Here is a 72,089-nt window from a genome sequence, read left to right on the forward strand (position 1 = left end):
GAAGGCATCTCCATCTGTGAGGATCCGTGGGGGGTGGGGGGTGGGGGTGGGGAGAAGATCCAAGGATTTGGATAGCCAGTTCCTAGCTCTATAGTGGGCTGAAGTAAAATCCCAGATCCAAATGCCTCAGAATTTTGGGACAGTGAAGATCTAGACTCTGATGCTTGGGCCTATCTGTAGCAATAATGTTTATTTTCCCTGGTTTTACACTGGAGTCCTAGCCTGACAGAAGAGTTGTTGGTCTCCTGGCACAAAATTTTTGCTACCTTACTCCAATTTACTCCCCCCATAGATTTCAGTAGGGCTACTCATGGTTTAAGGTGCTATTCAGCATGAGTAAGGGCATCAGATCTGGCTACCAGTGAACATTTCAGTAGAACATTTATGAAGCACAGAAATTCCTGATTTGCTCAGATATCCGCAGGTGTTGTAAAAATGCTGACTCCAGTGTTCCACTCAGCTCCTATGGGGCATATAAATCTTTAAGAACCACAAAGGGCATTATTCTCACCAGTGTCAGAAAAGCTGAGGTTTTTCCTATTGACTTAACAGCATCTGCATTAAATTGCTGATTCCATATTTCCATAAGTGGCCTTTTAACATTTTTCTTCATCTTCTTTTTTGTTTTAGCCAGGATACTTCTGTTTCTTCACTCTCTCCAAGAGCTGTTATTTTTTACAATTCCATCCTCAATACCAGGTTTTTCTCCTTACATTTTTCACTCACAAAGAGAAAAACATGCAAATTCAGTTTTTATTATGCATTTATTTGTATTCCAGTAGCACCTATCGGTTACAACTGAGATAGAAGCCCCATTGTACTAGGTGGTTACACACAATAGGAGACAGTCTGTGCTCTGCAGAGCTTATAGACAAGACAGACAAAGGGCATAAGAAAAGAAGTATGATTATTCTCCATTTTACAGATGGGGAACTGAGGCACACGGAAATTAAGTGACTTGCCTAAAGTTGCACAGGGAATCTCTGACAAGCCAGCAATTGAATCCCGATCTCTGGAGTCCCAGTCCAGTGACCTCAAACAAAGAGATAACAATCAAATATTAAAATGTGTCATGTTAGAATGCCACAGGGATCTTGCTTTTGGCTTATTATGTAAACTATATATCTATCTAAGGTACTTATATGGCCTCTTATGACAGTCTATCTGAGCATCTCACAATCTTTAATGCATTTACTTTCACAGCACTCCTATAAGGTAGGGTAGGCCTATTATTCCCATTTTACAGAGTGGGAACTGACACACGGAAAGACTGACAGACTTGCTTAAGGATACATACAAAGTCTGAGGCAAATCAGGGAATCGAACCCAGGTTTCCTGCGTCCCCTACACATCTTATCTACCTTACTCTTTATATGCATTGGGCTTGTTCCAAAATCCATTGAAGAGCACCCCCACAGTGCACATTTATTTCCTGCAGTGAATTTCTTTACCTCGGGTGCTCCATAACTTCATGTCACTTTATATTATATTTTCCCAGCTAAGCTTTCAAATTGTTTAACATAAAACATGTAGATATTTGAATACCCAGTACTGATAAATGATAAGTGACATTAATGCTAACCACTAGTCTATTTTTAAAAATTATCATCAGTTCATTGAAAGGCATTTTGTGAGAGTGGCACAAAATCCTTTAAGAACTGGGTGAAAATTTCAATCTTTCTGCTAGAAGACTAGCTCAGTAAATTTGTTTGCAGTGGTAATCTTTTCGGCATTGCCATTAATAAAAACAAAAACAAAAAAATTAAAAATGCCACTTTCATACAACAGCAACGAATGTGGAGTTTTAATCACTTATTACAAGTTGAAGGTGATTTGAAAGTGAGACAGCTCAAAGTGGAGAATTTATCCTGTTTATGAATAGAAGGCAGAGGAAGGGTGAAATGCTACACTTTGCTAACACAGGTATTCCCTTTAGCATTTGCAATCTGTGGAATCCTCAAGACATCTGGAAAGTCAACCAATTCTTGAACTCCTAAATCTAGCAAAAAGAAGAACTGAATGTAACAACAGACTGAATGCAAAGACATTCCAAAAAAAAAAAAAGAAAAAGAAAATAGCCTTCTAGAGCTCCATTTACAAGCATTAGGGGATTTTCCCCCCAACTCCTATTATAACAAAGTGCTTTTTCACAGAACCACAAGCATGTTTCTGGGAAAACATGAAAGACTCATTCCGATTGACAATTATTTGAGATTCATTATCAGAAGTTTTCATAGTACATGGCAGTAGGTTTTTAAATAGCATCATAGACTCATGCTTAGTGACTCCAGGAAATAATCCAATTTGTTTTACCAAATGGCTATAGTAATTGGCCATGGAATATATTTCTTTTGTCAGTGGATGTCACAGTTCATCTCATTTATCCACTGGTTATGTTCCTGAGGTAAAAATATAAATATTGACATGCTGGAGATAGGATAGCTGTAAGTGCCAAATGGACAAAAGCTAATTGACATTAATAAAAACATCTGTGTCATCTTCCGAGTGTTGAGAGCGAGATTATAAAAAGAACAGAAACAAAACCACACACTCTTCTGCATCTACACTCCAGAAGAAAACATGCCCCTTCTAGCAGTGCATGTCCAAGGAGTCTCAGCAGGCAATGGACTCTCCCTGTAACTCTGGGCTAATCATACACACTAACCCTTTTCAGAGTAGCAGCCGCGTTAGTCTGTATCCGCAAAAAGAACAGGAGGACTTGTGTCACCTTAGAGACTAACAAATTTATTTGAGTGAGCTGTAGCTCATGAAAGCTTATGCTCAAATAAATTTGTTAGTCTCTAAGATGCCACAAGTACTCCTGTTCTTTTTACCAACCCTTTTAAAATCCAGTGTAAACCTGGAAACAGTGTGATAAGATTTAAAAAGCATGCTTAAAAGTCTGTGAAGAAGCCCCACAGGTTTTTCACATCTGCCAAGTTTGACTTTTACAGTGAATTAATGTACAAATTGATAAAAAAATATTTCTAGCAACTTCAGGCACGGGATCATGACAATTTCCTGCTACACACACCTGACGATGGTGCTCTTTTCGCCAAACCAAAATTAGCTCTATAAATTCTCTTGACTTGCCTTGTACTGTTATTCTACTAAAAAGAATTGGATGTGTTCATTAGGATCAAAGATAAACTTACCTAAGCTCTGGCAAATTTTGTAAACTAGATACAGCTAGAGACAGACCAAAACCAGAACTATTCATCGGAACCATCCCAACCTATAGATGGTTGTTCCCAATGGAATCAGGATCTGAACCATATTTTGGCTTTGCAAAACGAAACAAAAACAATCAATTTAGGCCAACAAATTTTAAAGACTCCAAACCATCCCCAAGTTACACTCATCTATGGATACAGGTAGATAGAGAGAGACTGCAAATGGAGAAAGGGAGATTTTAAACTTTCTCTTGGCTTTTTAAAAAATAATTTAAAAATTAAGTTCCATGTGAAAAGTGGGTGAAAAACTCTATGATATCAGACTAGTACTGTTTTATATCCACATTGCACAGGTGTAGATGACTACCTAAGGTATAAGGCAGTGGAGAATCGGGTCCTTAAAGTTCGGTACTGTTTCCACACTCCCCACTGTATTTTCCACTGAATGCATCCGATGAAGTGAGCTGTAGCTCACGAAAGCTTATGCTCAAATAAATTTGTTAGTCTCTAAGGTGCCACAAGTCCTCCTTTTCTTTTTCCACGCTATGTATTTCTATATCTCTATTTCAGTCTAATCCTCTCACCTTTGTGTGTGTTGATAATGGTGTACATAGGATTTCAAAGCATTTCAGAGTTCAGACTAGGTCTGGCACAGAGAAATGTTTCATCGTAGAAGCTTTGATCACAAAAACATATGACGCTTCAGATGAAGCACTGCTACCAGATAAATAACTACAGTAATGTGAAAGCTGTATACACTACAGCAGATTTTGTGGTTTCATTACCTTTAATTTTTTCTGACTTCAACTTAGAAATGCAAGTTGGGGCAGTTTTGCCTTTTCAAATGTATGGCCTTAAGTGAAGCTCTGTGGTGGTCCTAAAACTGCAGAACCCAACTCATTATGGTATTTATATGCAACTAGTTGCCTTGAATTGGGAGAACTAGGAGCTAGCTTGTGCCCAGGCAAACTACAATCAAGGGGTCAGGCTGTGTAATTAGTTATATTGAGACAGCGTGAGCAGGGAATGCTGTGAAGCTTTCAGTTCCTCATTCAACCTGGTAGAGTTCAATGATGGAAGTTTTTGGTGCAAGCTTGGAGAGTATGCCATTCCTCAGAGGATGTGTGTCTGTAGCAGCTCCTCCTTTTATCTCTAAATGTCCCTGGTTCAATCCCTGATGTGTCAGCCAAGATAATAGCCATCATGCTTGTAAGTTAAGGGAAAAGCAGTTTTCCTTTTAAGGCGAAATGGGAATCAGAGCAAACACAAATAAGCTAAAACTAGTAGTCAGCAAGGAAACGACTGGCTCCATCTGGTCTGAGGTAGATGATGCAATGGGTACCTTGTCACCACAGGTATGAGAATGGGCTTTGGGAGAATAAAGAGCTGTATTCCATTTAACAGCAGTGCGTATAACATGGAACATACTCCACTCGGTTTTGTTGTTGTTGTTGTTAGGATGTTTCCTATTCAAATGGTATTTACTACAGAATGCCACTCTCCTGGGAGGAGTACATATCAGCTCTGAAGTTGGTCAGAAACTGGGGAAAGTATTTCAAAACAATGAACAGTTTTCCTGTTTGCTTTCCTAGCTTGTAAATGTCATCAACATTTCAAATTTTGAAAAATGTTGAACAGCTCTATCCAAAGGCAATGCATGTAGAAAGCTTAGTTACAAAGAAGCAAAAGACACATGGACATGTTCCTGATCTTATTGCAACCAAGGGTGGAACATCAGTGGATGCAGGGTTGAATCCTGTATGATTAAATCTTAGATCCCCCTCTCTTTGAGAGCTCCTCTAGAGCTCTGAGGTTCAGGAGGTCTTTGTGGGAGGGAGGGCCAGTGTTCTGACCAAAGGCACCTGGCCTCCCTTTGTTTGATATAGAAAGGTACCAACCTAGTCTCCCCCATTTCTCTGAACAACTTTAACAGGGCATATGATGCCTCTGTAGGCATTAGTTAACTCTGATTAATTTAAAATCACCACTCTACTAGTAGCAGAGTGGATTACTCCCCTTGTGGGCTAGACAGGTACCGTACTACAGCAGTTTATACACACACACACGCACACACACAAGTCAAACCCCATATTTATGGATTGCAAACACAGTGTGCCAGCCCTACAATAACTCATGACTCTCCTTACCACCACTTTGCCCCCTTTTCTCAACAATTTTTTTCATTTTTCAGCCAGCACCAGAGAGAAATGAGGTCTGGTGCATCTCCCCTGTGCCTTGCTGGTAATTCAGGCACTGGCAACAGGGTATCAATGCAAGTTCTTGAGTGCCCTAAGATTTCATTAGTCTCGTTCCCATTTTTATTTAATTTTCAACCATTTGCTTAGAGACTAACCAATTTATTTGAGCATAAGCTTTCGTGAGCTACAGCTCACTTCATCGGATGCATACTGTGGAAAGTGTAGAAGATCTTATTATATACACACAAAGCATGAAAAAAAATACCTCCTCCCACCCCACTCTCCTGCTAGTAATAGCTTATCTAAAGTGATCACTCTCCTTACAATGTGTATGATAATCAAGTTGGGCCATTTCCAGCACAAATCCAGGTTTCTCAACCCCCCCCCCCCCACACACACACACACAAACTCACTCTCCTGCTGGTAATAGCTTATCTAAAGTGACCACTCTCCTTACAATGTGTATGATAATCAAGGTGGGCCATTTCCAACACAAATCCAGGTTTTCTCACCCCCCCCCCCCACACAAACTCACTCTCCTGCTGGTAATAGCTTATCCAAAGTGACCACTCTCCTTACATTGTGTATGATAATCAAGGTGGGCCATTTCCAGCACAAATCCAGGTTTTCTCACCCCCCCCCCCCCCGCACACACACACAAACTCACTCTCCTGCTGGTAACAGCTTATCCAAAGTGACCACTCTCCTTACATTGTGTATGATAATCAAGGTGGGCCATTTCCAGCACAAATCCAGGTTTTCTCACCCCCCCCCCCCCCCGCACACACACACAAACTCACTCTCCTGCTGGTAACAGCTTATCCAAAGTGACCACTCTCCTTACATTGTGTATGATAATCAAGGTGGGCCATTTCCAGCACAAATCCAGGGTTTAACAAGAACGTCTGAGGGGGATTGGGGGGTAGGAAAAAACAAGGGGAAATAGGCTACCTTGCATAATGACTAAGCCACTCCCAGTCTCTATTCAAGCCTAAGTTAATTGTATCCAATATGCAAATGAATTCCAATTCAGCAGTTTCTCGCTGGAGTCTGGATTTGAAGTTTCTTTGTTGTAAAATAGCGACTTTCATGTCTGTAATTGCGTGACCAGAGAGATTGAAGTGTTCTCCAACTGGTTTATGAATGTTAGAATTCTTGACATCTGATTTGTGTCCATTTACTCTTTTACGTAGAGACTGTCCAGTTTGACCAATGTACATGGCAGAGGGGCATTGCTGGCACATGATGGCATATATCACATTGGCGGATGTGCAGGTGAACAAGCCTCTGATAGTGTGGCTGATGTTGTTAGGCCCTGTGATGGTGTCCCCTGAATAGATATGTGGGCACAGTTGGCAACGGGCTTTGTTGCAAGGATAGGTTCCTGGGTTAGTGGTTCTGTTGTGTGGTATGTGGTTGCTGGTGAGTATTTGCTTCAGGTTGGGGGTCTGTCTGTAGGCAAGGACTGGCCTGTCTCCCAAGATTTGTGAGAGTGTTGGGTCATCCTTCAGGATAGGTTGTAGATCCTTAATAATGCGTTGGAGGGGTTTTAGTTGGGGGCTGAAGGTGACGGCTAGTGACGTTCTGTTATTTTCTTTGTTACGCCTGTCCTGTAGTAGGTGACTTCTGAGAACTCTTCTGGCTCTATCAATCTGTTTCTTCACTTCCACAGGTGGGTATTGTAGTTGTAAGAATGCTTGATAGAGATCTTGTAGGTGTCTGTCTCTGTCTGAGGGGTTGGAGCAAATGCGGTTGTATCGCAGAGCTTGGCTGTACATGATGGATCCTGTGGTGTGGTCAGGGTGAAAGCTGGAGGCATGTAGGTAGGAATAGCTGTCAGTAGGTTTCTGGTATAGGGTGGTGTTTATGTGACCATCGTTTATTAGCACTGTAGTGTCCAGGAAGTGGATCTCTTGTGTGGACTGGACCAGGCTGAGGTTGATGGTGGGATGGAAATTGTTGAAATCATGGTGGAATTCCTCAAGGGCTTTTTTTCCATGGGTCCAGATGATGAAGATGTCATCAGTATAGCGCAAGTAGAGTAGGGGCGTTAGGGGACGAGAGCTGAGAAGCGTTGTTCTAAATCAGCCATAAAAATGTTGGCATACTGTGGGGCCATGCGGGTACCCATAGCAGTGCCGCTGATCTGAAGGTATACATTGTCCCCAAATGTAAAATAGTTATGGGTAAGGACAAAGTCACAAAGTTCAGCCACCAGGTTAGCCGTGACATTATCGGGGATAGTGTTCTTGACGGCTTGTAGTCCATCTTTGTGTGGAATGTTGGAGTAGAGGGCTTCTGCATCCAGAGTGGCCAGGATGGTGTTATCAGGAAGATCACTGATGGATTGTAGTTCCCTCAGGAAGTCAGTGGTGTCTCAAAGGTAGCTGGGAGTGCTGGTAGCATAGGGCCTGAGGAGGGAGTCTACATAGCCAGACAATCCTGCTGTCAGGGTGCCAATGCCTGAGATGATGGGGCGTCCAGGATTTCCAGGTTTATGGATATTGGGTAGTAGATAGAATATCCCAGGTCGGGGTTCCAGGGCTGTGTCTGTGCGGATTTGATCTTGTGCTTTTTCAGAGAGTTTCTTGAGCAAATGCTGTAGTTGCTTTTGGTAACTCTCAGTGGGATCAGAGGGTAATGGCTTGTAGAAAGTGGTGTTGGAGAGCTGCCGAGCAGCCTCTTGTTCATATTCCGACCTATTCATGATGACAACAGCACCTCCTTTGTCAGCCTTTTTGATTATGATGTCAGAGTTGTTTCTGAGGCTGTGGATGGCATTGTGTTCCACACAGCTGAGGTTATGGGGCAAGTGATGCTGCTTTTCCACAATTTCAGCCCGTGCATGTCGGCCGAAGCACTCTATGTAGAAGTCCAGTCTGCTGTTTCGACCTTCAGGAGGAGTCCACCTAGAATCCTTCTTTTTGTAGTGTTGGTAGGGAGGTCTCTGTGGATTAGTATGTTGTTCAGAGGTATGTTGGAAATATTCCTTGAGTCGGAGACGTCGAAAATAGGATTCCAGGTCACCACAGAACTGTATCATGTTCGTGGGGGTGGAGGGGCAGAAAGAGAGGCCCCGAGATAGGACAGCTGCTTCTGCTGGGCTGAGAGTATAGTTGGATAGGTTAAGAATATTGCTGGGTGGGTTGAGGGAACCATTGCTGTAGCCCCTTGTGGCATGTAGTAGTTTAGAAAGTTTAGTGTCCTTTTTCTTTTGTAGAGAAGCAAAGTGTGTGTTGTAAATGGCTTGTCTAGTTTTAGTAAAGTCCAGCCATGAGGAAGTTTGTGTGGAAGGTTGGTTTTTTATGAGAGTATCCATTTTTGAGAGCTCATTCTTAATCTTTCCCTGTTTGCTGTAGAGGATGTTGATCAGGTGATTCCGCAGTTTCTTTGAGAGCGTGTGGCACAAGCTGTCAGCATAGTCTGTGTGGTATGTAGATTGTAATGGATTTTTTACCTTCAGTCCTTTTGGTACGATGTCCATCTGTTTGCATTTGGAAAGGAAGATGATGTCTGTCTGTATCTGTACAAGTTTTCTTGCAGTTGATAGATTTCCACTCCATACAGCTAAATGCAGTGCCTTGCATAATGACAGGTTTCAGAGTAACAGCCGTGTTAGTCTGTATTCGCAAAAAGAAAAGGAGAACTTGTGGTACCTTAGAGACTAACCAATTTATTTGAGCATAAGCTTTCGTGAGCTACAGCTCACTTCATCAGATGCATACTGTGGAAAGTGTAGAAGATCTTATTATATACACACAAAGCATGAAAAAATACCTCCTCCCACCCCACTCTCCTGCTAGTAATAGCTTATCTAAAGTGATCACTCTCCTTACAATGTGTAGGATAATCAAGTTGGGCCATTTCCAGCACAAATCCAGGTTTTCTCACCCCGCCCCACACACACAAACTCTACGTAAAAGAGTAAATGGACACAAATCAGATGTCAAGAATTCTAACATTCATAAACCAGTTGGAGAACACTTCAATCTCTCTGGTCACGCGATTACAGACATGAAAGTCGCTATTTTACAACAAAAAAACTTCAAATCCAGACTCCAGCGAGAAACTGCTGAATTGGAATTCATTTGCAAATTGGATACAATTAACTTAGGCTTGAATAGAGACTGGGAGTGGCTTAGTCATTATGCAAGGTAGCCTATTTCCCCTTGTTTTTTCCTACCCCCCAATCCCCCTCAGACTTTCTTGTTAAACCCTGGATTTGTGCTGGAAATGGCCCACCTTGATTATCATACACAATGTAAGGAGAGTGGTCACTTTGGATAAGCTATTACCAGCAGGAGAGTGAGTTTGTGGTGGGGGGGGGGGCTGAGAAAACCTGGATTTGTGCTGGAAATGGCCCAACTTGATTATCATACACATTATAAGGAGAGTGATCACTTTAGATAAGCTATTACTAGCAGGAGAGTGGGGTGGGAGGAGGTATTTTTTCATGCTTTGTGTGTATATAATAAGATCTTCTACACTTTCCACAGTATGCATCCGATGAAGTGAGCTGTAGCTCACGAAATCTTATGCTCAAATAAATTGGTTAGTCTCTAAGGTGCCACAAGTTCTCCTTTTCTTTTTGCGAAAACAGACTAACACGGCTGTTACTCTGAAACCAACCATTTGCTTGTTTTTAGCTTCGTATGCCTTAGCCTTAAAATCTAATCCTGGGTGAAAAAGTAAATGAGAAAGCAGTGTCATTTACTTGGTATTAATTGCTTGGAGACTGACCATTTCCCATTATGATTTCTTAGCATGAAATGCACAGTACACCGTGGCTGTATGTGTACATTTTCTCCAGTGTTCATTCAGCATAAATTACTACTTAGCCATGTGGTACTGCTCTAGTAAAAGCCATCATAACTTGTACCCTTCTATTGCCTTGTGAATCTGTTAGGTGAAACAAGCATGTGGACCCAATTAGAGTTTATTACAGTCCTAGTGTTTGGGGGATAATGCTGCCACTTGGCAGCACTTTAAATGATGAGGACAGAGTTGGAGAGTATTATAATTGGTTATAAAAAATTAAGGTGCACCATCTCTTAGGAAAGCATTTGCAACAGATATAGTAATGCAGGATGTAAGGTAGAGACAGCAAACAGAGAGGCAAAATGAATGGATAAGCAGTGTAATTTGTGAATATTTTACCATGTATTGCACAAACAGCTGCACTTATAGTTGAGCAGTGCTGTTAGTATGCATTAAGCTTGCTAGCAAATATATATTACAAATGACTATTTACATAGCTTTTGATGGCTATTCAGATTTAAATATGGTTGTTAACCATACAGTCTGTCCAAGATTAATGTCCAAGGCTGGATTAAATGTAGGTGAAGGCTCATTTGTGTCCCTTAATTCTATTCAGTCTGAGTTTCAACACCATTTCAAAAGAATTTGGTTCCAAATGAGTAAGAAGTCCTATTCTATTAAAAGTTATCATTATTGTTCGGGGAAAACCTCATTTGTACCATTAAAAATGGAAGAATACTTTAAAAATAAATGTCAGCTATCCTATATATTGTCATCATTGCTAAATAATGACTCAAAGAGACTTGCATTCAGTTTCCTAATATTCATGAGGTCTGATTTAATGAGATAATTAATTCAGAGGAGCATGATCCATGAATAGATTCTCATAGCCTGATACTATTTTTTTTCCTTGTTCAAATGACACTGGAAATGAAGTGTTCATCATTTCAGTTTTGTCAATGGAGGAGCTTATATTAGGGCTTGATCCATTAATCCTGACTCAGACAAGTAGTTCCACTGACTTCAGGTAAGATACTGACTTCAATGAGAAAATGGACATTATACATGAACCATTCAGATTCAAGCTTGCCAGCTACAGAGCTGGAATCAGGGGGCATATTCCATTCAACACTTTCTAACACACATAGACTCAGTCACATTAGGTAAGTAGTTGACTTCAGTGCGAATATTCATGTGCTTAAGGGTTGCAGAAACTGTCCTTTAGTTATCAATTTGTGCCCCAGTCCCACATACAGATATCCTAGAGTGGACCCTTAAACACACATGAAGTCTCATTAGTGTATAGAATCATAGAATCATAGAAGATTAGGGTTGGAAGAGACCTCAGGAGGTCATCTAGTCCAACCCCCTGCTCAAAGCAGGACCAACCCCAACTAAATCATCCCAGACAGGGCTTTGTCAAGCCAGGCCTTAAAAATCTCTAAGGATGGAGATTTCACCACCTCCCTAGGTAACGTATTCCAGTGCTTAACCACCCTCCTCGTGAAATAGTGTTTCCTAATATCCAACCTAGACCTCCCCCACTGAAACTTTAGACCATTGCTCCTTGTTCTGTCATCTGCCACCACTGAGAACAGTCAAGCTCCATCCTCTGTTCACAGATCAGATTCTTAAATCTGATAAACTCTTTCAGAATTGTACCCTATAGAAATTAATACCACAACTAACTGACATTCATTCATACTGACTTCATTCAATGAATGAGCTGTAGCTCACGAAACCTTATGCTCAAACAAATTTGTTAGTTTCTAAAACAAGGGGGAGGGCTAGCTCAGTGGTTTGAGTATTGGCCTGCTAAACCCAGGATTGTAAATTCAATCCGTGAGGGGGCCATTTAGGATCTGGGGCAAAAATTGGGGATTGGTCCTTCTTTGAGCAGGGGGTTGGATGAGATGACCTCCTGAGGTCCCTTCCAACCCTGATATTCTAAGTATTCCTTTTCTTTTTGCAAATACAGACTAACACAGCTGCTACTCTGAAACCTGTCATTTATGTTTTAGCCATTTACAAACTTTATATTGGAAATCCTCACAACAACCCTTTGAAATAGTTTAGTGAGTAGGCGTTATAGTTGACATTGCACTCAATTTCTGTGTTTTTGCACTGTGAGAACTGGGCAGTCAGTGAGAGCCATTATGGCTCAGAGAAATGTATATGCTCTTCTGAATTGCTTGCTTGACTGAAAAGTTAGAGAAAAAATGTTTGATAGTCTAAAGACAACAGTGCTCTCTCATGTCTCATAACAAACCTACTTTGGATTGTGAGGTTGTAAACTTTTTTTTTTAAAAAAAAAAACAGAAGTAGTAAAATATGCTTCAGGGATTTTTCAAACAATTTCATGCTTTCTTACTAATTAGAAGCTTGATTTAGTGACATTTAATTTCAGATAATTATTTCCACAATAGCAAAAAGTAGGCACCTGCAGTGTTATATTTAAATAGAAGAATGCTGGTCAACTTAACTTCATGATGTCATGGAATCTAGTTAGCAGAAGTAGTCCTGGCATTTTTGATGTTCTATTCTTTTTCCAAATGTAACTTAGTGACAGATTTGTTTGTTTATTTTTTTAAAATAGCTCTTTGGAAACAAACAGACAACCCCCCACCTCTGTTCTTGGAATTTTTCAGTGGTTCCAAAATTACCACCAGCGCCTCCCCTCCAATTTTTGTTGTAGGGTACTATGTTCTCCTATGTATTTTATTCCACTTATCCAAGTGGAATCTCTGCAAGGTTCTACTCATAAAGTTTCTCTGGTATTCTTCCCTCCTGGATATGGGCAGCATTCCAGTGTTTGTCTCCAATGGAAGAAGCTCCAGGTTCTACCTGATTGGAGTCATTCTGCTAAGGACTTCCTTGTGTTTGGTGAGGAACTGGGGAGGAGTCATTACATGAGATGGAGGAAAAAGCCACACAGATTACTACAGAGTCAATCTGAGCTGGAACCCAGAGTAGAGGGTGGGCCTGGTTCTGCTACCAGCCACTGAGGAAGTGGCACCATAGGGGCAGTGAATGGGAAGCCTGCCTAAGATTGCTAGTAAGGAAGGACTTTGATAATCTGGAAAGGGGAAAAACACATAGTGAGCTGGCTGAAGGGCTAAGTCATGAAGAGAGAACACAGTAAGTCTCAGAGAGAGAGAGAGAGGCTAATCCCCAGAAAGGCCAGGAGGGGGCGCCACCTACCGTAAATGGACCCCATGCCAAGACCCCAACCATGAATGGGGCACCATTTTACTATACAAGACAGACAAAGGGTGGGAGGGATATAGGCAGAGAGAGGGGAAGTGATTCACACAAGACACGCAGCAGGTCACTGGCCAACAGAGGAAGCCCTATTCACTGTAGTATGCTGTCTCTCCATATGTCCATGATGTGATATGTGCTGAAATGTTTAATGGCAAAAATAACAGCCCTACTAATTGCATTTTATTAGCATTCTCTTAGGGCATTGTGGTTCACTACTCTGTCAGCAACTCCTATCAGTCCTGACAAACTCACTGCACCTAACACACTGCTGTCATGGTATTTATCTATAAAGATCACCTTGTAAGACATGAAATGAAAGTTGGTAATACACTCTGGTCATTAATATCATTGTGAATTGTAGGTATTAAGCTCATATAAGAAATTATGGATAGTTACATGTCTTAAAAATCTGCAACCAAAGGGGGAAACAGGTTTTCTTCCAGACAGGAGGAAAGATAGATATCTCCCCAACTCTAATGTAAATTAAACATTGTGAAATCAACACAAAGGAGGTCCCATTTACATGTAAGTCAACAGAAAAAGCCAGGTTGACTTAGGAATGTAAAATTAGCATGAAAGAGCAAGATGATCTGGGGTCAAAACAATGCATTTTGGAGAAATATAAGGTGAAGCAAAAAGACCCTTTGGGGACCCTTTTCACTGAGGAACACTCCTGGCAGAGAAGACTGACTCATGAAAAATCTGGAGGCTGATATAACTGAAAATCAGCAAGCTCTGCAGAAAAGGACTTTGAGGGTGAGAAAACTGTTTTAGCCAAAGGATTGTAGCATGTTATGTTTTAGTCACTAGAAATTGTGTTATACTTTTATTTAACTATTTTCTGTATCTGTTATCTTTGCTTAGTATCTCTTAAATCTCTGGACTTTATTAATAAACCTATTCTTGTTTAATATAACAGCACTGAGATGAATTTATAATAAAAGTAAAGTGTGCTTCCCCTGCTAAGCCAACAGGTTGGTGTGTATCCTGTCTCTGTGGAGACTTGGTCATTTCTGTGAGTGCCCAGTGACAGGGACTGGATAGCACAAGGGAACACTTTTCAAGGGGGTTTGGGAACTGAAGTGCACCAGATGTTACATGCAAGGCAAAGTAAGGGCTGTCAGGGTCATAAGGCATTTGTTGGGCTAGCCAACAGACTGGAGTGTCAGGGAGCTGACACACAGATTAGCAGTATCAAATCTCTTTCTTGCTGAGGCAGAGAGGTAACAAGGTTACTCACAGTTATGGACACCCTGATAAAATGTCACAGGTATGTGGACACTTCAAGCTGGAGTTGTAAACTATAGCTGGAAGAGACATACCCACTCTAGCTCTGATCAAGCTAATGCATATCCTCCTATGGAACTGTGGTACAGTAAAACATGGGCTGTCCTTTTAAATGGAAAAGCTTTCTTAAGAGGTCCATACACAAGAGAAGCACTAAAGAACATAAGTATTTAGAAATTTGCTCACCGTTTGTAGCATATTCAGAGGAGGATGGCTCCCCAGCCAGCAAGCCAGAATCTTTAGCCAGGTTCTTTGAATATGCAATCTGATCCTGAATAATGTGCAATGTAGGGTGTTAATATTTTATTGTAACTTTGCCTTAATAAAAAGTTAATTTAAAAAAGCAGTGTAGCTGTGTGAGTGGCTGGATGGCCTAGCCACCCCAAGTACATACCCATCCAAGATGTTAGGTACAGAGTTAAGGTGGCTAGCTCTTCCCCCCACTGCAGCTACACTCTATTTTTAGCATGCTAGATCAGTCGGAGCTAGTGTGGATGTGTCTCCTTCAGCTGGAATGTAAACCTCCATCTCAAAGTGCAGACCTACCCTTAGGTGGAAAAAGCGGTGGCGCATCTGACTGATTGCTCATGTTTGCTAGTTGTCTGCTAATTCGGTTGATCACTTAAGGCTTGGTCAGAAAAAGAAAGTTTCAGGAATTAACTTTTTTAGCCAAAGTGGCAGGGATTTGCACTTAGATGCAAGAGGTTGGTTTCAATTCTCACTGACAACTGATGGCTTCTACATGTATGTTGCTGTGGGTTTGTTACAGCTGCACATTTTATATTATCAGATAGTTCTACAAAAATTCTGTATATCAGATCTGCAGCATCCTGGTGTTTCAATGTTATTTTACTGTTACTGTGTTTTTTTATTTGCTGGTTTGCAGGGAAAATGAGAGCCTGTGGCAGATGACTTGTTCATAGTATGTGCTTCTTCATTAAACCAGGTAATTGCGACTGGAAGTTGAAGCTAGACAAATTCAGACTGGAAATAAAGCATACATTTTTAACAGTGAGAGTAATTAATCACTGGCACAATCTACAAAGGGTCATGGTGGATTCTCTATCACTGACAATTTTTAAATCAAGAATAGGTGTTTTTCTAAAAGATCTGCTCCAAGAATTATTTTGGGGAATTTCTATGGTTTGTGTTGTACAGGTCAGCCTAGATGATCTCAACGGTCCCTTCCAGCCTTGGAATCCCTGGAAAAAAGAAAAAGAGGCAATTTTGTCTAGTGGACAGTGCAATGGACTGAGCAGCAGGAGACATTGGTTCTAGGTTCTGGCTGTGTCATTAATTTGTATGATCTTGCAGAAAATTCACCTGTTTCCTCTTTGTCTCTCTTGTCAATTTGGGCGGACACTGTCTTACTCTGCATTTGTAAAGCACCTGGCACTGTAATGCACATAATAATGTCAGACTAAATAACTCCTGTCTTCTTTCCGTACAGAATCCTGGATGGTGTACTATGGAAAAAAATCTTCATTTAGAACCAAAACAAAACAACCCACAAGGAAATACAGGACTACATCCTATCACAGCATGCTCTGTTTCCTATAACTATGGATGAAACACAAGCTTTTTTAATCATTAAAATCCTCTTAACCAAAAAGTGAATTTCCAGCTTGGGCACTAAATTTGTGACAAGTCGAAGGGCCACCCATATGAAAAAATAAAAAAAGCTATTCATAGGAGGTCAGATTTTGTCACCCTTATGTACGTTGGATATTACCTTTCTCAATGCTTAGTCCTACTGAAGTCAATGGGACTATTTGCAGAGTGAAGCACTACTGATTGTTAGTAAGGGTGCAGTGTCTGGCCCCCTTTTAATATGTATGTTATACTGGAATGGTTTCTGTTTAAAACATTCCTAATGAATGGATGTAAATTAAGACTGCTCAGGCTTATTATTGGTCTACTGTATGTGATTATTATAATATAGGTATGTCATTACCAGGGATCCTAGTTTTTCATGATAAAAAAAACCCCAAATTCTCCACAAAAATCTGTGTTTTTCTGAAATTAAAATGAAATGCAGAATTTTTGTTTCCCTAGCCACAATATATATAGGTATCAGTTGAACACAATGTTTTATTGATATTGTTACAATTTTTAAGCAAGATCGAAGCCTACCACTGCCATCAATCATTATAATAAATAGGACTGTTAAGCGACTAAAAAAAATTAATCGCAATTAATCGCACTGTTAAACAATAATAGAATACCATTTATTTAAATATTTTGGATGTTTTCTAGATTTTCAAATATATTGATTTCAGTTACAACACAGAATACAAAGTGTACAATGGTCACTTTATATTTATTTTTTATTACAAGTATTTGCACTGTAAAAAAAACAAAATAGTATTTTCCAATTCACCTAATACAAGTATTGTAGTGCAATCTCTTTGCCATGAAAGTTGAAATTACAAATGTATAATTATGTAAAAAAAACTGCATTCAAAAACAAAACAATATAAAATTTTAGAGCTGCAAGTCCACTCAGTCCTACTTCTTGTTCAGCCAATCGCTCAAACAAGTTTGTTTACATTTGCAGAAGATACTGCTGCCTGTTTCTTGTTTACAATATCACCTGAAAGTGAGAACAGGTGTTCTCATGGTACTGATGTAGCCGGCGTCCCAAGATATTTATGTGCCAGATGCACTAAAGATTCATATGTCCCTTCATGCTTCAACCACCATTCCAGAGGACATGTGTCCATGCTGATGATGGGCTCTGCTCGATAACAATCCAAAGCAGTGCAGACTGTTGCATGTTTATTTTCATTATCTGAGTCAGGTGCCACCAGCAGAAGGTTGATTTTCCTTTTTTGATGGATCAGGTTCTGTAGTTTCCTCAACAAAGTGTTGCTCTTTTTAGACTTCTAAAAGCATGCTCCACACCTTGTCCCTCTCAGATTTTGGAAGGCACTTCAGATTCTTAAACCTTAGGTTGAGTAATGTAGCTATCTTTAGAAATCTCACATTGGTACCTTCTTTGCATTTTGCCAAATCTGCAGTGAAAGTGTTCTTAAAATGAACAACATGTGCTGGGTCATCATCCAAGACTGCTATAACACGAAATATATGGCAGAATATGGGTAAAACAGAGCAGGGGACATAGAATTCTCCCCCAGGGAGTTCAGTCACAAATTTAATTAACACATTATTTTTTTTAACAAGTGTCATCAGCATGGACGCATGTCCTCTGGAATGGTGGCCAAAGCATGAAGGGGAATACAAAAGTTTAGCATATCTGGCACATAAATACCTTGTAATACCAGCTACAAAAGTGCCATGCAAATGCCTGTTCTCACTTTCAGGTGACGTAAATAAAAAGAGGACAGCATTATCTCCTGTAAATGTAAAGAAACTTGTTTGTCTTAGTGATTGGCTGAACAAGAAGTAGGACTGAGTGGACTTGTAGGCTCTGAAGTTTTACATTGTTTTGTTTTTGAGTAAAGTTATATAACAAAAAAAATCTACATTTGTAAGTTACACTTTTATGACAAAGAGATTGCACTACAAGAGGTGATTTGAAAAATACTGTTTCTTTTATCATTTTTACAGTGCAAATATTTGTAATAAAAATAATATGCACTTTGATTTCAATTATAACACAGAATACAGTATATATGAAAATGTAGAAAAACATCCAAAATGTTTAATACATTTCAATTGGTATTCTACTGTTTAACAGTGCGAGTTGATCACGTGAGTTAACTGCGATTAACTAACAGCCCTAATAATAAGATAGAATTGTAATTTGTATTTCTTACATATACCAAATTCTTCTGTCTGTATTCTATATTTTCAGAAAACTGATTTTTTAAATGCACAAAAAATAAAGTGAAAATTGCTTTTACATTAACATTATTCACTTTGAGTTAGTACTAGTTATAGAGTTGCAGCATTCCAGCCACACTTTCATCTTTCAGACATTGGCATTGAGCACAGAAAAGAATCACAAGTTTGCTGAAACTTCTTTCCGTGTCAGCTAAATTTACAGTCAGTTGGAGAACTACAGCATGGTTTGCAACGTTGGGAACATGATCTTCAACAGCCATCCAGAAGTAAATGGGATCCTCAACGCTTCCAAACACATCTTTGCCAATCCTTAAATACACTGGCAAGTCCATGTTGCATTAATCAGACAGCTTTAATTGCTGTTTTACAGTTTCATAATCTGTATAAGCAGCACCAATTTGTTCAGGAGAAAATCAATTGTTGGTTGTTTATTTTTTAGGTTGTACTGTCTCAGTTTATCAGCAGTGCTTTGAGCAGCTGCAGATCCATTTGCATTATCAGTTGATGATGCAAGATGTTTCAGCCATGATTTTAAATCCAGGATAATGTTGTGCACTTTGTCTATTTGATGTTTTGGGGACTGTAAAATGTCCAGTACTATCACCAGGGATCTGCAGTTCTCTGCAATGTATTTCAGGTTAGCATGCATGTCTTCTACCACTAACAGACTGGCTAGTTCCCAAAGAACATATGTATTCCTTTGTTCCATTTGTTCATGCTCCAAGAACCCTTGGTACAGCTGGTAGTACGGTACCTGGTACTTTACACAATTGAACCATGTATTCCACCTGGTCACAACTGGTTTAGGTGGAAATGTTGGTAAATCAATGCTCTGTTCATTCAAGTATCTGAAAAACCATTCACGACGAGCTGGAGCTTTCACGAAAAGTGATTTCATCAAAGCAACAAAGCATTCACTTGCTTAAAGGTATCTCTCCAAGTATTTCCTGCCAAAGAGACAATATGTGCATAGCAATGAATACATACTGTGATATACCGAGGCCAGTTGGGTACAGCAGAGTAGTCTTATTGGGATCCAGGAAGTGGGCGGGCAAAGCTCGCCCCCTGCTAAAGGATCCCCCCCCAGCCTAAGGGGGAGATCCACAGGACCTGGAAACCAAGTAATTACGGGGAACAACTAATGAAGAACAGGGACGGGAGTGCGGTCAAAGGGTCAAAAGAAGGGAACCGAACGGGGACACTGAGCAGAGAACCCCGGACAGCGCCCACCGCTCCTCAAAGGCGTCAAGGGAGTCGGTGGACGCCGCCCAGAGGAACTCTGCCCGGAGGCGTGAACAGACGGAGGATCGGAAATAGGCCCCGCAGTCGCAGGAGACTCCATCGGCCTACCTCCTCACCCTGTTGTTATAGATGGCCACTTTAGCCAGGGCCAGGAGGAGGCTGACCAGGAGGTCCCGCGACTTAGTGGGGCCACGGACAGGGAGTGCGTAGATAAGAAGGTGAGGAGAAAAGTGCAACCAAAACCTTAACAAAATATTGGTGAGGAGCCGGAATAGGGGCTGCAACCTGGCGCACTCCAGGTAGACGTGCGCCAGGGTTTCCCTCACGCCGCAAAAGGGGCAGGTGTCCGGGATTGGGGTAAACTGCGCCAAGTACACGCCCGTGCTCACGGCCCCGTGAAGGAGCCGCCAACTGATATCCCTGGCGGGCCTCAGGACTAAGGTGGAATAGAGGCTGGCCCACCGGGAGGTACAGCAGAGTAGTCCTATTGGGATCCAGGAAGTGGGCGGGCAAAACTCGCCCACCGCTAAAGGATCCCCCCCAGCCTAAGGCGGAGATCCACAGGACCTGGAGGCCAAAAAATTACGGGGGACAACTAATGAAAAACAGGGACGGGAGTGCGGTCAAAGGGTCAAAAGAAGGGAACCGGACGGGGACACTGAGCAGAGAACCCCGGACAGCGCCCACCGCTCCTCAAAGGCGTCAAGGGAGTCGGTGGACGCCGCCCAGAGGGACTCTGCCCGGAGGCGTGAACGGACGGAGGATCGGAAATAGGCCCCGCAGTCGCAGGAGACTCCATCGGCCAACCTCCTCACCCTGGTGTTATAGATGGCCACTTTAGCCAGGGCCAGGAGGAGGCTGACCAGGAGGTCCCGCGACTTAGTGGGGCCACGGACAGGGAGTGCGTAGATAAGAAGGTGAGGAGAAAAGTGCAACCAAAACCTTAACAAAATATTGGTGAGGAGCCGGAATAGGGGCTGCAACCTGGCGCACTCCAGGTAGACGTGCGCCAGGTTTTCCCTCACGCCGCAAAAGGGGCAGGTATCCGGGATTGGGGTAAACCGCGCCAAGTACACGCCCGTGCTCACGGCCCCGTGAAGGAGCCGCCAACTGATATCCCCGGCGGGCCGCGGGACTAAGGTGGAATAGAGGCCGGCCCACCGGGAGGTACAGCAGAGTAGTCGAAGGGAGATATACTGGCCACTGGATAAGCAGTTTTCTGTTCCCTGACTGGCCAGAGCAGGGACTGCTCCAGGCTAGGGTGGATACATGACTCCAATTAGCCTGCAAAGAGTCAGTTGAGGCTGTTAAGCTCATGTGAACACCTGATTCTAATTAAAGCCCCTCTGATACTATAAAAGGGCTCGCTCCAGTCAGGTTGAGGAAAGCCAGGGAGCCAGAGGAGAGGAAGTGTGGCTGAAGGGCTGGGTAATGAAGACACCCTCAAGCCACTGGAAAGGGAGCCCGAAGGTAAGGGTGAAGAAGGTGTTGAGAGAGAGAAGCGGGAGAGCTGTGGGGAAGTGGCCCAGGAAAACGTAGCAATTCTGGCAGTGAAAGGTCAGCTGCTAACAGCTGCTGCCATTAGGGTCTCTGGGCCAGAACCTGGAGTAGAGGGTGGGACCGGGTTTCCCCACAACTCGCCACTACAGAAACACCTCCTGGGAGGGGAAGACAGGCCCCTATCAGGACAGGAGGCTAAACTGTTCTGGAATAAGCCTATAGGGACAACAGAGACTGTGGGAGTTCTCTCACCAACCTCCTTGCTGGCTTATGATGAAAATGGCTCAGTAGGCTGTGACCCTCTTCTCTAGAGGGAGAAAGGCTATGTAAAAGGTCCAGTGAGCCTCTGAGGCTAGCATAATCTGCCAGGAAGCATGGGACCCACTGAGACAAGGTCGGAGCTCTGCCACAGTACACAGTTTGACCACAGGTTGCGAAGCACATCATTCCAAGCCTTTGTCAGGTAGCTCGCAGTGTCAGTTACGAATGCTAATATTGATCAAGTGAGATGCCACCACACAAGAAATCAAGGCTTGTGAAATGGTGGCATGATTAACTTTTCTGAAGTACACTGTCTTTACAAGCTGTGGTATGGTAATGTTAGCATGTTTAGGAGGATCTATCTTGAGCACCTGAAATAAAAATATTGAAAACTGGTCTATGGTTGTTTCATCAGTGATCATGGCAATGGAGTTTCCTTTCATTAAGAAGGCACCACTTTTCTTCTTCAATTGATCTGACTTGGGAACGGCACCATGGCCCTTAACAAGTTTGGTCAAAAAATCTCTGACAACAGGTAAATCCATTTTATGCAGAGGAATATCTGCTTTTACGCACACTCAAACAACATCTGGAGTGACAATTTCACGCTGTTCTTTGGCAGTTCTAAAACACTGAAATGATCCAGTCATAGTGCATTGTTTCTTTACCATTGTCAATGGCCCTGCTGTTTCAGCCTCATGTTTTCATTTATTTTCGTTTGGTTTATGATTAGCAATTTCCATGTGTTCTATAATTGTCTGCCTTCAAACATAATCTACAGCTTTGCTGCATACAGGACAGAACAGCACATTACCATCTAAGTGAAATTCGTCCTTGCCAAACTCAATGACACGGTCTTTAGGGGTGATTTTTAAAATCTTCTGCATCTTTTCATAACTTTAATTACTCACGTCTGGAGGCTGAAGTAAAATTTGAGATGCATTAAAACACGAATCCCTGAATGACATTCAGTAACCTCTATGCATCGCAAACTGTTTTTTGGAGTATGTTTAGCTATGTAAATTTAAAGCGCATTCAAAAATCGACCACAAGAGCGGGAGATTGTGCACATTGAATAAGTGACTGTGATGGGCTGTATTCCCCACACTGGCCCTGAGAGGGTAAATTAGGCCAGGCAGGCGTAATTAACCAATTAAGCAGCAAGTAGGGGAGAGACATAGGCTACAAGGAGGCTACTAATTAGAAGCAGGCTCAGCTGGGCAGGAAGAGGAGGAGCCTGTATAAAGCCCAAGAGCTGAGCACAGCAGGAGGTTGAAAGAAAGCAGGCTGTAGTTACCCCCTGAGAGGAGGAAGCTGGGAGGCTGGTGCATCCCAAGTGGGTGGGAGCCAGTTATGTAAGAAGAAGCCCAGGGAAACAGCAGCAAAGGCAGCACGGGCCTTGGCTGGTTGTTATAGAGTCCCTAGATTGGAAACCAGAGAGCAGGCCTGGGTTCCCACACCAGCCACTGGATAGTGGCACAGGGCATTGGAGAATTCAGTCAGACAGCTGATCCACAAGGACTGTGATTTCCCTGAAAGGGGAGGAAGTTAGTGACCTGGCTGGAGGGCCAAGCCAAAGACGACAAGCTGTATCTCCAAAAGAGGCTTCAGACTGAGAAGAATATGGGCAGAGAGACCTCTGAGAAGGGCGCAGCACCTGTCAGGGGTAATCCTCAGGACAGCCAGGAGGAGGCGCTACAAGCGGTAAGGGAACCCGGTTACAGTGACACTGGTACTTTCAGTAAAATTAAGTTAAGTTAGTTTTTATTTCTTTTCACAAAATGTAAAAATGCAAATTCTACATTTTTCCCCCCAACAAATGGATATCTAGGATCCCTGGTGATTACTATATTTGATCAGTTGCATGCGATTACTGAGGCCTCAGTCCTAGAACCACTCTTCTCATGTGAGTCAAGTAACTCACCACCACACAAGTTTGCAGGATCAAGGCTTTACTGTATAACTCAGGGAAAAGGCTGTGTTCCCCTCAGCAGCCAGATATCACGACCAGGGCATGGCGGTCAGAACAGTCGTGATCAGAGACCAGGAACAGCACTGAAGGTAAAAAAGTCAGCATCAGGAACCAGGAGTCAGATCCATCACTACAGCTGACAGTGGAGTCCACCATGTTGCATAGACACCTCCTGGAACTCCACTTAGGCTTAAATAGAGTGCCTGGACCAATCAAGGATCATGAAGGAAGCTGTCAGTGAAACCTTCTGAGGTGGTGGTTCTTGTGGTGGTGCTCTCCATAGAGTCTGTGATAATGGATGCAGCCCTATCACAGCTGCTGGGTAGTAGAGTATAGATATTGGCCATCCTGTGACCTGTATTGTAGTCCCTGCAGAAACTCATACCAGAGTAACAATGGTTTAAGGTACAAATAAGAAAATACACTTATCTATAAATAATTCAACATTTTCACCCTTCTTGTTAGAAGCATTTAATAGGAAAATAGCAGATAGTTTTGTTTCCTTTTTCAGGTTAAAAATACGGCTTGTTCTGCCGCATCACTGAGATCCTTGCCTATTTTCCCCTCCATTCGTTTTCAAAAGACATTAGTGCTTTTCAAATGCTATCCCTGGCCTGCTTCTATAGTTATTTTGCTCCCAGGACATATAAGGCTGAGCTAGAAGGTGGCTGCATTTGTAGAAAGAGCAGCAAGAAAGGGGCACACACAAAGAACTACATGTATTTTATGTTTTACAGTTTTTCCTCTGTGCCATAACAGTCTTTGTTTGCTGGGAACACAGCAAAATCGTAGCATGTGATTTTATTAAAGAATTACTTTTAAAGGTCACTCTCCCCGTCTGTTCAGTCATTGGACTCTCTGCTGAGACTGTCATTAAGTATGCCAAATGAGTGCCAGTTCTGCTGGTGGTTTTGCTGATGGGGAAATCTGTCCACTAGAAACTGAACAGAGATTACGAAGGCATTTCCCAAAGGCCAGTGAACAAACCAACATTAGATAACAAAGCAAAACATTTTTTTTAAAAAAAATGTTATCTGACTGTCTTGGTGCAAACAAGCCAGCAGTTTGCAGAAAGGCACTTGTTATTCTCTACATCTCTAAGGCTACTTCACCCAGTTATCTCAGGTGCTTCTTTCATCCAGTTACCAGTAAGTCAATTAACAATACTAATCAAATCAATTCTGAAAAACCTCATGACAATAAAATGGAGTGAAAAATGCATCTACATTCAGCATTCAAAGAAAATCAACTATTTTTAAGATTCGCTCCCACCATATAGAAACAAAGAAATATGCTCAAACTCCAAACCAAAAAATAACCAACCAGAAAAAAACCCACCAACCACACACCCCCCCGCCCCCAGTTACTGGAAATTCAAAGGAGCAGGAATCATAAAATCCATACTATTAGGCAGGGGCATGTGTCCCAGCAAAGATTTATCTAACCCTGCAACCAAATCATTTATAATTCTTACTCTTTGAAGTTCCATTGCACGTGCAGCCCATAATAAAACTACATAATGAAGGGAAAATTCTGCATTCAGCTCCTGCCAGGTAGCTCTTTTGCCTTCACTATGAGCAGACTACAGCCCTAGGTAGATATGTACGACCTTACCTGTAGCAACAGTATACATGTATATACAGAAGCATACTATTTAATAGGTACACTATTACAATTGGTATGGTTAATGCTATCTGTAACTATTGGAGTAAAAATTGTATTGAGGGCAGTGCGGCTCAGGGAGAGATTGTACCTTAGAGAGAAACAAGCCTTCCTTAGGGAAGTGGTAACATATGCATGAGTTTTCCAGACAATGTCATGCCTTCACATTTTTTATACTCACAAGTATATATTTTTATACTGATTCTGTAGCTTTCATTTTACTTTCAGATTCCATTTAGAATAGATATGGGGGAAAGCCATAAAAGAAAGAAAACAATCCTTTGAAATGAACGGAAAATACCAATTTTGATCAAAGCTTTTAGTATCAGCTCTTTCTCCTACTTCTCAGTTCTCATTTTGCTCTCCTGCTGATAAGGTCATTGAAAGTATGAATTGAAGCAGGAGAGCTAAAAACCCAGGCTAAATAAACTGGGTTCTGTCACTACCGGCACATAGAAGTTTTAGTGATGTGGCTTATCTTATGACTGAACTCTCAAAAGCCTAAAATTCCACTGCAGCTAAATTAGTGTTTAACTGCTCATAAATCAATGGAGGGTTTTGAACACAAGGATTACAGAGATAGGGAGCTTCCAGCATAACAGAAGAAAATACACTCTAAGCTCTCATGCCTCTGCATTGTGAGGGAATGCTTTAGGGAAACATCTTGGGCAGAAGTTACACAGAATGAATGAAAATGAGTACTGGGAGAACTCAGGAGAACCCATTGGGCAAGAAAGCTCACCACAGTGTGAAAGGAAACAAACAGATTCATGAGCTTAATTAAAGAGCCAAGAATTTGAAGAAGAAGAAGAGAGTAGTGGATCTGGAAGTCCAATTCCCATTTATTTTCATGGGAAACAACCATACAAATCCCTTGGGCACTGCTGAAAATTTCAGCCTAATAATATAATTATTTACTTTTAAACTTAAAGATTATATGAAGGGACAGACTTTGCTTGCCCCTTCTGTAGATGTGCAAAGGGAGGTTACAAGGGGAGTCCCTTCTCCCCAGTTTACGCAGCCTGCCCTTGGCCGTGTAGCAAAGAATTGAACCAAGATCTCCCAGGTTCTAAGCTTGTGCCCTAATCACTGGAACACGCTTCCCCTCTGAGCAAAGCATGACTTCTTACATGCTCCGTGAGGCTGTGAGTTACACCTATTACAATCTGTGCCAATCTACACTGGACACCACTCAGTGTTAGCACAGTTTATAAAGCCCTTCACACAGAAGTTTAGATTAAGTATCTGAGCAATCATCTCTTTGTTTTATAAACTGATAAAATAGTAGGACTAAATAATAAAAGAAATCTTGAGACATGCATTCTTATGAGGCCCACACTGTAGTTTCTTTTTACCTGTGATTTACTGAAATTGAGGGATATGGGCATGTTATTGCTGGGGGAACACTCTTTCTTTCAGTGCTCCACCCTGTCTAGCAGGGCTTGTTTCTATTTAAATAAATAAATAAAATGGACCTGACCCCCCACTGCATCACTCCATTTTTATGCTGGGTTAATACCATTAATTTTAAACCACTTTTTAAAATATATGGTCAATATTGCTTGTTCTGTCATTAGATGTCTAAAGCTAAAGTCCTCATCCTGCCACCTATAACCATTTGGATTGTATGTCAAACCTGTGTCATCCAAATTAACACTCTGAACATTAAATCTCACCCACTTTGGATAAAAATGCTACTTTTGTGACTCAGTATATTTTACTAATAGGGTTAACCCAATGTAAAACAGGAGTAACCCAGTGGTGAATCACACTGAATAGCTGCTGAAGAACACTAAAAGGTTTTGCTGATCTGTTAAAGGCCCTGGCCTATGGGATGCAGCAGTTAAATAATGCAAATAAAAGACTTCACCATTCTATTGGGGGGATGACAAGACCAAAAAAACAGGTAGTCCCATTCATTCAAATCACTTAGTTGATTATGCAAGTGCTTAAAGCTAATCATGTGTATGAGTGCTCTGCTGGATCAGGGCCTTAGCTTGTGGAGTAGATACATAGACTAGTTCCAAAAATTATCTTTACCACATACAGTCCTATCTGTGATGTTGGCAGACCAGGTGCCAGCTCATGCCAAGGCCCCTTGCTTCACTGAACACTGATAAATGCATAGCTGGAAACCAGTCTGACTCAACTGTGTGTCAGCAGTGTTAAAATAGTTGTTAAGTTTATAAAAAAGTATTTAGACTTGATTAAATGCTTGTAGAATGCTGCATATGTTGATCTCACTTATAACTACACCATGGGTTACAGATGTTATATTGAGTATTTGCATTGCAAACCTCTGTAACCGTGTAACTCAAACAGAAAAACATTAATGTTAAGTGCTCATCCTGCACAAAAGAAGGCCCATTGAAACCAAATGAGGCATTGTGAAACATCAAAGGACAGAGACTTTGTCAATTGCCCCCACACACACACACACACCCCCATGAAGAGGAGACAAGTGCCAACACCTGCCCCATCAATTTGAACTCTGGGGGAAAGGAATAATTTTGGGGCAATATTTTTAAGCATAAGCAAGGGATCCCCAAGCTGCTTAGTGTGGGTTAGCCCTAAAGGACATATAGAGCTGCATATATAGTGGCTACTATCACTTTTTGGATAGTAAGACTAACTCTTGTGTGCATATGTTTACCTGCTTTAGCCTTGTAAATAATGTGTTTCTTTTTCATAGTTAATAAATCTTTAGTTAGTATTATAGGATTAGCTACAATCTTTGTCTTTGGTTTGAGCTCTGAGGAACAAGAGACCTGGGATAAGTGACTGGTCCTTTGGAACTGGGAGTAAGCTGAACATTGCGATTGTGTGTAAGGGACCATCTACCACAAAGGCAAACTTGCCTAGTTGGCAAGATAAACCAGCATAGCCAAGGGGACTGTCTATGTTTCCATGTTACGGCTGCTATAGTGCTTGAGGAGTTCACACTTGATATTTGGTTGATGAAATCTAAGTATGGAACCCAGAACCATTTGGGGGTTTGTGGCCTGTTTCTTAACAGTTTGCCCTGAGGTTGGCACTCACAGTCATGAGCCACTCCAGACAGCTTGACAGACATGCGTAGACTACTTAAAAAATAATCTGTACCACAACCTGCTGTTTCTTCCCGCCTTGTGTAGCCATTTAGGTACAAAGTGGGAGTAAAATGTTACTAAATCCGAATGGCAACATCTTACGCTCACTTGGCAGAAGTGTAAATGACTACACAAGGTGCAAGCCAGTGGAGAATCAGGCTCTTTTTCTGTCTGTGTGCCACTGCTGATAACTCTCCAGGACTTTAGACCAGCTGTTTTCTTTGCTTAGGGACAGTTGACAAAATGTTATACTAGGGTCTCTAGTGCATCATTTTGATATATTTTTTCTTATGCTCCTATGGTCTGATCTCATTTACACCTCTTCCTTTATCATATGGTGCTGGTGCTCAATGCTGATGTAACTATCAGGCCAACCAATCATGTCCACAATATTAGATTGGATGCAGTGGTGCAAGTAGAATTCATTTCTTACCGATACGCTGCACCAGCTAAAGGGAGGGAGGGCACGTGACCTGCCCACGTGACCCCCCACATGACTCCTCCTCACCCCAACCCCAGCCCGGGGCCCAGCACTCTCCTTCTCCTTTCCCCATCCCATATTACCTGGGTGGGCGCTCTGTCCTCCTCCTGCTGTGCCAGAGACTTCTGAACTGCAGGGCTCTCCGGAACCTGCAGTGGCAAAATGAGCAGAACATGGGGCTGCAGACCCTGGACAGGACTCAGGAGACACAGCTGCAAGGAAGGGCTGGGGGTGGTACAGCCACACCAGAGGAGCTGTCGGTGTGGGGCCACACCTCCTGTGTCTCTCCAGTATGGAGTATTGGCTATAAATATCTTACTGGTACAGTGTACCAGATCGGAACACCCTACTTGCGCCACTGATTAGATGAAAAAACATCTGAGACATGATCCAAATGTTTTCATGGTACCTTAGTGAGTACATTATTGATGAGAGAACAAGAGACATTTGAAAGTATAGAAAAAGCTTGGGAACCCCTGGCTTAGAAATATTGCCCTCTCCAAATTCCAAGCAGCATAGTGATAAAGACTATCTCCTGGAGATTATAAATCTATGTAGGTATATTTAAATTATATTTATACACATGGATATGCCTAACAATAACCATTTTCCAACTAAAAGCCCACAGCTAGCCCTATGTAAGTAACACCATATTTATTGCTTGTTACATGTAAGACATTTTATATTAAATTGGTATGGGAGAGAGAACCTTTTTAGTCTTTCATGTTCATGTGGGGGGAATAAGAGGAAATTAACACTTCAGATATTTAATCTCAAACCCAATGTTTAGTATGTCCTGTCTATAGATATTGTTGCCTTTTTTATCAAAATAGGGGCATTATCATATTACAGTAATTTCAGCTAATTTTCCAGAGAGCTGTCTGAATGGGCAACACTAGATCCGGAGCAGTTTAAGAATGTCTTGATTAGGTTTCAAACATACAAAAATCTTTCTTAAAAATATTAAGGTAGTGCACTTGCAAAACACGCCCAAATCTCATTTTCCCCAGTGTATTAACTACTCTGTTTCCCATCCTTGGTTAGTTAATGCTGCCTACAACCCAAGGAAGCATTTCTTTATGTAAAAGGCTATGTTTGTAGGATAATGTAACAAACCCATGTACTGAAAATAGATACAATTACTAAATAAATCATACTCACATGCTGAACTGGGACTAGAAGCCTTGTTTTCTGCTCTCTCAACTTTAGTCTTTATCAAAGGAAGACTCCTTTAACTCATGCTAGTAATAGTCTCCTTGCCCTCTGAGCCAGACGCTAGAAGGCATGCATCATCATTCAGACTTCCAAAGCCACTGTATTTTATTAGGAACCAATATTTTCCAGGAAAGGAATGAGTGAACCTAAGGTGGGGAAGAGGAGGACAAAGTTTGTGTTTCACGATAGTTCTTTCCGCATAGTTTCTTTTCACTGAGTATTCAGCAAAAGTAGAATAAACTTACTGCTTGTTCTACTACTGTGGAAAAAACAGAGTAAATATGATTAGCCTATGATGGGGAAAACAACATGTGATGCCTTCTTGACCCAATTTTAAGTTACTCTTCCAATATGAGTTTTCTGGGCTCAGACTCTCCAGATCCTGCTTTAAGACATTTGTATCGGGGGAAGATAAGATATGTTTGCCATTCCTTAAGAGATGGAATGTGTTAGAGAATGAGCAGGCTGACCCAGAGGCAGATTGAGTAAATGGGCTTCTTTATTGCGGTACTTGTTCCCCTCGACCCAATTATCAAGTAAGCACTGAGTTAATCACCTCACACACTCTTTTATCTAAGTTAATATGTAAATACCTACATTTACTAAAACACCTCCAAAACTCTTATTTAGTAACATAAGCACCCATACAATGAATATTAATAGTCATATCCTGAATATAATTATCCCCACCCCTGTTTACAGTTTACAGCATTAAGTATATTCTACAGACATTTTTACCTTGAAGATATATTTCTTTGCAGTAATTGCAGCCACAGATTCCCTTGATCAGCAGTCCACAAGGAAGGGAAGAAGGGGCCATGACCCTGAGCTCGTTTATGTAGCTGGGAAAGAAAGGGAGGGGAGATAACACTTCTTTACACAAAGGGTGACAATTAGACACCCACATTCCTTATGCATCTGCAATGCTTATCAATCCTAACAAGCAGAAGGGAAGGGAGAGGGATGGCATTTTATCTATCAAGTTCAGAAATGGTTCCCGTGTGTCTACTCCTTAATGCCATGTGAGCACACCAGCGGTTTCCCAGGTCTCTACTTAACCCTTACATGTCCCAACAGAATGCAACATCAAAGTGCTCAAAAATCCTGCTGCACGAGTGTCCAAGAGCACAAAATGTTTCTTACTTTACATATGAAATGTTCAACAGCCTTTTCTAAAAGGGAGTAGGCACTGAGAGGCTGGGGAGCTGCTGGAGGCTCTCAGAAGATCTCTCAAATATCTACCACCTTGCATTAGGGAGAAGTTGGGATGGTTTCTAGTTTATGATAATTTATTCTTGCAGGAGATGACTAACAAAAATATTTCAGCAAAGATATTATTTTGCTTAAGAATGGCCTAATGGCATTCTTAAGCAATGGCAGCAGGATACGGACCCTGGACTTCAGGAAAGCAGACTTTGACTCCCTCAGGGAACAGATGGCCAGGATCCCCTGGGGGACTAACATGAAGGGGAAGGGAGTCCAGGAGAGCTGGCTGTATTTCAAGGAATCCCTGTTGAGGTTACAGGGACAAACCATCCCGATGAGTCGAAAGAATAGTAAATATGGCAGGCGACCAGCTTGGCTTAATGGTGAAATCCTAGCGGATCTTAAACATAAAAAAGAAGCTTACAAGAAGTGGAAGGTTGGACATATGACCAGGGAAGAGTATAAAAATATTGCTCGGGCATGTAGGAAAGATATCAGGAGGGCCAAATCGCACCTGGAGCTGCAGCTAGCAAGAGATGTCAAGAGTAACAAGAAGGGTTTCTTCAGGTATGTTGGCAACAAGAAGAAAGCCAAGGAAAGTGTGGGCCCCTTACTGAATGAGGGAGGCAACCTAGTGACAGAGGATGTGGAAAAAGCTAATGTACTCAATGCTTTTTTTGCCTCTGTTTTCACTAACAAGGTCAGCTCCCAGACTGCTGCGCTGGGCATCACAAAATGGGGAAGAGATGGCCAGCCCTCTGTAGAGATAGAGGTGGTTAGGGACTATTTAGAAAAGCTGGACGTGCACAAGTCCATGGGGCCGGACGAATTGCATCCGAGAGTGCTGAAGGAATTGGCGGCTGTGATTGCAGAGCCCTTGGCCATTATCTTTGAAAACTCATGGCGAACGGGGGAAGTCCCGGATGACTGGAAAAAGGCTAATGTAGTGCCCATCTTTAAAAAAGGGAAGAAGGAGGATCCTGGGAACTACAGGCCAGTCAGCCTCACCTCAGTCCCTGGAAAAATCATGGAGCAGGTCCTCAAAGAATCAATCCTGAAGCACTTACATGAGAGGAAAGTGATCAGGAACAGTCAGCATGGATTCACCAAGGGAAGGTCATGCCTGACTAATCTAATCGCCTTTTATGATGAGATTACTGGTTCTGTGGATGAAGGGAAAGCAGTGGATATATTGTTTCTTGACTTTAGCAAAGCTTTTGACACGGTCTCCCACAGTATTCTTGTCAGCAAGTTAAGGAAGTATGGGCTGGATGAATGCACTATAAGGTGGGTAGAAAGCTGGCTAGATTGTCGGGCTCAACGGGTAGTGATCAATGGCTCCATGTCTAGTTGGCAGCCGGCGTCAAGTGGAGTGCCCCAGGGGTCGGTCCTGGGGCCGGTTTTGTTCAATATCTTCATAAATGATCTGGAGGATGGTGTGGATTGCACTCTCAGCAAATTTGCGGATGATACTAAACTGGGAGCAGTGGTAGATACGCTGGAGGGTAGGGATAGGATACAGAAGGACCTAGACAAATTGGAGGATTGGGCCAAAAGAAATCTGATGAGGTTCAATAAGGATAAGTGCAGGGTCCTGCACTTAGGATGGAAGAATCCAATGCACCGCTACAGACTAGGGACCGAATGGCTAGGCAGCAGTTCTGCGGAAAAGGACCTAGGGGTGACAGTGGACGAGAAGCTGGATATGAGTCAGCAGTGTGCCCTTGTTGCCAAGAAGGCCAATGGCATTTTGGGATGTATAAGTAGGGGCATAGCGAGCAGATCGAGGGACGTGATCGTTCCCCTCTATTCGACACTGGTGAGGCCTCATCTGGAGTACTGTGTCCAGTTTTGGGCCCCACACTACAAGAAGGATGTGGATAAATTGGAAAGAGTCCAGCGAAGGGCAACAAAAATGATTAGGGGTCTAGAGCACATGACTTATGAGGAGAGGCTGAGGGAGCTGGGATTGTTTAGTCTGCAGAAGAGAAGAATGAGGGGGGATTTGATAGCTGCTTTCAACTACCTGAAAGGGGGTTCCAAAGAGGATGGCTCTAGACTGTTCTCAATGGTAGCAGATGACAGAACGAGGAGTAATGGTCTCAAGTTGCAATGGGGGAGGTTTAGATTGGATATTAGGAAAAACTTTTTCACTAAGAGGGTGGTGAAACACTGGAATGCGTTACCTAGGGAGGTGGTAGAATCTCCTTCCTTAGAGGTTTTTAAGGTCAGGCTTGACAAAGCCCTGGCTGGGATGATTTAACTGGGACTTGGTCCTGCTTTGAGCAGGGGGTTGGACTAGATGACCTTCTGGAGTCCCTTCCAACCCCGATATTCTATGATTCTATGATTCTAAATTGTACCAAATGCCAGGGTTCCCTCCCAGACTCAGGCCCTGCTTCCCAGGAGAGTTTGTCCTTTATGAAATATCTTCACCCCAACTATCCTGCCCTTCTCTTCTCATTTACATAAGCTGAACACTAAACTATACTGTCAATAAACAATCTATGTTTCCATTAATAGAGTATAAACATTTTATAACAAAATGCAGTTTAAGATAAAGGGTTTGCCTCCTTAGTTGGTTATGGTTCTGATAAATTCAGCCCCCATCTAAAGAAAAATTCCTTAATACCTACCCTAGTCCCTGTCCCCTCTTCCCCCTCCCCCTGCCAGTCTCTCTCACAGATACCCTCCACACATGCATGTACCTCTAGAAATATGAGGTTTTTATTATAGACCCAGGTCAATTACAGACATTCATCTTAAGGCTCTGTCTTTCAAACATTAAGTAAATAAGTCTGACAAAATTAGTATGAAATACAGTAGACAAGAGACTATGTAGGATCACTGGGGTGACCATATGTCCCGTTTTGACCAGAACAGTCCCTTTTTTAGGCCCTGTCTCGGCCATCCTGACTTTTTTGACAAAACTGGGCACTTGTCTCATTTTCTCTTGCAAGCTGATCTTCCGTTGGCAAGAGTAAACTGGTCAATGCACAGTTTTGCCAAAAAAGTGGGGTGGGACCCCTGGCAGGGCATGGATGAACATGTAGAAGGGTGGAGTGGGGTGAATCGCAATGCCAGCCCTGTGCTGGAGGGAGGACTAGGGAGAGCTGCTTAGGCCAGCTGGCCTGCCACACATGCATGGAGGAGGGGCCTCAGGCAGCCCAGTGCACGGAGGGACAGTGCACTGGGCCGCCTGAAGAGCTCAGAGGACCAGCCCCATGCACAGGCAGGCAGTGGGGAGGCATGGTCAAGCCCCACACGCAGGGAAGAAGAGAGCTGCAGGGGGAGGAGGTAATGGGCTTGGGCCACCAGCCCCACATGGGCAGGTAGTGAGGGGGCTCAGAGAATCAGCCCTGCATGTAGGCAAGAGAGTGGAAGGGGGAGAGGGTAGTGGGTGCGTGTTGGAGAGGGGGAGGGTGACCTCAGGCTGGCCCCACGTGGGCGGGAGGCAGGGAGGGCTCGGGTTGGCCCTGCGCCGGGGGTGTATATCTTGGGCCGGCCTGGGGTGTCCCATTTTCCCTTTGAGAAAATATGGTCACCCTAAGAATCACCTCACACCGTAGAAAAGCAGCTACTTCTGTGTCCAACCAAAGAACCTATTTAACAGCACACAATAATTGTTTAGGATCAGGAACATACCATATCCAAGTGAAATTGTACCTAAGTGGTTAGGATTTATCCAGGATACCTGGTTAACATCCCTTATCCTTAAAACCATAATCTTTTGGTTACACCAGGTTAGGGCCTCACTTTTACATTTAATCTGAAAGAAGCCAACTTCAGCAGCACAGCACCGGAAGCATTATTTCAGTACTGAACAACAGGAAAGAGGATCTCCTTCTGAATTACTCATGCAACTTCATGCAATGTTTGGGCATTCTTTAGAATACTTTTTCCCACTGCAGTAGTGAGCAGTTCGAATCCTACTCTGTTTATGAGGTCTAATAAGATCATAGCACAAGGAAACACAACTGCAGACTTCCTTCAAATAGATGGGAAATCAAAACTAAACATACTATGCTGTTTAGGAGTTATGGAACCAGAAATCAATAATTCACAAAGAGCTTGGATTTATGAAACTTGGATTATTTCAAAACAAGCCACATCACAAAGACAAGTTCAGCCCTATTGGTGACATATTGACAAGCTCCCCATTTGGCTTATACTTTGTAACAAATCCCTCGGGCAAGAAAGCCAAATCTCATTAGGCAGATTCTTCAAGGTGTCACTCTTATTTAAGATGGATGTCATTTGGCTAGTTATTATGCCTAATAAAAGTACTGTGCACATACTTGGAGCTTTGCTGCTTGATAAAGTCAAAGCAAGCTAGGTAAAGGGATTTTGACATAAGCATTCATTAAAATATAGCCTACTCTACTCTCAACTAAAATAGGGCAGGGTTTTTTTTCTTCCTTTCATCATCTGCACCAAGAGCAATGTGCAGAAAGTATTCATAGCTGCAACAGTCCTTGAGAAAAAAATCGATACAGTAAATAATGCAATACTTTTCTGAACCAACAATTACATTTAATACACTAAGAACAAAAGGTTACTTGATAAAGAAAGGTCATTTTTTTTATTGGAAGGCTGTATTATGGTGTTCTTGTCTAATAAAAGAAGGGAGGTCACATATAACTGCTGTAACAAGAGTAATAAAATATAGAACTTTACAAAATGCAAACAAAATCTGACCATGTACAAAATCTGTCATAATGTCCCATTAGAGCACAGCAGGGTTAGTCAGGTTCCTCTTCTCTGCAGAGAGTGTATGCTAGGGCTAGAGATAGCTGAAGTAACCTTCCAGAACAATTTAGTTGCCTTACAGAGAGGATACCTTCTCTTCATTTCCACCAGCAGATCTTTCTAGTGTCTAGCCAAGATACATGTGCAGGGCACTACAGACTGGATTTGACATCAACTGTAGCTGGCCACTGGACAGCTTGGCTGCATACATTGATTTGAACTTGGAAACCTGATGACTGTCTCCCACCGACTATGGACATCCTGACCAGTCCCATGTATTATGAAAGCATTTGTAACACTGATTAAGCATTATGAATATGATAAAGTAGTTATTCACCAATTGGTCCTTAAAGTGTGTGCCTTTTACTTTAAATAGGTCAAAGGATTTAGTACTCTATTTAGCAGAAGTGTCTGTTCATAATTTTGCTAAGACTATACTCAGAGGAGAATCTCCTCACCAATGAGAAAATGCTTAGAAGAAATTCACTTCTTCAGGAAGCAATTTCAGGGGAAAAAACATATGCAATTAAACCACCATATGGTTTTTCAGCTTCATGAGTGATAAGCAGCACAGGCAAACAAAGTGCAAGGGCATAAATATTAAACAGATACTGATTCTTTTGTTTTTATGACACATAAATCAGGATTTGAAATCTACTAAAGAAGTTTAGGGTAATAAGACATATTGATATGAGCCATACAAAAACAAACAAAAAAAAAAACAATGATCAAGTAATGCTAAGAGTTCCACTTCTATTCACAAAAACAAGAATGAAGGCTGCAATTTTGTCCTTAATTCAGCCTACTGTACAAAACTCGTGCCTCTGTACACAGCCAGAACAAGGCCTATGAAGTATTTACCTGCCCTTTATGTGCTCAAAATAAGGTACCAAGCGTGACTTCAGTGGTACAACCGATTTTTTACTGGTCCTCTACAAAGAGGTGAATTTCACCGTTGGGGACTTTTTTTTATAAGAAAACAGAGGTTTTCATAAGTTATCATTCAGATTTATGAACCTGATCAAAAGCTATTTCTATCAGTTTTCACCCATAACCCCATTTTTTTCATCATGCAACATAATGGTGACAGTCTACCCTGGAAGAAATAGCAAATTTGTATTTATTTGCTGTAAATGGAAAGGAGTAGGTTTTTCCCCCCATGGCAAAACCAGCAAGCATCATTTTCAAAACTCCTCATTAGTGGTGTGGGTTGTTGGATTTTATTTTATTGCACTAGTGGTGTGATATTTTTCATATAACTATTTAGAATATTTTGAATCAAAAGGAACAATATAAAACCAAATGAATGGTTTCTAATATTCAGCAATTGGAAAAGTGTGCATTTTCTAATCCTCTCATCACTGAAGAATGAGCAAAATCCCTTCAGTGAATCTATGTCTCTTGAGAGAAAAACCAAGAATGAAAGATTTCATCCTCAAAGGTGAACATTCTGGAAGGCTCTTGGTGTATGAAAAGAGGGGGTTATATGACAACTGTCTTGCAGTCGTGTCCATGGTAATCTCTTTTGGGCAATTGCTATGATACTTTCTAGAGGTGGGCAACTGTTATTCTTTAATGTAGGCATATGATCAAAAAATCCAACTGAAATGGAGCTACCTCCCGAGAAAATTCACAAGAAAAGGCAGAATTATACAGTATCAAAAAGGATTTTATCTAAATGAGCACAGAGTTTAGAGCATTTATATTTATCTGGATGGTGACTGTGACCATCTTTAAAATATCAGTAACATTTTGTAAAAAATCCCAAGCTTTATCTTGAACACAATGTACCATTTTCTCAGAATAGATGTAATATTTGCTTTGCCTTACAATCTTATAAAAGGGTAAGTTATACAAGAAAAGACACACACACACACACACACACACACACACACACACACAGATGGTTCAGCTCTACATCCCAAAAGCCAGAGGACAGCTGAAATTGCTATTGTATTCTGACAGGTTTCAGAGTAGCATGTTAGTCTGTATCCGCAAAAAGAAAAGGAGTACACAAGTACTCCTTTTCTATTGTATTCTGTTACTGTTCTTACACAGCATTTGAATGCCTTCCAGAAGCAAAGGAAGTGCTGTGACTAGCATCTTTCACATGTTTTGTTCTTTGTCTTTTCCTCTACCACAGGGGAACCTGTGTGGTTTTTTTAAATTATATATTTACACTGTGCTATGTTTTTGAACAAAGAAGAGCACCTTTAATTGAAATGGAAGGTGGTAAAGTCTGGTTCTTAGTTTGTTCCTCAGTCGTGGACAATCTCCCAAGAAAATTCTGTCTCCTGTACGGAGGCATTTACTTTTGGGGTAGAAAGTGTCATCATGCCCAAGGAGTGGAGTTGTAAACTGGGGTCTTCATTCTGGAGCTTTGGGCCCTAGTTTAGGTATCATGGGTCTTGGCCATTAAGCACATGAAGTGCTTTTGATGGTATATCTTATTTCACTGAAGAAACCTGTATAAACTATGACTAGCAAAAAGTACTTTTTTGCCAGTCTAAGATGTATCTACACCAGGAGGGTTTCCCAGGATAAATATGCAGCCAAACCTTTTCTAGCTTAGAATAGGCTTCAGAGAGCTGCTCTTTGGTGATTATACTTTGGTGTCTGAGCTGAGGTTTCTGCAAGAGGATTGCCTATGTGTCGTTTGTGTGATCATCTCTTCTGCAGGAAAACAAAACTTGTGTCATTTTTGTAAATAAAGAAATTACACTAGAAAATATTCTGGGTCACCAATTTCTCCTGCAATGGAAACAGACCTACAAGGCCCCAAAGTTTGCTGTCACACTTTGGAAGAACAGGAAAATTGACCACATCAGTGGTTCTCAAAGCCGGTCCGCCACTTGTTCAGGGAAAGCCCCTGGCGGGCCGGGCCAGTTTGTTTACCTGCCTCATCCTCAGGTTTGGCCGATCGCGGCTCCCACTGGCCGCGGTTCGCCACTCCAGGCCAATGGGGGCTGCGGGAAGCTGCGCGGGCCAAGGGATGTGCTGGCCAAGGGAGTAGAGAACCGCAGCCAGTGGGAGCCGCGATCAGCCGAACCTGCAGGCGCAGCAGGTAAACAAACCGGCCTGGCGCGCCAGGGGCTTTCCCTGAACAAGCGGGGGACTGGCTTTGAGAACCACTGGACCATATGATAATGTCTAGCCAACCACAAGCCAGGAATTCTCTTGTCTGTAGCAATGATATTTACATCATCTCAGGGGAGCATTTGTAAGGGTTAATTCATTTTTGCAAAGTACACTGGCTATATGAACCCAATTTTGAAAATTAGCTCTAAATTTTGTTGGCACAATTCTACATCTAGCTACCTGATTCTACCTGTCAAACACCTAAACGTTAGCATTTCTGAATTTAGTCTCTGTTCCTGAATTGTTAGATTTTACAGTTTTCTAAAATCTATTCATTATAATACAGTATTTCCTGAATTTCTATGAATAATTCTTGGTCTGTATGCTATTCATGAACATTTTTGTGAGCTTCAATTCAAACTTTGAGCTGTGTTTCTTAAGTATTGACTGCCCACTAAAGTCACACAGTATTGTTTCTATCTGGATTGGATAAGCATAAGTGAGAGAATCAGATTTCTAACATGAACACTGTTGTGAACAACTTCAAAATTCACTTTCCGTACATAAATAATTTACAATACTTGGCTTTTTGGTATTTGCTGCTTTAATTAATATTTCTACTAGTAAACACTTTTACTAGAATATTCACAGAAAGTGAACACAAAAAAAGGACACAAAATACATGTGAAATGTACATATTTTATTTTTTGAGAATATTTACCAAATGATTGGGGTTTTCTTAGTATTTTTTAAACTATTCACCCAGCTGTGATGGGCAGTTTCCTCCTTTTGAAAATTATTCCATGCAGGAGACTGCTGTTTTGACGTTAACCTGGTTCTGCAAAATTATAAAATAGATCTAGGAGTTATTCCTCCATGGGTAGCTATCTAGCTTGACCTTATGCTATTCTTTACAAAGAATTAGTTTCCCTATCTGTAAGTGCACCTTTTTTTTACCTTCTGCTCCTCCCTATAATTCTCCCTCACTTATTTATTCGTGCACCCATCAATACATGACTCAGAGCTGTGCAAAATTTTGCATCTTAAATTAAACCTGACAAATTTCGCCCTTTTCCTGACTTTCACTGCTCTAAACGTAGGGAAACATCTGTGCACGTTGCAGCAGGGAGAGAGAAGCAGCATGAGAATGGGAGGAAGATCACAAGTAAACCAGAAGAAGGGTAGGCACAAGTATAGCCTCTCTGAACACTCTCCTCATGACCACTTCAGAGGCAGCTGAGGTAGTATATAGAGTAAAATCCTAGCTCAATGGCAGGACTTCCATTTACTTTAGTGGGGCCATGATTTCACCCCTCATTTAAAAGTCAGAGCTTCAGACAAGAGGAAAAATAAGCAAGCTGTTCACCCACCTTCATCACCATAGCTACTGAAATAGCTGCACATCCTCACAAGAAAATCCAAATGATGGAATAGCAGAATAATAAGTGTGGTCAGAGCTGCTCTGCTCTCAATCCAGTTAAAGACTATGGATGAGATTCACCTGATTTGAGGGCTCAAGAGAGATTTCAGTGGTTCATGGTATTGGTTCTCTGCACAGGAGTAGACCCTATTGGTTCATAATTTGCCAGTGTTAGTCTTTGTGCTCTCTCATTATAAAAATGCTCCATTATTGACTTTGCTCAGTTTCTGCAGGACAGAAGGGGGCAGAAGAGTCAGTTGTGGGTGCATGATCCACTGGACCTTGGGTAGAATAGAGCAGTCTGTTCATTCCATTCCACCCCCTCTGAACATCCCAGCATCAACTTCTCTGACTGCACACCTGATGGAGACCTCCTATGTGGAGAAGCACCAGATGGGAAGATCCAGCCAGCTCCCAGCCCCCTTTCATAGACAGAAGGGCACAAAGCACACTGTAAAATCGGGCTCTATATATTTATGCCCGGGACATTTTTCCCACAGACAGAAAGTAATTTCGTACAATTTGTATTTTCCTTAACAGAAAAGAGTGACTGGCTGCCTCTGTAAACTGCACCATTTATCTACAAGTGCCATATTCACAGCACTTCTCTCATTTCATCAAATGTGTATGAAATGCCGCAGTTTCCACAGAGGCCTTTGGTAACTGAACAAACAGAGTAAACAATATACTGTAATGCTGCAGAAATGTCTCAAGGGGGAGGGTTCTTGAGAAAAAACTTCAAGGCAAAGAGTGGGTCTGCTTGACTAAATGAAAGGTTGTGAGGTGATGCTGCAGAGGGTGCTCTCTCAGAGGCGTGCCCTCCGCTAGCCAGCAATGGCCCAACAGGCCACAACTACATCCTTTCTTCAAGGGTCTCAGCAATTATTCCACTAGTGCATTTTAACATAGAAAGCACTCCTGCTGCCAGATTTATTTATTAATATTCCAAATAACTCTGCCCACAGTCCTAAAGCAGACCTTAATATCCCAGTGTGATGCCCCCAGTCAATCCATTCTTCTCTCCCCCAGGTTCATCTAGTCCTCCATTTCCTTTTCCTGGGCACAGGCCCTCAGTGTTCCATTAAAAATGAAAGTTAACCAAGATAATATCCTCCCATCCCAGGGTAATTCCAGTCTTTTAATATTCCATATCTGCCTTACATGGGCTACTTTTTTTCAAAGTGTTTCAAGCAACTTCTCAGACACTCTTTTTGTGACTTCCATTCCACGGGGATCATTGGTTTCAGAGTAGCAGCCATGTTAGTCTGTATTCACAAAAAGAAAAGGAGTACTTGTGGCACCTTAGAGACTAAAATTTATTTGAGCATAAGCTTTCGTGAGCTACAGCTCACTTCATCGGATGCATTCCGATGAAGTGAGCTGTAGCTCATGAAAGCTTATGTTCAAATATATTTGTTAGTCTCTAAGAGGATCACTGTTGACCATGAATGCCTACCTCAGGGAAGACCATCAGAAAACAGGGCAGACACCCCAAACTGGTGGTGATGTGTTCTATAATTAGATTTCATCGAGCCAGTAACAAATGTGAGCGCCTGGATCATTATACCAGTCTTGTCATGGAGCCACAGACAGTTCCCTCAGATTCTCCAGTATGTCTTGCTACCCAGACAAACTGGATTTAGTGATAAATGGTCACTTCCACCAAAGATCACATCACATTTAGGTTGTTCCCAGTCCCAAGAGACCAGTCACTTACCCCTGATTAAATGGTACTCTAGCTCTTACAGCAAAGACAACACCAGTAGCCAATTCTGCAGTAAACTAACTAGAGAGTTATTAGCTAAGAAAAGGAAATGAGAGTTATTGAGAGGTAACTGCAGGTAAATATATATGTACAGGTGAGTCACAGTCTAATTCCAAATGGTAGCAGTGATGTAATAAACTGCCAGTTTCCCAAAAGTCTCCCAGGACAACCCAGAAACTCTGGGGATCTCTGTCTTCTTGTTCAGTTATTCTGCTCTGTTAGAATCCAAGCAGTCCAGAGATGAAGGATCTTTCCCTGAATCCATACTCATAGCTTCTTCTCACAGAAAACAAGCTGACAGGGCCACTACCCACGTGGGCATTTCCCTTTGATGATGAAGAGCGAGGAATGCATTTTGAGTCTTTGACCTCCAATCACACACAATGGCCACTTGCTTTGAGGTTAGCACTTTTCTGTTAAAGTTCTTTATTTGCATTTCACAAGGCTTCTTTCTTGTGTGATGGGTTATTTACTTAGAGATATACACAATGTAAATGTTTGCTATTACATTATAGCAGGATACAGATAAGTGAAAACAATGCATGTAACATCCCATTAGTTTTCATGAAGTTTAAACACCAAATACACTCATCTACATTTAAAAATCACATTTATCTATACTAATACACAGGTGACTTGACCTGGGCCTTTGGCATGAGCTGGCACTGGTCTGCCAGCATCACAATCACTACAGGAGCTGACTCCCCTCCTGCCACTCTCTTCAGGGCTTTTCCCCAAAGCTCCCCTCCTAGCTCCTTTCTAAGACTGCCCTTCTGTGGCATTTGTCCCTTGCAGCTGCCTCTGTGCTACTCTCACCATACCCTTAAGTCAGGTACCATCTTGTCCCTCATTTAGGGCCCATACCTTTCCAAGAGATGATTTCCTGCTGTTTTAAGATGTGATAGTGGGACTATTAAAGGGTGGGTAACATTTGAACACAGACACTCATAAGCCAAAGCTCAAAGATATAGCTGGGCCACATACCATCGACAGCTTTAAAAAACAAACAGCACCAGATTAAAGTTAACTGGCCCTTTCACAGCAAACAAGTATAAAAATGCACTGTGGGGATATCATGTTCCTGGCTGTTTAAACCATTGAGCAAACAAGCTGCCACATTAAGGATGAGCTGTAAGTGAGAGAGAGTCAATGCAAGATGGCCTGATAAAAATTAGTAACAGTAATCCTCTCACTTTAAGGCATAGCTAAGTACATTCAAACAGGTAATTTTCCATTAAAAAGGGTATATTCAAAGCAAAATTCTGAACCCAGATTTGATATCTCCAAATGTGAACCCTAAATAAGCAGGGATGCAAAAGTAAAGAGTTCATTGTCACACTCTGTGATAGGTAGTTATACAGTTCCTGTAGTACCTGAGTGCTTTACAGTCTTTAATTTATTGATCCTCATACCAGTGAGGAAGGGCAGTGCATAGAGAAATAGGGAGGCTAAGTGACTTACCCAAGGTTACACAGGAAGCCTGTAACTGAGCGGGGCCTGGAATCCAGGATTACCAAGTCAAATGCTAGTGCCCTAAACATTGGACCATCTCCTGTCCATTTATCATCAGTTTGTTTTCTCAGGCTGAAAAATGACATCACTCTGAAAATCCAGATGACAAGACAGTCCAAGCACTGAACGTGCAAGGGCAACAGGGCAATTGTTTATCATCACCATGCTAATAGTCTTTTACTCCTTGTTTAGAATGATCTCCTAAGTGGCAACTGTGACATTTTGGGGTTCAACCCAGCTCAGTGAGGGGTTCTATCACCACCTTCCCTGTAACCCTTGGTGCCTGCTCTGCTGCTGTGGCTTACAGCCCAGATACCAGCAGACAAGCATGCAGGTCCCTGAGCATCTGTGTGCTGGGCAGCCCTGGTTCAGCACTCTGACCCCAGCAGCCTGCCTACAGCACAACAGGCCCACCCTGGTAGCCACCAGCCTTGGTTACCACTTGCAGGTGACCCCAACACATTCCCAGTCCCAAATTTCCCCAAAACCATCTGCCCTGAAGCATCCATCCCTCTCCTGCAAGAGTCAGGGATGTAATAAGGTCCATTGTTCCTTTAAAGAGACAAAAGCACTGGTGTTAACAGTCACTTCAAATCAAACACAGCACTGGGTTGGTTCAGATTAAAAGTAAAACAACTTTATTAACAAGAAGAGAGATGTTAAGTAGTTCAAGTACAAGATAAATATGGTTACTAGCAAAAAAAAAAAAAGGCAAAATACCCTTTCTAGTGGCTAAGACAACTAAAAAAGTTACAGTCTTGGATTAAGGTAAATTTCTTACCAGTCTTTCTTTTTTCCAGCCATGACTGATGTTCTCTCAGTCAGGACCTTCCACAGAAATACAAAGTGCTGGTTTTCCTTGTCTTCATACAAGAAAGGGGCCAAAATGGCTCTCTGTTTCCCTTTACCTTTTTTCAGAGTTGACTGTCTTGACTATCAAGAGGCAGGATGACTTTATGTTGTTCTTCCCATCCTATGGGCTTCCCATCCCCCTGATTATTTGTATAAAAATGGGGCTTTGATTACACAATACTCAGTGAGTTATTAGTTTTCCAATGATATATTACATGTCACCTTTGGGGTATATATCATGATAACAGCATGTTAGGTGTAGTGAGCATGTCAGGCCTGACAAGAGCTGCTGACAGAGTAGTGAACCAATGGTGGCACTCCTCTGTGCCACATCAACATACATATATTGACCAACATAGGTGATTGGATAGACCCCAGAGATATGCTGTAAATCAAATCCCTTGTTCATGACACAAAATTGTCAATCAACATCTACCTGTATTGAGTCCTATCTTCTAACTAGGACTTGATATACTGGAGGAGAGTTCTAGATGCACCAGCTCCCTTAGTTGCTGAAGCAACAATCAATTGCAGCCATAGCTGCTGAATAATCCAGAATGATCAAAACAGGTATCTGACCCTGATCTAAAACATCAGCTCATTTTAACATGGATGGTCTTATCTCCAAAATGGAAACCAGAGTCCAGACTGGTACCATCTGATCTTATTGGTATCTAAGTGCACCTGGGACTGAATATTCACCAACTGAACCATTGCACACAGAGGAGAGTTAAGACTTGATGGTAATTGGCTGGGGTCCAGTGGCAAGAGAAGATTTCTTGAAGAGAGTTGCACCTGCATGACTGAGATGGTTGATATTCTCTTTTTGATAACATGACACCAGAAACTATACTGATCACTGAAGTCCTTTTACTCTCTGAGAAACCCCCAGCAAATGACTGCATCTTGCTTAGTACCAAGAGAAGTTTGGTCACTTCTAGCAGAATAACAACTCATCCTCCTCTGTAAAGAGAAGAAAAAGAAATAGCTGCTATCCATTTTCAGCTATAATATATTCAGTGTGGTCTGCTAAAGATTACACAGAAAAAGTAGAAGGTGTGTTTATCTTCCAGATCTAATCAATAAGCTTCAGCAATCCACTTCAAATTCTTGAAATGTTAAGTTCAAGTGCTGTTTTATTTGTATTTTATGTAGAAGGCTTCCAACACCTACTCAAAAACTCACCCGCCAAAGAGCAAAACTCATTTCAACTGGTATTTATGGGTGCAATTACAATAGGCAGATTTATGCTATGGATCTATAGTGTCGAGGGACCACTATAGAGTCTAGCCTCTCCAAAAAAACCCACAAACTCACAAAAATCACACACACTCTCCCCAGCTGACATCCGCCTGGCACAGATGAGGGGTGTTACCTGTCAGGTAACCACTGCTCTAACCTACACCAGCTGGTAACTCAAGGGACTGTCTGCCAGCTGAGAATTGCTGGAGTGCAGAAGTGCTCTGGTTACTCTCCCTCTCTATTCCAGCTTGCCCTCCTTACCAGGGCTGGGCTGGTGGGGTGCCATGCAACCCACCTATGCTGGCTACACACCAGCAGAGACCTTCTCATTACCAATGTTATTCTTATTTTGCCACATTTGGTCAGCATCCAACACCTTTACACAGCCTGAGCAGCACAAAGGGCCACCTTGGGGGAGATAATCTGGGCCTATAGATGCAGAACTCTCCAAGTCCAGATCCCTGAACAAATCAGCATGGCAAAGCCCCACACAGTAGCTGCTCTGCCCAGGTAGAGGATAGAGGAGACTGCGCTTGAGGCAGATGGAATCTCTCAGGGGCATGATCAGTGCACATGTAGCATGTGCCGCCTGCTCCATTCATTAGGATGGAGCAGATTGTTTCACCTGGATGCTGGTCTCACTCCAGGGCTTCAATGGCACCACGTTCCTATTTCATCCCCATCCCTCCCTGCCCCCTTTTCTCTGGTCTGCTCCCAAGGATGTTGGAGGAGCAAGAGGGAGCAGGCCCTGTGCTTTGAAGAATGCAAGAAACACAGGTACCGCTACTGCAAGATGCCCTTGCACACCCATTCAGCTGGAAATGGGGGAGTCTTGTGCTCCCTTTCATGGCCATGAGGCATTTCACCTGTGTAAACTGACAATAGTCCCCATGGTCTACCACCCAAAGTGTTAAAATGTGGATTTGATTTTCCACCTTAAACTCCTGAAATTGTTTTTTTCTCATTTTTATAAAACTGATTTAATTGAAAATGTAACCCCTAAAATACCACTCTTCCCTTTAAGTCATCCCTGTTTCTGTTACATCAGTACATTGATAAAAAGAGACCAAAATATTACAAGCCAATTATGTTTCTGTCAGAATGATGCAAACCCATTTGACTGCACGTGTTGTACCAGATTAGTCTGTGATGTAACTCCACTGAAGTCAATGGAGTGACCCCCATCATCAACGTGACGCAAGATCATTCAATAAAAAAATGCAGTTGGCACCACTACAATGTTGACATGTATCATTTTCAAGTTACTGAAAATATCATGGTAAATGTATTTCCCCTTATAAGTGTAACCCTTCTGCTAGATGCCAATAGTAGCAACAAGGGCTAAGTTCAGTCATTTTTTTAAATGAGTAAAACCATGACTCCCCACCCAGAGTCATACTCCTACATTAGGGTCTGAAAATTAAAATCTCTCATGTCACCTTTGCAGGTGTTTCTTCCCCACTTACAAGCACTCAAAATCCTTTAGAAACATGGGACCATTTATTTGGGGAAAGGGGGAAATCAGTGAAAAGAAACTTGGAAACCCTGTATATATATATCTGCATATAAGAAGTCTGAACAGTCCCAATCAATACATCAAGAGTTTGGTCAACCCCTCATCCCAGAACACAAATATCCAACTTATGAGAAGTCCAGAACTCTGGATCACCATGCCCCACTCACCTAAAACCCAGTTCACTGTCTGTCTCAGTAGTTCTTCTCTGCTGCAGTCCTGAGAGAAGTGTTCTACTTCATCCTACTCTGATGAGCATCTACATGGTCCAGTTCAGTGTCTGAGGCAGCTCAGCACTGCTACCACGGGTCAAGGCAAGCCATACCATGGAGCCAGCTCAACTTCTTCTGCCACTAATCCAGCCCAATTCAATCTCCAGGTGGGGAACCCAGAGTAGAGCAGAACTTTGAACAGAGTCACTGCCTGAAGTACTCCTCTTTCTTATTTGCTGAGCCCAAGTTTTGTTATCCAACCAAAGTCAATTACTCAAAAAAGCCAGGGTGACCCCCTCACCCTGGTCTTCTCCTGTACAATTCCTATGCTGTTTCATGTGTACAGTAGTGATTATAATCTATTAGGACATTTACACATCAAAGCAAACAAATTCCAAACCAAAAACCTCAGCAGATGAATTTATGGGTAAGCAATACTGTAATTCATGCACATCAAACTGATCAGAGCAAAGAGGTGAGAGCTTGTAAGCGGGGTCGTCACCCCGCTGAGGCCCTGAAGGAGTTAAAACAGCCCTGGGAGAGGGCTGCCCTGGGGAGCCAATAGTAAAAGCAGCCTTGGAGAGGGCTGTGGCTGTGGGAAGAGGAGTGAGAACAGCTGGGGGAAGCTGAGTGAGTAGCTGACCACAGCTGTTGCCAGCTCAATCAGGGCCCAGCTGGCCCTTATAAGAGGACTGTGGGCCAGAAGTAGGAGTCTCACTCTAGCCCTGGAGTGGGTAGGGATAGCTGTCTGAGAAGATAGTAACTGAAGTAGAGCAATGCTGGGGAAGGGCAAAGGGATCTCCAGCCTGGTAAACCCGCAGCCCTTGGTAGAGGCCCAGAAAAGGTACTGGGGCTGCAGAGGGGTGGCCCAGGGATAGGCAAAGGCAGCAGGTCCTAACCCATTGCCAATGATGAGTGGCTGTTACACTGCAGTCTGCCCCAGTGAGTGAGGGTTAGATGATGACCCTCAGTTGCCACTGAGGCAAGGTGGGTTTAGAGGGTTGGGGGTTCCCCAGGGAGAGGAGACCCAGAGTGTGGGGGTGCTGCTGGGGCAGAGCCCTGAGGTAAAGGGGCACCGGGATCTGGGAGGGACATGGGGCTAGCAGCAGGCAAGACACTGGCCTGCAGAGGGTGCTCTGAAGGCTGGAAAAAGCTAATTCCTGAGATGACCAGCAGGAGGCACCACACCAGAGAGTTGTCACTCGCTACAGAGCTCCATCCCTCTAGGGTTCTCTTTGCTCATGGGTTTACATAAATATGGTGACTCCCACGAGTCCTGTAGAACAGGTAATTACTATTATGTAGTAAGCAAGGAGGGCCAGACTAGCTCATCTTTTCTAAAATCAATTGGTCTACACTGATTTACACCAGCCCAGGATCCTCACTTTTGGTGCAGTTGCTTCACCTTTATTCACAGTGAGTAGTATATTGCTACACAAGTAATTCCACTGAAATCAAATGGTACTATTCTGTGAGAGAAGGGGTAGCACAATTAGGTCCAACATGAAACTATAATGGAAAATATCATGCAGACATCAATAAAAATGAAATATCTTTGATTTTCTGGTATAGCCCCTTTTTTCCATAAACCCCTTATTAGAGACTCTTATATATACGTATATTCAAAGCCACACACAATTTACAATCTGCTTCAAGAACAGCTATTGAGACTTCTTTGAAAAGTCCTGAAGCCCTTCTGCTTTGTGGAACTTCTGAAAGGAGGTGATAAAATCTTCAGATAGTGCTCCAGCTAAGGCTCCTTGTTGCTTCTCTTTGCCAGCTCAATTTTAGCAGAGATTGAAGATGTAAGAATGGATCTGTTTGAAATCAAGATAAGCAATGGGGGGCGGGGGGGAAGGAAACCATGATCCAAATTATCCTCATTGCCTCTCCCTAAATTTGGTCAAGTTAAAAATTTATTCTGATGAACTCTGATGCAAGTCAATCTTTCCACATTTTTGTGGAGGCTCTGTTTTTTTTTTTTTTTTTTTTTTTACTGCTCTCAGTTAATCAGTTCTTTTCAGAGCTGATAAGCCACTAAGAATGCACATACTGTACATACATTGCTTCTGTAGGTGGACAGTTTAGATACAAATGGGTGTCCCTCTTAGAGAGCATTGACTAAATCTTTGATTTATATGCCCTTTAAAGGAAGGGATCATTTTGCTGATAGCATTAGGTGACTCAGGCAGAAAATGAGAAATATAGAGACATAAATGTTTGCTCTGCTCCATGACTACTAGAAAGGCAATAAAAAAACTGGAGTGGCTCATCTAGTTTTAAACAAACAAATCCCACGCCCCCAACCCAATACAAACATCCATTCCCACAGCCTAACACGCCATGACTTCCAATTTGGTACTGAAAAAATGTTCAATTCTTGATATTAAAAAAATGTGAGCTGCATCATGGCTGTAAATAACTGAGGCTTTTACAGTTGTTTCTATTTTTGTGCCAATCCTAAGACTGAAGCCAAACGAGAATCTAAATATAAAGTATACACATATATATCAACCGAAATATAAACTCTACCTGTAGTTCACAACAGTTTGCCACTCTCCAGCTTTGCAAAGGCTGCTTTGCTCCCTCTATAGTTCCCTAACCTCATAACTCTTTTCCCGAAAAAACTCATTTCTCATCTTGGACAGGTGATTTATAGGAATTGGATGAGGTGAATGACCATCCTCAAAGCAGCAGTCCAGGAGGATGTAATTTAGGTAGCTATCTCAAAGGGGGAAGAATGAAGGAGACAACTTCCCAGTACTGGCAGATGCCAAAGCCTTTACAGAAGTCCCCAGTCAAGTACCTTCTCCAAGCACTAATTATGCTTGGTTCACTCCAGCTGAAACAGGTGCTGCAGCGTATGGATAAATACTGACTTGCTGACAGATCTGTCTTCTGTTGCAGGCATGGCAAGCCTGTTTTTCCTATACTTAGAATTAGCTAACCTGTTAGAGGTCTCGGGTGCTGAGGAGCACTACTATTTAGAACAGGGGTGGGCAAACTATGGCCCTCAAGCCACATCCAGCCCTCCCGATGATTTAATCTGACCCTTGAGCTCCCGCTGGGGAGCAGAGTCTGGGGCTTACCCCGCTCCCATGCTCCAACCAGGGAGCAGAGTCATGGGCCACGGCATGCAGACATGCTGCAGCTCCCAGAAGCAGCAGCATGGCAGCCCCCGCAGTTCCCATAGGCCAAGAATTGTGGCCAATGGGAGCTGCAGGGGTAGCTCCTGTGGACAGGGCAGCACAGAGCTGCCGGGCCACACCTCCGCATAGGAGCTGGAGGGGGACATGCCGCTGCTTCTGGCAGCTGTTTGAGATAAGCGTTGCCCGGAGCCTGCACCCCTGAGCCCCTCACATGCTCCAAACCCTGCCCCAGCCCTGATCTCCCTCCGAACCCCTAGATCCCAGCCTGGAGCACCCTCCTGCACTCCAAACCCCTCATCCCCAGCCCCACCCATACATGCCCCAATCCCCTGCCCCAGCCCGGAGCCCCCTCCCACACTCTGAATCCCTCAGTCCCAGCCTGGAGCACCCTCCTACACCCCAAGGCCCTCATCCCCAGCCCCACTCCAGAGCTTGCATCTCCAACCAGAGCCCTCACCCCCTGGCAACCCAACCCCCTGCCTCAGCTCAGAGCCCCCTCTGGCACCCTGAACTCCTCATTTCTGGCCCCACCCCAGAGTCCTCACCCTGCCCTGCACCCCAACCCCAATTTTGTGAGCATTCATGGCCCACCACACAATTTCCATACCCAGATGTACTCCTCAGGCCAAAGAGTTTGCCCACCCCTGAGTTAGAGCTAGCCAGGGGACAACCATTCTGTTTTGTGTCAGCATGTGAGGTTTGAATTTTTTTTTATTTTTTTTTTGTTCCTCATTGGAACAAAAACCAAAACCTCTAGAAAGCTTTCAAAAAAAGAGTTGTGTTGAAATGCCCATTTTTGTACTGAAACCTGAGCTTTTCTGTTTGGGAAGGGGCATGTTTACAAAGCTTGATGGCTTTGAGAGAACTGCTTTTGAGGGTTGGGAGCATCTGCTCTCCCTGATTCACAAGAGTTTTTCATCCCAGATTACTCTCAATGAGCCATAACAGGGACTTGAACCTAACCATCAGGCTATGCGTTGTGAGATAATCTCTCTCTCGCTCTCAAAACAAAGAAAGATTTTGCTGGAACTAATGCATCTCCCCAAAACATTCCAGCTTCAACAGAAGGATCATATTTGAACTAAATGAAATTTTATTGTAAATGGTCTGATTGGCTCTACAAGTAGCACTGGAAATGTCTGACTTGTCATTATCAGTCACTCACCCAGACTTTGGGCCAGAATCTCATGCCCTTACTCACACTGAGTGGTACTTTACTCCTCCAGTAGTCCCATTGATTTCAGTGGCACTATTCATGCAGTGAATGGAAGTACTCCTCTATCTGCGTAAAGGAAAGAGAGTCTGGTCCTTTATAATCAAGACACCTTACTAAAAATACCCGAACAGATTAATCACTAGTGTAACTCCATAAACTCTATTCTTACATAAGAATGAATGCAGATCATTAAGATGGGACAGGGAAAAGCAGCAGAACAGTTGATTCACATATGAATTGGTATTTTCTGCAGAAAATAAGGTGATTTCTGCATTCTAACACTGCTAGGATTTTTCTGTTCAGAAGACTCTGTGGCCTGGTAGCTATAATAAATCCAGGCATGTTGACTAGAGGACTTGCTGTGGGTCCTGGACATTCCACAGTGCTAAGTCTCCATGTATGATCAGCATCACCATGAAGGTTAATGGCTCTCCTTTGGTCAAAGCTGACAGTTTCACCAAAATTAGGCATATAGAATAGACATACTCTGCATGGTTAACACATCTATTTTAGATATTTATAGCATGCCAATCACCATGGAATCCAAGCTCATTTTAGGAGTGAACTTGATTAATATCCATTATTTGTCAGTGAACAACATGTTCATTACACGGCAATCCTTTATCCTGAAACATGCGGTTCAAATATTGTTTGAGCTATCAACAGGAAACAGAATAGTTTATCATACAATGAGAATTATCATAAATACAATGAAGCCAACAAAAGTTATATTGGCTTGGACTGGTACCATACGTCTCCACCTAACATCTGGCATCCTGTCTTCCAACAAACTGATCACCAAGGTACAGCAAATGCTGTGCTTGTCACTGTTCAGGGATATATAGAATGCTCCCTGCCACCATCTGTGTAGCACAATCTCCATCCAGTTGATAAAATCAGCAGCTCACAGTAGTAAACAAAATTGGAGAGAGCCTCTCCCACGATCATAAACGCCTACATAATTACCAGAACAGATGAATGGCTACCTGACTTTAGGCTCCCACACTGCCACTGGAGGTAGTTTAGTAAGTTCAGGTGTGGCCTGATTTGTTGTGCCAAGGTCAACCATGCCTAGGATGTCCAGGACAGCCCACTGTCCATTGGTGATGCTTTCGAGGATGCTGCACACATGCTGGATGGTTGCTCTTTTTGTGCTGGGCTCCCTGGAAGTCTTCTCAAGCTAACTCAGAGCCCCTGGCCTGGATGAAGACCATTTAACTGTTTTTAAAAAATGAAACAAAAACAAACAAAAAACCTGCACACCTTTCCTTGCCCACACAAAAATCACTGTAACGAGAGAGAGAATGTTTCCTTTGAGCCCTATTTAATTGGAGTGATAATAACTAAGGCTTGACAGGTGGAGAGAGACAAATTTAATCCCAAATATTTTTTTAAAACTCTCTAAAATAGTTTTTGTATATAGTGTTATGGTATAAAGTTTTCATTGTCACTTATTTGGGATGACCTGATTCCCCACAGAAAGCAACTCATCCAACCCAAACTAATGATGATGAAACTGTTATGCTACCCCACAGCACCATGTAGTCTGTCAATGTTTATGTGAACAAGGTAGATAGGTTCCACAAAGAAGTTGACCACGCAGTCAGTTTAGAGAAGGTGTCATAAGAGTTCTTTAGCCAACTTCTGCTTTTAGTTTACACCTTTGCAGCCCCATTAAAGTCAGGGGATTTCACAGGTGTAACCAAAAGCAGAAGTTGGCTGCTTGAGGCTAACTATTTCTAATATGTTTTGTGATGATACAACAGTCAGAATGTTGGACTGCAACATACAGCATGTGGGTAATGAAGTTCTATTCATTTTCTAGGAGTTTGGCACCAGAGATGACTAAAGGAAAGTGGAACACATATTGCCAAAAACAATCAAATTCATGTGGGAAATATTCCTGGTAAAAACTTCAACCGAATGTCTATTCTAACACTAGCTGCATGATGAAATAATTGCATATGTCTGAATTCTTTTCTACTGAGTTTTCTCTGACTTCAGCTTTCAAACTAGTAGTATTCTACCTAAATATGTTTACTTAGTAGATGAATTATTAGCATGGATAACTCTCCTAAAAGTGAACTAATTATTTTCAGTTATGTGCGTTCAACTTGCACTCATAAAATTAACATGCAAGTTTTCAATGTCATTATCAGAGACACTTTTTTGGTATTCACAAAGAAATGTTCTTTACATTAGGCTTTCTGAATTTTGTATATTGCTGTAAGAACTAAAACCACACTGTCTTATTAATGATAAATCCTGTGAAAGAAGGAGAAAATTGTTTAATTTTTAAATCCATCATGATCAGTCTTCTTTATACATCAACACATCTCTGAAAATACAGAGATGAGGTATTTTTGACAGAAAGGACAAACTGTCTCTTTGGCAAATGCCTGTGCAGGAAGTCAACCATTGGCAAAGTATTGTCAAGTATAGACATTCATTTCATCCATCAGCCAGCATCAATCAGCCCAAGCTAATCAGGCTTAAAAATAGGAAATGTAAAACTTTGGGTAAAAATGTTTAAAAAAGCACCATTAACAATTACCATTCCAAGATGCCATTCACTTTTTTTCATGGCATACAATATATATCACTTACTCCAGATTGCATTAGCAGCAACTTAAATTCCATTCTTGCATCCATAAAGTAACGAGAGTTAGAATATGAAGTTCGAGGAGACAAACCCAGGGACAGCCTTAGGGAAAATGGCGAACATACATTTTGGCACCCTGGCCCCTGCTGCCTCCCCATCTCCAATGCTTCTGGCACCCGTTGCCTCCCTGAGCTCCTCACCCTTCCGCTCTGGCTCACGCTGCCTCCCCAGTTTACCTCCTCCCCATTGCCCCAAGCTCCCTTCTACGGCCTTGCACCCCATGCCTACCCTGCTCCTTGCCTAATGACCACAGTGCCCCCGGATTATGGCACCCTGGTTCATAGAATCATAGACGATTAGGATTGGAAGAGACCTCAGGAGTCCAACCCCCTGCTCAAAGCAGGACCAACACCAACTAAATCATCCCAGCCAAGGCTTTGTCAAACCTCTAAGTATGGAGATTCCACCACCTCCCTAGGTAACCCATTCCAGTGCTTCACCACCCTCCAAGTGAAATAGTGTTTCCTAGTATGTTGGTTGCCTAAATCGCCCACCTGTAACGTTGGCCCTGGACAAACCCCCCTGTACTCCTTAGCAAGGTAAAACTCGTATTGAAGTCAATGGGAGTGGCAATTTTGCCTGTATAGGGGTATAAGTATTGGGCCATAAGAATGTAACACTGTAAGGACTCAATTCTGAAAGCAAGTCTGCTTACGTAGTGTCCCATTGATGTCCATGGGTAGTTTGGGTCCAGCCTAAGGTCAATGGGGAGTATGGGTCTGCTTATAGGATTGGCCCCTTCAGAGACTATTTGAAAAACAACCAGTATTCTCTTCCTCCACAAATACCTAAGTGTCTTTATTAGGTGTAGCAGAATGGTTAACTACTGACTGGTGCAATAGACAGCTGGAAAGAAATATTGTGAGTGTTTTTAATCCTAATTCTATGCACTTTTTTTTCTGCCTGTTTTCAGTAGCTGATTTTTACCATCTCACACTTCACCTCCAGTTCTGTCCTCCCCACGTTTTTTGGAATATGGTTTTGGTTAACGGATGACTAAATACTTCTGCAGCTATTATGAACTGCAGGAAATAGAAGTCACTTGTCACATCTGGCATTATGCAAGTCTCTTTAATTGTTAAGAAGTGGTTGGTTGCCTAGGTAGTTACATTTATTTAAAGGTAAGTCAACTTTCTATATATTCCTGTGTAAAATGTACGGTCTATTACTTATCCATTAGCAATACATCTGCTGTGTGCATTTAAAATTATTTCTAATTTGTCATCACAGCTACCTGTACTTTAGATCAATTATTCTGTCATCTGCCATTGTTTCGGTTAATTAAAGTGACCCAGGGAAGATAGAACATCCATGAATATGTAATGGAACCCTGCTAATTCCTGAATAAGAATAAGAAATGTAAAGTCATTACTCATCCACCAAAAGCAGGTATGAAATTCATTAACATAATCTTCCAACTATACAGCCTGCAACTCAGCAATAACTTCTAGAACTATCTCTTAACTATCACAAATTGAGAGGTTTATATTTATTGTTCTCTTCCATGATCAGACAGCTCTTTAGGATTATACATTTGGTACTATTAAATTAGCATACAGAATAGCATATAGTGTTTACTGCAGTGCTTTGTCACTTCCATTAAACACAACTGGGTCAGATTCTCAGCCGGTGTAAATTGATCTCACTCCCTTGAAGTCAATGGAGTGTGGCTGATTACACCAGTTGAGTATCTGGTCCCTTGTGTTCATAACTTTCTAAGTTATTCCTCTTTTGGACCTAATCTTCTTGCACTCAGCTCAAAGGGTAAAGTTTGAGCCAGATCGCATTAGTCATTTTAAGTTTTTGGGAAGGGGAATATTCTGTATGCATTAAACACACCATAATTAAGGGTTTTTTTTTGGCTTTTCAACAAGTAACAAATGATTGAAGATTTTTTTTGTTCAGATTCCCCAAATGATTCATCCTCAGTGTGATTTAATTGCTGCTGTTGTAAGTATGAAATGAAATCAAGCAAATCAATCCACACAACCCACATAATATATAATATATGTGCAGTTGCAAATTCTAAGATTGCAGTACTGCAATGTCCTACAACAGTATGGAGCTGTGAATAGTGTCCCATGCAACTATGGCTCTAATACATGGAACATGGAAAGAAACCCAAGGGATTGCCAGAGGGATCTTGGATGGAATTGGGAACTGCCAGAGACCTTTCCCATGACATCCGGTGGTATTAGCATAGTTCTTCATCCAGTTCTCTGGAGAGTTGAGAGGTAGCAGAACCTTCACTTGGCCTTCCTGAACTAGATGGGGAGCAAGTCCCAGATTTTCTACCCAGCTGGCCAGAGTGGGGGTTGTCAATGAGAACCAGCTTTTCCATGCTAGTTGTTAATGGGACAGTTGCAGTTTCATCTGCCTGCCTAAGATTTGTAGATCATGGCCATTATTACTGCGGCACCTGCCTGCATAGAAAAAACTGACATAAAAATAAAGTGAAATTGACTTTCCTCCCAATTCTCTGTGCTGTTCACAGCTATGATTTAACAGCATACCACTTCTCTCTACCAGCTGAAGGATCTGTGCACATCTGCTGCTCCAGTGTCCCAGACTGCATAGTGCAAATTGCAGTAGGAGACTTCAAAACAGCCAGCACAGCATACAGCAGCAGGACTTCAAGAGAAGTGAGAATCACACTTACAGTGGACAGCCTGGCAGCTACTGAGGGTTACATTTAAAGACCTTTCATAAATGAGCACCCATGAACTTACATGTAATGACAGCATTCCACTGTGTTAGTACAAGAGCACCCTCCCATGGTGGTAATGATATTTTAGATGTTATACACCTCAAATGATCCATAATAAAGTTGTACCTGATGTAACTACCTCTTCCAATACCACTGCCACTGGGGAGGGTCCTGAACCTTCTTCTCAACTCCTCGCCTCCCTATGAAAGGGAGATCTAGGGGCCCACTCTATCAAGCCTCATGCAACTACTTTCCTCGTACCCCATTGGCCATTTCACCTTCTGCACTCCTTGCTTACTGTGCCCGTACTCTACACACCCCTCACTGGAGAGGTCTGAAGGGGTCAGTAATGTACTTCTATCTATCTGGGAGAATCTGAGTGGCTAGAGGATTTTTTTTCAGTAATCTTTGGAATGGTCATTGTCTGGCAGTGTCCTTCCCTCTCCCCACAGTCACGCCCTAGGCAAGGTCACTGCTTGTGTCCTCCTTCTAGCATATTTTAGGGATCAAGAGCACCAGTGATGATTCCCAGAAAGTGCCAAGAAATTCTTCAGTATACTTTTGCCATTATAAAAATACTAAACAATTAATTGTCTTCTTACAGTTAACATGGAGATCACTTTGCTAATAATATACCTGGTCAATATTTTATCCGAAAGTTTTTTCCCTCTAAATATTGCCTTTTTTTAAAAAATGAAAATTTTAGTAAAAAACTGATTATTTTCCAAAATATTTCATTTAGAATAATTGTGACTTTATCAACTTTTTTATGGAAGTCATTACTGAAACTTACCAAAAAGAAAGAGAACAAAACAAGGAAACACCAACAGGTTTTGATAAATGAAAAATTCTGTTCGTTTCCATAACAGTTTTGATACATATTTTTTTTTTTAAAAAAAGGGTCCATTTTGTACCATACAAAAGGGTCACAATGTTGAAATGTGGACATTTTCAAAAAATTTGTTCTTAAAGTTGCCAAGCAGCTTTACTAATAGGCCATTTTAGAGACTAGTGTGCTTACACGCCAGTTGTAGACTTTGATATTCTTATTACTACTGATTGCCCTTTATCTGTTGATTGGGTAATGCTAACAATTATGATTCTTCAGATTTCCTAATTCACTTGGCTATACCTTAGTTAAAATTAGTTGCTACACAAATCTATTGTTCCTTACATTGATTTGAATTTTAGTTCTCTAAAAGATAGCTCAGTGAAGGCATTACTGAAGTGAGGACATGGCTGTGATTTTCAAAATGACTAGTAATATTGAGGTATCTCAACTCTTTCTGAAACACAGTAAGTTACTCCATATGTCAAAAAGTTCTCAAAAATATTCTAACTGATTGAGAAAGAGTCACCTTTTCCACCAAGAAAAAAGTCTTTGGAGCTATTTGCACTGACAAGGCAAATTAGGCCCAATCCTGCAATGACCTAAGTGTGGACAGACCCAGGAGTGCAGCTGCACTGAGCTCACTGCAGAATCAACAAGATCTCACAGCAGAATATCAGACGAATACATCAATTTGTTCTATTCAGCAACAACTCATTTTGAATTTGCAACCAAATCAGTGCACCTCATCACACCTGGGCATTTAGGGATTTGGGGCAAAAATCGGGGATTGGTCCTGCTTTTGGTCTTAGGCATTGGTCCTGGACATGTCTACACTACAATTAGACATCACCATCTCGTCCATGCCAGCTGACTCAGGCTCAGGGGACTCAGGCTAAGGTGGCTGTTTAACTGAAGAGTAGAGTAAGGGCTCCAGCTGCAGGTTCATGCTGCTTTTGCTGTCTGTGGGTGCTGTTTCTTAGTAGTTGTAGTAGTATTGAGTTGTCGGCTTGAGCCCCATACCTCATTGTGCTAGGTGCTGTACAGACAATTAACAACAATGACAATACAAGACAAGAGACAACAGGTGGAGACAGATGGTGGAGCACAAGGAAACAATAAAATAATATTACTCAACATGATACCATCCATCATGGGCACGGAGTGAGGCAGAGATCCTGTGGAAAAAATAGTATGTGATCTTGTATTTACAGGCTGTACATAATGCACACTAATCAAGGTGAGGAATTATGGTTGCGTGGGCAAGTCTGATTCTTCCCAAATTTTGAGAGGTTGACTTTTCACCCTTAATGTTCTTAGAATCTAGGATTTTTAATGTAATATACATATATGTATACACACTCATTTTCTTTAATGAGGCTTTATTTTATTTCATTTTGGTAAACTGCAGAGAAAGCAAAGTTTTGAATGGGACTCACAGGAGGAACTAGCATCAGAAGATTCAAAGCAGAAAAAACTGCAATTCTAGTAATAGACATCAGGTAGTAAGCATTTTATGGATAGCTTGCAATATTACTTAGAATTTGTCCTTCAAGCCGGAAAGATTTTAAGCATGTGGCTGTAGTGTTCTGTGCAATCCATTACTGTAACTGTTTCCAGCAAGAAGGATCCTTTTTCTTCTGAAGAAAATAAAGCATCAAATAGCATGAGCTAGCAAGATTACAAGAGCAAATCTCAGAGTTGCTGATTATCTTTCTTCCTGCTTTACACTGGACAGAAGCCTTTGTATGCTAGTAATTCTAGTCTCTAAAATGAAACATCAGCTCCCCCTTCTGTGATTGTGGGGAATTGCATGTATTGGCTATCAAATACTTCTAAAAGGAAGAGTAGTTAGCTATTTCTTGGCTGACAGTGTTATGGGATGGAGTGAACTCTTGCACAAAATACCAAGCAAAAATGTTTCAATTGGCCATAATTATTTTATTGACTGTACTTATCTTATTATACTTGAAGGGACTGACTCTGGTCTTGCCTCACATGTGCGCAAGTACGGAATAAATCCATTGACGTCTATGGGTTACCTAGGGAGGTGGTGGAATCTCCATCCTTAGAGTTTTTAAGGCCCAGCTTGACAAAGCCCTGGCTGGGATGATTTAGTTGGTGTTGGTCCTGCTTTGAGCAGGGGGTTGGACTAGATGACCTCCTGAGGTCCCTTCTAACCCAAAAGGACCAAGGGAAATTAAATAGGGCCAGGATGTGTCAATAGGGAGAAAAAATAAGATGGGGGACAGCAACAGGGAAGGGAAAAAATGGAAGATGACTTAAACATCAGGGAAAGAAAGCATTAGTAGCATGTGGAAGATACAGATCTAGGAATCAGTCATAACTCCATAATTCAAAGTTTGTCTGATTTTAACATTATATGATTCTTTCAAGGGAACCTGGTCAAAACATAGAAATTTTAAGCTTCCCTCCCAGGTTTTACATTGTCAGCAAAACTCTGACAGAGTTATAGTTTTGTTACTCACAATTACCAGTCTGATCTATATTTATAACATGGCCATTGTCTGCAACAGTGCTGATTAAATAGGTGTGCAACAACTGGAATAATTGCAAAAGTGAAGGCTCATTAGTCAACTGTGACTAAATGGAGCTTTTTAATAGTAAAATACAATTAAAGGTGTACTTAAGATAAATACACTCACCCTGACTCAACTGCTTTCAAAGATTTTAAGGCCATAAGGGACCATTATGATGGTCTAGCTTGAATTCCTGGCCAACACAGGCCATAGAATTTCACCAAATAATTTCTGAATAAAACCCAATAGCTTGTGATTAAGCTAGAGCATTAAAAAAAAAGCAAGTATTTTTGAAGATTTGGCTATATGTGACGTACTCAGAGTCACACAGGAAGACTGTGGCAAAGGTGAGACTAAAATTCAGACCATCTGACTCCCACCCTGTTAACCACAGTCCCATCAAGCCTCTCCATTAAAGACTGCACAGAAAATGTGCTTCTACTCTATACAGATTGTTTAGCTTTTCCTTTATATGCACCATTGAGAAGAATTCACATTTGAAATGGAAAACATTTTTTAAATAGTATCCTTTCTGGGCATTGACTCCTTCTACAGACCACCCCCCGCTAGCAATGATGCAAGTGGTCTCCTGTTGTACCTTTTCACCTACAAGACAATACTTTTAAGCCAAAAGTTAACTCAGCAGATGCATAACTCCCCCGCTTGAGCTTTGTGAAATAAAAACTGAAATCTAAAAACATTTTAGCTACAATAGAAAAGCTGTTGAAAGAAGTGGACTTACAGAATGTAGGCTGAAACTTTGGGTTGCTTGTTTTCCTGAAGTGCTGAGTTTTGATTATTCCTCTGGGAATAAACAGACCCATCTATGTGTTTGAAAAAAAAAAAGATGTCTGAAGAAGATCCATCTCCTTATAACGTTTCACAGCTCGGCTTTGCTCCCAGGCACATAAGGAGGATAGAAGATTATGGGCTATGCGTTGCTGAGGAATGAGAAATGTATTAAGTTATTATATGATGCCTGCATGTGAAAGGACATGAGAATGTATACGTTAAGTACTCTGTAGCGTTGTTATGTAGCCATGTTGGTCCCAAGATATTAGAGAGACAAGTTGGGTGAGGAAATATCTTTTATTAGACCACCCGCTGTTGGAGAAAGAGACAAGCTTTATATCTACACAAAACTCGTCTTCTGCCCGGTTCTGAAGAAGAGCTCTGTGTAGCTCGGAAACTTGTCTCTTTCTCCAGCAGAAGTTGATTCAATAAAAGATATGACCTCATGTTAAGTATTGTTAGGGTGTTCAGAACATGGGAGTATTGCCTATTAATTGAATGATCACTATCTTGGCTTGGCCCAGGGGATGAGGCACTAGTCTGAGGCTCAGGAAATCTGGGCTCAAGTCCCAGCTCAGCCACAGACTTCCCATGTGACCTTTGGCAAGTCACTTAAGCTATTCTGTTGCCCCTCTGTGAAAGTGTGATAATACTTCTCTATCTCACGTGGTAAAGATGAAAATCCACTAGTGATTGTGAGCTCCTGAGATACAATGATTTGGAGAGCCATTTAAACACATTTTATTCATGAAAATGCATATATATATATATATATATATATATATATATATATATATATATGACATTAAATAAAGAATTCCTGTTTAAGTATAGAATACTCTTCATCTAACACACCTATTTAGTTGCTTAGATGATTTATGTTGGGGAAAATGATACATATGTAAGTTTTAAAAGGTTGGAGCCCTCAGAGTGTAATTGCTTTGAATTGCCTTATGATTTTTAATTTCCTTTCAGTCAGCTGGTGCACAACATTGCCATGTAGATATACACACCAGAGCGAAATGGAAATATGATTATCTTATTGTCATCATATTAGTTCAGTGGGGTGTGTGTGATTTAATTTCAGTCATTTATTTGTGGTGGGGTTACAGATGCAGTAATTTTTAAAAAAGAAACATGTTCTGGCTCAAACAGGATACGACCATTACCATAAAATGATTTGGCAATTTTCACAGCATTATGATATCACCACGCCAGAACTTAAATTCTCAGAGTATGTCCTGGAGCCCTCTACACTCCCCTCTCCCCAAACATGCTATAAAAGCTCCGGGGGGGTTGAAAATATTTACCAGAGCTCCACACCAGACAGCTCTGGATGAATTTAAGACCTGCATCACTCTCATGTAACTGCTCAATTTAGGACACCCCGCCTATACCCTACCAAGGGATCAAAGCGTGACCCAATACATTTAGGCACTCCCACCCTTTCCCTTCCGAGGGCTCAGGGTGTAAGGCACCTTCCCTTTCCATAAGGGCTCCGGGCTCTACGGATCTGCAGAACCTTTTCCTAGTGAAAGAGCCTTACACAGCTGTGCTCTACACATCTGTTTATTAGCAACACACACAGAATACGTATACCCAGCAAATCTCTTTTGGTCACCACTCCCAATATACAGACAAATTTCACCCGATGGCCAATCAGGATCCACTCATCTGGGGGTTCCTGCTATGCCTCTGCATGTCACAGTCATGCAGGGGGGTCAGAGTTCCAGCAGCTTGATGTTGAACTGCAGTCCAGAAATGGTTCCCAAAGAGCATTGTTTTTCATTTACATTATATAGGTAAAACTAGCTCCTTCCTTCAAATTTACTAAACCTATCACATTATCCATTATAACAAAAATTTTAACCAATTACACACTGGCACCTATGTGTCCTCCTTCCTGCCCAAGTTTTTTACATTTTATCTTTCATGTCCAAATTGTAACTTAGTTGTGACCTTCTGTTTGTGCAGATGATCAGCATAAAAACACTGGTTAGAGCTTATTTTACCATTTATTGAACCTCTCTCTGTATCCTCCATAATTTCATAGAATATCAGGGTTGGAAGGGACCTCAGGAGGTCATCTAGTCCAACCCCCTGCTCAAAGCAGGGCCAAGCCCCAATTTTTGCCCCAGATCCCTAAAAGGCCCCCTCACAACGCTGGGTTTAGCAGGCCAATGCTCAAACCACTGAGCTAGCCCTCCCCCGTAAAAACAGTGCTCTAGGTGAGGCTTGAACTCACAACCTCAGCATGTCTCCACACAGCACTGCCCTATAAATACTATGCTCTAACCAATTGCGCTACTGGAGCACCCAAATTTCCCAGCGCCTGGGTGTTTCTGCTTTTCCACCGTGGTGGTTATAACTCTTGTTAGGGACGTTCCTGAGGTGGGGGAGCTTTATCAGCAGCAGAACGTTCTTTTTTTCAGTTTTAGTGGTGAACACCCTGAGTTACACCCATGGCTGGTTTAACATGGGGTGGGAAGGGGTTCTCAGGTCTCAGACCTACACTCCTGTTAACCCAAAGCAAACTGAAATTCATATGATCTGAATCTCAAACTTGCCATATCATGAAAGGGATAGATCTGATTGCCCAACTGACATCTAAACTGGCAAACTTTGCACACATTTTCTACGTGCTTATATGGCCCCTAACAACATAATATCTGAGCCCCTAACAAACAGTAATGAATTTAATCTCACAGCACACTGTGATTGAGGGAAGTCTTATTAACATCACCTTACCAAGGGAGGAACTAAGGCACTGAGTGACTTGCCCAAGTAAACACGGCAAGTTTACAGTACAGCCAGGAATTGAACAGAGGAATCCTGAATCCCTATCCAGTGCCTTAAACATGAACCCACCCTTATTCCCCCTGTTCCCCAAAGACAGACACACAAACTGGCATTTGGGCACAAAAATGCAGAAGTTGTGTGCGTGTGCCTGTGCCTAGCAGCACCATGTCTGCATACAGGGCTCAGGTGAAGGAGGTAACCTGGTCAGTAATTTTGTGTTATATGTCTGAACTTCTATGCACTTGCTGCATGAATAAAGGGCACTTCTGTTCCTGAGCACACCGATCACAGGAGGTGGGACTGCAGATGGGTTAGGGAACATGCCCAAATATCATCCTCTACAGATATTGATTGGGCATTGTTAGCACACACAAAACAGATACTAAAAGAGATTCTAAAAGGGTGATGATTCATCTCTATATATTGGAATTAGGAACAAAATATAAGTTGCCTACGAAGTGGCTTGGTTTGAGCTGCGGCCCTTTTAATTTGAGATGTGACTTGAAAATCAGCCAGTAACAGAGATATGTGACTGAAGTGAAAACCGGTCAAAGCATCTTCCTGTGAATCAGTCATACTTTGCTGAATATGTCCCTAAAGTGACAGCAACACATTTGCTGCATATCTGCTCCCATGCAAATGGGCAACAAAGGATTTTGTGCTCCAGAGGGTTTGATCTAGCAGCATAGCTCTTTGTAACATATTTCTGGACTATCTAGATATTTTATCAATATCAGTCTGTGTTTAGGTATACTTGAGCTGGTAAAATAATACAAAAAATGATTTAAGAGTGTTTCCAGCTGTAAGAGTTGTGAGTTAGTTTGCTGTCATTTGGGGGAACATGTTACCATTTTTCACATGTAATCAAATGACCACTTGGTATTGGTGAAAATGTTTGCAAAGCCAAAATGTTTCACCATCAACACAGGAAAGACCATCTCTGGAGCCTGACAGTCAAAAAAATCCCATAGACTTCAATGGACAAAGACTGCAGGGTAGGACCTGTGAAAATTACATGATATTATCACTAATATTGTCATTTTTTATTCCCTCATAGTAACTGTTGAGCCTGGGGTAAAAATTTCTAAAGTCCCTGATTTAAAGCCCATTGATGTGAACAGAAAGACTTTTTTGATCAAGTTCTAAATGTCTTCATCTGTAGAACCCATTCAAACAGTGGCACTAAGAATCTATCTGATGCGCTTCATGCCCATGCCTGAATTTTATCACTGTCAAATTTATTTTCAAGGGGAAGAAATAGCAAAACTAACATCAGAACACATTTTTATCAGTGTGAAGAGGGATTAGTTTTCTAAAATTTCTTTGCTTTGTTGTCAGCTCAATAAATCTTGTTATAAATGTTCAGGGCTATATTGTTTGTAAGCCAGATCTCTCTCTCATGATTTGACCAAAAGTTTGGATGGGAAGTTAGCCTCATTCTTCATAAATAAAAGTTAATATCTCAGCTAAAGTGTTTCTAAAGTACCCTCTTACAGTAGAATTTAGATGAGATCACGTTTATGCACTGTAGATCATTTAGGCTTTAGATTATAACATATTCTAGGAAGAGAGGAATCCACCTAATGAAGAGAGGGAAGAGCATCTTCGCAGGCAGGCTTGCTAACCTAGTGAGGAGGGCTTTAAACTAGGTTCGCCGGGGGGGCGGTGACCTAAGCCCAGAGGTAAGTGGGGAAGTGGGATACCGGGAGGAAACACAAAGAGGATGGTGCAACAGGGGAGGCCTCCTGATTCATACTGAGAAAGTAGGGCAATAGGCTAGTTATCTTAGGTGCCTGTACACGAACGCAAGAAGCCTGGGAAACAAGCAGGAAGAATTGGAAGTCCTGGAACAGTCAAGGAACTATGATGTGATTGGAATAACAGAGACTTGGGAGGGTAACTCACATGACTGGAGCACTGTCATGGATGGGTATAAACTGTTCAGGAAGGACAGGCAGGGGAGAAAAGGTGGAGGAGTTGCACTGTATGTAAGAGAGCAGTATGATTGCTCAGAGCTCCAATAAGAAACTGGAGAAAAGCTAGTTGAGAGTCTTTGGGTTAAATGTAGAGGCGAGAGCAACAAGGGTGATGTCATGGTGGGCATGTGTTATAGACCACCAGACCAGGAGGATGAGGTAAATGAGGCTTTCTTCGGACAACTAACAGAAGTTTCCAGATCACAGGCCCTCGTTCTCATGGGGGACTTCAATCACCCTGACATCTTCTGGGAGAGCAATACAGCAGTGCACAGACAATCCAGGCAGTTTTTGGAGAGTGTTGGGGACAACTTCTTGGTGCAAATGCTGGAGGAACCAACTAGGGGCAATAGTCCTCTTGATCTGTTGCTCACATACAGGGAAGAATTGGTAGGGGAAGTAGAAATGGGTGGCATCTTGGGCAGCAGTGACAATGAGATGGTCAAGTTCAGAATCCTGACAAAAGGAAGAAAGGAAAACAGCAGAATATAGACCCTGGACTTCAGAAAAGCACACTTTGACTCCCTTATGGAACTGATGGGCAGGATCCCCTGGGAGGCTAATGTGAGGGGGAAAGGAGTCCAGGAGAGCTGGCTGTATTTTAAAGAAGCTTTATTGAGTGTGCAGGAACAAACCATCCCGATGTGCAGAAAGAATAGAAAATATGGCAGATAACCAGCTTAGCTTAACAGAGAAATCTTCAGTGAGCTGAAACACAAAAAGGAAGCTTACAAGAAGAGGAAACTTGGACAGATGACTAGGGAGGAGTATAAAAATATTGCTCTAGCATGCAGGGGTGTAATCATAGAATAGAATCATAGAATATCAGGGTTGGAAAGGCCCGCAGGAGGTCATCTAGTCCAACCCCCTGCTCAAAGCAGGACCAATCAGCAACTAAATCATCCCAGCCAGGGCTTTGTCAAGCCTGACCTTAAAAACCTCTAAGGAAGGAGATTCCACCACCTCCCTACGTAACCCATTCCAGTGCTTCACTACCCTCCTAGTGAAAAAGTTTTTCCTCATATCCAACCTAAACCTCCCACACTGCAACTTGAGACTATTACTCCTTATTCTGCCATCTGGTACCACTGAGAACAGTTTAGATCCATCCTCTTTGGAACCCCCTTTCCGGTAATTGAAAGCAGCTAGGAAGGCCAAAGTACAATTGGAGTTGCAGCTAGCAAGGGATGTGAAGGGTAACAAGAAGAGTTTCTACAGGTATGTTAGCAAGAAGAAGAAGGTCAGAGAAAGTGTGGGACCCTTAATGAATGGGGGAGGCAACCTAGTGACAGATGATGTGGAAAGAGCTGAAGTACTCCATGCTTTTTTTGCCTCGGTCTTCACAGACAGTCAGCTCCCAGACTGTTGCACTGGGCAGCACAGTAAGGAGGAGGAAGTAAGCAGCCCTCAGTGGTGAAAGAACAGGTTAAGGACTATTTAGAAAAGCTGGACATGCACAAGTCCATGTGTCTGGATCTAATGCATCTGAGGGTGCTGAGGCAGTTGGCTGATGTGATTGCAGAGCCATTGGCCATTATTTTTGAAAACTTGTGGCAATCGGGGGAGGTCCCGGATCATTGGGAAAAAGGCAAATATAGTGCCCATCTTTTAAAAAGGGAAGAAGGAGAATCCTCACCTCAATCCCTGGAAAAATCATGGAGCAGGTCTTCAAGGAATCCATTTTGAAGGACTTGGAGGAGAAGAAGATGATCAGGAACAGTCAACATGGATTCACCAAGGGCAAGTCACAGCTGACCAACCTGATTCCCTTCTATGATGAGATAACTGACTCTGGGGATATGGGGAAAGCAGTGGACATGACATATCTGGACTTTAGCAAAGCTTTTGATACGGTCTCCCACAGTATTCTTGCCAGCAAGTTAAAGAAGTATGGATTGGATGAATGGACTATTAGGTGAATGGAAAGCTGGCTAGATCGTTGGGCTCAACAGGTAGTGATCAACGACTCAATGTCTGGATGGCAGCCGTCATCAAGCGGAGTGCCCTGGGATTGGTCCTGGGGCCGGTTTTGTTCAACATCTTCATTAATGATCTGGATGATGCAATGGATTGCCCCGTCAGCAAGTTCGCAGATGACACTAAGCCGGGGGGAGAGGTAGATATGCTGGTGGGTAGGGATAGGGTCCAGAGTGACCTAGACAAATTGGAGGATTGGGCTAAAAGAAATCTGGATAGGAGTCAACAGTGTGCCTTTCTTGCCCTTGTTGCCAAGAAGGCTAACGGCATATTGGGCTGCATTAGTAGGAGCAAAAAGAAAAGGAGTACTTGTGGCACCTTAGAGACTAACAAATTTATTTGAGCATAAGCTTTCATGAGCTACAGCTTGCAAATACAGACTAACACGGCTGCTACTCTGAAACCTGTCATTTAGTAGGAGCGTTGCCAGCAGATTGAGGGAAGTGAATATTCCCTTGTATTCGGCACTGGTGAGGCGACATCTGGAGTATTGCATCCAGTTTTGGGGCCCCCAATACAGGAAGGATGTGGACAAATTGGAGAGAGTCCCACAGAGGGCAATGAAAATAATTAGGGGGCTGGGGCCTTGACTTATGAGGAGAGGCTGAGGGAACGGGGCTTATTTAGTCTGCAGAAGTTAAGAGTAAGGGAGGATTTGATAGCAGCCTTCAACTACCTGAAGGGGGGTTCCAAAGAGCATGGAGCTAGGCTGTTCTCAGTGGTGGCAGATGACAGGACAAGGAGCAATAGTCTCAAGTTGCAGTGTGGGAGGTCTAGGTTGGATATTAGGAAATACTATTTCACTAGGAGGATGGTGAAGCACTGGAATGGGTTACGTAGGGAGGTGGTAGAATCTCCTTCCTTAGAGGTTTTTAAGGCCTGGCTTGACAAAGCCCTGGTTGGGATGATTTAGTTGGGGTTGGTCCTGCTTTGAGCAGGGGGTTGGACTAAATGACCTCCTGAGGTCTTTTCCAACCCTAATCTTCTAGGGTTCTATGATTCTATGATATTAGATACCTGTTCAGTTGTGAACATGGAGTTAGGCCTTGAACATTAGGTGTAGGAAGAAAAGACAATGGTGAGGAAGGTTCAATTGAAACTCGAAGAGTGGAATGGAAAAATGTGATGAGAGATTAATAATGTCATGGTGCTAGTTATAAAAAAAGCCACTCTGATCAGTGCAGCTTTCTGAACATTAAATTCTCATGGTAAGAAACTCCTCTCACTACATATAAATTTTCAGGTGTCTTTGAATGTAACATTTGTGATTCTCCTATTAGCAATAGCTCTATAATTCTAAATATGGCATCAATTGTACCACCAGCAGTATAGGAACCAAACCTCAGTTTGTTTCCATCCTGGTCTTACTATCAAAAATACTAGTCACCTGCTTTAATAGTTAAGAAAATGTGTAATGTTTAAACAGTAAGGGTTAAAAGCAATGGGCTTGGATTTAACTAAATGACTCCAATTAACATTATAGAATCATAGAATATCAGGGTTGGAAGGGACCTCAGGAGGTCATCTAGTCCAACTACCTGCTCAAAGCAGGACCGATCCCCAATTAAATCATCCCAGCCAGAACTTTGTCAAGCCTGACCTTAAAAACTTCTAAGGAAGGAGATTCCACCACCTCCCTAGGTAACGCATTCCAGTGTTTCACCATCCTCCTAGTGAAAAAAGTTTTTCCTAATATCCAACCTAAACCTCCCCCCACTGCAACTTGAGACCATTACTCCTTGTTCTGTCATCTGCTACCACTGAGAACAGTCTAGAGCCATCCTCTTTGGAACCCCCTTTCAGGTAGTTGAAAGCAGCTATCAAATCTCCCCTCATTCTTCTCTTCCGTAGACTAAACATCCCCAGTTCCCTCAGCCTCTCCTCATAACTCATGTGTTCCAGTCCCCTAATCATTTTTGTTGCCCTCCGCTGGACTCTTTCCAATTTTTCCACATCCTTCTTGTAGTGTTCAGAGTAACAGCCGTGTTAGCCTGTATTCGCAAAAAGAAAAGGAGTACTTGTGGCACCTTAGAGACTAACCAATTTGTTTGAGCATAAGCTTTCGTGAGCTACGAAAGCTCACGAAAGCTTATGCTCAAATAAATTGGTTAGTCTCTAAGGTGCCACAAGTACTCCTTTTCTTCTTGTAGTGTGGGGCCCAAAACTGGACACAGTACTCCAGATGAGGCTTCACCAGTGTCGAATAGAGGGGAATGATCACGTCCCTCGATCTGCTGGCAATGCCCCTACTTATACAATCCAAAATGCCATTGGCCTTCTTGGCAACAAGGGCACACTGTTGACTCATATCCAGCTTCTCGTCCACTGTAACTCCTAGGTCCTTTTCTGCAGAACTGCTGCCGAGCCATTCGGTCCCTAGTCTGTAGCGGTGCATTGGATTCTTACATCCTAAGTGCAGGACTCTGCACTTGTCCTTGTTGGACCTCATCAGATTTCTTTTGGCCCAATCCTCCAATTTGTCTAGGTCCTTCTGTATCCTATCCCTACCCTCCAGCGTATCTACCTCTCCTCCCAATTTAGTGTCATCTGCAAACTTGCTGAGGGTGCAATCCACCCCGTCCTCCAGATCATTAATGAAGATATTGAACAAAACCAGCCCCAGGACTGACCCTTGGGGCACTCCACTTGATACTGGCTGCCAACTAGACATGGAGCCATTGATCACTACCCGTTGAGCCCGACAATCTAGCCAGCTTTCTATCCACCTTATAGTCCATTCATCCAGCCCATACTTCTTTAACTTGCTGACAGCAGAGCTGTGTGTCTAAGCCCCCCATGCTTGAAAATGTATCCCTAAAGCCCTTTTCGATGATTAACCCAGTAATACCATCAAAAGGAAACTAGCTAATGATCCATAATATTGGGTTTCTCTGCTGCTGGTGCCACAGTTAATATAATTTTTTTAGCAATATATCTGCCAGCAACTAGCAGCTCAGTAAGTTAGCACACATGATAAATTCAGGTCTCATTCTGCTCCTAGAGTCCTCCAGCATTCTTCGCAGGTAGCCACAATTCTTTCATGATTGAAATTACCTGATGAATCCATTCCATAGACATCCTGCTGGTTCTTTCTTAGGGGGGAGGGGATTTTTTTTCAAATGCAGTCCCACCATATTCATAGCTCTTCAATCTCTGTGTGAGTACTGCATGTCAAACAGTTAGCAAAATCAAATTTATCTGAAACCTATTGGCATAACTCTCTGATGATCTGTTACGATATGGTTGTTACTGTGCTCCACCTTGTGGATGCTCAGAATTTTGTGGTACCAATGGGCGTAGAACAGGGGTGGGCAAATTTTTTGGCCTGAGGGCCACACCTGGGTATGGAAATTGTATGGCAGGCCATGAATGCCCACAAAATTGGGGGGTTGGTGTATGGGAGGGGGTGAGGGCACCGCCTAGGGGTGCAGGCTCTGGGGTGGGGTTGGGATGAGGGGTTTGGGGTGCGGAAGGGTCCTTCAGGCTGGAATCCGAGGGATTTGGAGGGCTGGAGGGGGATCAGGCCTGGGGCATGGGAGGGGTTGAGGGCTCCGGCTGGGGGTGCAGGCTCTGGGTTGGGGCTGGAGATGAGGGATTTGGAGTGCAGGAGGGGGCTCTAGGCTCGGACCGAGGGGTTCGGAGGGCAGGAGTGGGATCAGGGCTGGGGCAGAGGGTTGGAGCATGTGGGGGGAAGGGTCAGGGGTGCAGGCTATGGGAGGCGCTTACCTCAAGCAGCTTCTGGAAGCAGTGGCATGTCCCGCCTCTGGCTCCTAGGCAGAGACGCGGCCAGGCAGCTCAGTGCACTGCCCTGTCTGCAGGCGCCACCCTTGCAGCTCCCATTGGCCACAGTTCCTGGCCAATGGGAGCTGCAGGGGCCATGCTTGGGACAGGGGCAGCGTGCGGAGCCCCCTGGCTGCCCCTATGCATAGGGGCAATAGGGGGGACATGCTGCTGCTTCTGGGAGCTGTGCAGAAAGCCCCCGAC

The 72,089-nt window shown here is 42.4% G+C and overlaps 2 long non-coding RNA genes across 3 annotated transcripts; one reads left to right on the plus strand and one right to left on the minus strand.

Annotated features, from left to right (window-relative positions):
- Nucleotides 1-23,307: 23,307 nt before the first annotated feature.
- Nucleotides 23,308-47,821, minus strand: LOC122464859. 2 transcript variants are annotated; one of them, XR_006289252.1, is made up of 4 exons: nt 47,417-47,821; nt 30,648-30,751; nt 29,856-30,055; nt 23,308-23,831 (listed from the first exon to the last, which is right to left on the minus strand). It is a non-coding gene; the product is annotated as an uncharacterized LOC122464859 (long non-coding RNA). The 2 variants fall into 2 exon arrangements; XR_006289253.1 differs by lacking the exon at nt 23,308-23,831 and adding an exon at nt 28,818-28,843.
- Nucleotides 47,822-48,251: 430 nt separating this feature from the next.
- LOC122464860 lies at nt 48,252-58,083 on the plus strand. Its single transcript, XR_006289254.1, has 3 exons — nt 48,252-48,302; nt 55,716-55,874; nt 57,015-58,083. It is a non-coding gene; the product is annotated as an uncharacterized LOC122464860 (long non-coding RNA).
- The last annotated feature ends 14,006 nt before the right edge of the window (nt 58,084-72,089 follow it).

The sequence above is a fragment of the Chelonia mydas genome, chromosome 3 (genome assembly GCF_015237465.2).
Source record: "Chelonia mydas isolate rCheMyd1 chromosome 3, rCheMyd1.pri.v2, whole genome shotgun sequence".
NCBI classification, from domain to species: Eukaryota; Metazoa; Chordata; order Testudines; family Cheloniidae; genus Chelonia; species Chelonia mydas.